At 42.2% G+C, this 72,089-nt stretch overlaps 1 protein-coding gene and 1 long non-coding RNA gene across 7 annotated transcripts; one reads left to right on the top strand and one right to left on the bottom strand.

The window, feature by feature from the left end:
- Positions 1–4,727: 4,727 nt before the first annotated feature.
- On the top strand, positions 4,728–34,769 carry LOC110501614 (OX-2 membrane glycoprotein). 6 transcript variants are annotated; one of them, XM_021579302.2, is made up of 9 exons: positions 4,728–4,838; positions 5,172–5,289; positions 7,139–7,193; positions 7,330–7,408; positions 7,601–7,921; positions 9,471–9,824; positions 21,013–21,297; positions 25,517–25,621; positions 33,152–34,769. In XM_021579302.2, the coding sequence occupies exons 4-9, from the start codon at positions 7,336–7,338 to the stop codon at positions 33,160–33,162; spliced, it is 1,149 nt and encodes a 382-aa protein (XP_021434977.2). In that variant the 5' UTR covers positions 4,728–4,838; positions 5,172–5,289; positions 7,139–7,193; positions 7,330–7,335; the 3' UTR covers positions 33,163–34,769. The 6 variants fall into 6 exon arrangements, with proteins under 6 accessions (XP_021434977.2, XP_036814868.1, XP_021434975.2 ...); XM_036958973.1 differs by having other exon boundaries at positions 4,729–4,838; positions 7,333–7,408; XM_021579300.2 differs by lacking the exon at positions 4,728–4,838 and having other exon boundaries at positions 4,997–5,289; positions 7,333–7,408.
- A 7,784-nt stretch (positions 34,770–42,553) lies between these two features.
- On the bottom strand, positions 42,554–45,488 carry LOC118943630. The gene is made up of 3 exons (XR_005038964.1): positions 45,442–45,488; positions 43,651–45,279; positions 42,554–43,492 (listed from the first exon to the last, which is right to left on the bottom strand). It is a non-coding gene; the product is annotated as an uncharacterized LOC118943630 (long non-coding RNA).
- Positions 45,489–72,089: the final 26,601 nt, after the last annotated feature.

The following is a 72,089-nucleotide window of genomic DNA, read 5'->3' on the forward strand; positions in this document are numbered from 1 at the left end:
GCTATCACTGACTGGAACATGTTCCGGGATTCTTCCGATTGCATTGAGGAGTACACCACATCAGTCACTGGCTTTATCAATAAGTGCATTGAGGACGTCGTGCCGCTTTCAAGGTGCAGGACTCTAACCCAGAAGCTTACAAGAAATCCTGCTGTGCCGCCACCATCAAACAGGCAAAGCGTCAATACAGGGCTAAGATTGAATCATACTACACCAGCAGACAAAAATTCCAAATAGTATCCGTAGAAACAAGTTCGTAGAAACATGTCAAACGATGTTTATAATCAATCCTTAGCCTAAATAACCGGACAATAGCGTCTTCAATATAAAAGAAGATTGCAAAGATTGCGCACCAAACAGGTTGGGGACATTCCACTGGCTTCTCATTGAAAATGCCCAATCTCCCTAATTTTTCAGAAAATAGGCCTGAAACAATGTCTAAAGACTGTTCACAGCTAGTGGAAGCCATAGGGAACTGAATCTGGGTCCTATCCCTTTAAATGGTGGATAGGATTTCAATGGAAAAACATCCATTTCAAAATAATAGCACTTCCTGGATGGATTTCCCTCAGGTTTTCGCCTGCCATTTCAGTTTTGTAATACTCACAGACAATATTTTAACAGTTTTGGAAACTTTAGTGTTTTCTATCCAAATCTACCAATTATATGCATATCCTAGCTTCTGGGCCTGAGTAGCAGGCAGTTTACTTTGGGCACGCTTTTCATCCAAAATTCCAAATGCTGCCCCCTATCCCAAAAAAGTTTAAGAGGTCAACATACACAAGGCTGCAGGGCCAGACGGATTACCAGGACGTGTGCTCCGGGCATGTGCTGACCAACTGGCAGGTGTCTTCACTGACATATTCAACATGTCCTTGATTGAGTCTGTAATACCAACATGTTTCAAGCAGACCACCATGGTCCCTGTGCCCAAGAACACAAAGGCAACCTGCCTAAATGACTACAGACTCGTAACACTCACGTCCGTAGCCATTTAGTGCTTTGAAAGGTTGGTAAGGGCTCACATCAACACCATTTTCCCAGAAACGCTAGACCCACTCCAATTTGCTTACCGCCCAAACAGTACCACAGACGATGCAATCTCTATTGCACTCCACACTGCCCTTTCCCACCTGGACAAAAGGAACACTTATGTGAGAATGCTATTCATTGACTACAGATCAGCGTTCAACACCATAGTACCCACAAAGCTCATCACTAAGCTAAGGATCCTGGGACTAAACACCTCCCTCTGCAACTGGATCCTGGACTTCCTGACGGGCCGCCCCCAGGTAGTGAGGGTGGGTAGCAACACATCTGCCACGCTGATCGTCAACACTGGAGCTCCACAGGGGTGCATGCTCAGTCCCCTCCTGTACTCCTTGTTCACCCACAACTGCATGGCCAGGCACAACTCCAACACCATCATTAAGTTTGCAGATGACACAATAGTGGTAGGCCTGATCACCAACAACGATGAGACAGCCTATAGTGAGGAGATCAGAGGGTGGGGCCAGGAAAAAGAGGACCGAGCAAGCCCCCATTCTCATCAACAGGGCTGTAGTGGAGCAGGTTGAGAGATTCAAGTTCCTTGGTGTTCACATCAACAACAAACTAGAATGGTCCAAACACACCAAGACAGTCGTGAAGAGGGCACGACAAAGCATATTCCCCCTCAGGAAACTAAAAAGATTTGGCATGGGACCTGAGATCCTCAAAAGTTTCTACAGCTGCAACATCGAGAGCACTGGTTGCATCACTGCCTGGTATGGCAATTGCTCGGCCTCTGACCGCAAGGCACTACAGAGGGTAGTGCGTACGGCCCAGTACATCACTGGTGCTAAGCTGCCTGCGCACGTTACAAATAAACTTTGATTTGATGTTCCGATCCTGCGAGGACGATCAGCTATCCATCCTGTCTCCCTGTAGCGTTGTCTTAGGCGTCTCACAGTACGGACATTGCTATTTCAGCCACATCGGTTGCTGAAAGGTGTTTAAAATTGAGAAAACAGCCATGCAATCTCCATAGACAAACATTGGCAGTAGGATGGCTGGTACTTAAGAGCTCAGTGACTTTCAACGTGGCAAATGTCTGCCCTAATAGAGCTGCCCTGTTATTGTGAAGTGGAAATGTCTAGGAGCAACAACGACTCAGCTGTGAAGTGGTAGGCCACACAAGCTTCCAGAACGGGACCACGGAGTGCTGAAGTACGTATAAATGGTCTGTCCTCGGGTTGCAACACACTACCGAGTTCCAAACGGGCTCTGGAAGCAATGTCATTACAAGAACTGTTCGTCGGGAGCTTCATGAAATGGGTTTCCATGGCCGGGCAGAAGCACACAAGCATAAGATCACCATGCTCAATGCCAAGCGTCGGCTGGAGTGGTGTAAAGCTAGCTACCATTGGACTCTGGAGCAGTGGAAACGTGTTCTCTGGAGTGTTGAATCACGCTTCACCATCTGGCAGTCCAATGGACAAATCTGTGTTTGGCGGATGCCAGGAGAACGCTACCCAACCCAATGCATTGTGCCAACTGATAAGTTTGGTGTAGGAGGAATAATGGTCTGGAGCTGTTTTTTATGGTTCGGGCTAGGCCCCTTTGTTCCAGTGAAGGGAAATTTTAACACTACAGCATACAATGACATTCTAGGCAATTCTGTGGTTCCAACTTTTTGGCAACAGTTTGGGGAAGGCCTCTTCCTGTTTCAGACCATTTCTTTCAGCATTGCAATGCCCCTGTGCACAAAGCGAGGTCCATACAGAAATGGTTTGTTGAGATTGTTGTGGGTGAATATGACTGGCCTGCACAGAGCCCTGACCCCAACCCCATCGAACAACTTTGGGATGAATTGGAACGCTGACTGCGAGCCAGGCATAATTGCCGATTGGCTGAATGGAAGCAAATCTCCATAGCAATGTTCCAACATCTAGTGGAAAGTCTTCCCAGAAAAGCGGAGGCTGTTATAGCAGCAAAGGAGGGACCAACTCCATATTAATGCCCATGATTTTGGAATGAGATGTTCGACGAGCAGGTGTCCACATACTTTTGGTAATGTAGTGTGTATTTAAAAGAAATCAAACAAGATCCTATAAGATACCAAGAGTAATTAAGAAACAAAAAAAAAGATACCTCAAGAGAAATTAAATTGGTGTGTTGAGAGACCGATTGGAAAGTGGTGTGTTGTGAAATATGATATTATACAAGATGTTGAAAAACCATGAGTCGTGAGGGAGCCAACCGATTATTTTGGCCAATGAGAGAGGACATTGTATGGTACAGTACCAACCAGAAAATGTGCTTGGGCTTGTCTCTGAGCCTCATCCAGTGACAAAATGGCATGTGATGCTTGATGGCAACATCTGGGAGGAGATTTGGTCTCTCGTTAAGCAATAGAGTGATCGGACCCCTTTTTGCAAATTTTTGCCTAAAATGACATACCCAAATCTAACTGCCTGTAGCTCAGGACCTGAAGCAAGGATACATGTATGCATATTCTTGATAGAATTTGAAAGGAAAAACTTTGTTGAAGTTTGTGGAAATGTGAAATGAATGTAGGAGAATATAACACATTAGATCTGGTAAAAGATAATACAAAGAAAAATATTGGGCACATGTAGATTTTGGCCACTACATAGCAGCAATGTGCAAAGTTTTAGAGTGATCCAATGAACTATTGCATTTCTGTTCAAAATGTTGTATCAAGACTGCCCAAATGTACCTAATTGGTTTATTAATACATTTTCAAGTTCATAACTGTGCACTCTCCTCAAACAATAGCATGGTATTTCACTGTAATAGCTACTGTAAATTGGACAGTGCAGTTAGATTAACAAGAATTTAAGCATTCTGCCCATATCAGTTATGTCTATGTCCAGATGGGGTTTTAAGGGCAAAACCTCATCTTAAGTGAGCACACACCTGTCTCATGTGTCTGAATCAATAGACTGCAGCCAGTGAACAATGATTTGTTTAATGTCAACCAGTGTTTCCAACCTTGTATTTATGCCTATTGCATTGAATCCCAAATTGTTATAAAATATTCTTTACGTTCTTGAGGCATGTGACCTTTTAGTTTTTTGAGGTTTTGAATGGTCTGTCCCATATCTTCAATAAAATTACTGTGACATAATATTTAATTGTATTTTTCAGCAGTTGTTTATGATATGTAATTTCCACCACACTCTGTCATTACCACAATACTAAGTCAATTACAACTGATATTGATGATTTTTCCCATATGCTAACCTTTATACTGTATGCATGTTCTTAATATTTTATATTTTAGGAATAATCTTAACATTTTGATTTGGTAAATACATGTTTCTGAGTATCATCAAGGCATATGTAGACATGACAATGATGTATACATATAATTAAAACTTCTAAATAGTAAAACAAAAAAAAATATATATGTATATATATATATATATATATATATATATATATATATATAATGTGAAATGTTATACAAAATACCTCAGGTACAATTTCTGTAATGACCTTTTCAACTAAAATAGCACATTTTAGGACATGGTGGTAATGACATTTCCCTTTTGGTATGCGGAAACCGATTTTTAAAAATCATTATGTTCTTAAAAGTATGGTCTCAGTTACTTAGATCTTGTTTCCAGACAGAGTGAATAAAATACGTTTCAATAGGTTTTATTTTCAAAAACATTTTACATACAAAAGTGTCCATATTTGCAAAATCAACCTTATATTGTTTGGACTGATTTTACCCTATTTTCTACCAACAGGAAATCAGGATGGCAGACATTTTAATGGTTGACTGACAGGCTACCAAGACTGCCTCTAATATTTTAAAATTTCTCAAGGTAAGGTATCTAGTATTCGTGTAACAAGTTCGATAGTTGTCATTAAATTGAACAATTATCAGCTGGACTACTAGGAGTAAACCGAATCTACTGTATATGCCTTTGAACTGTCAATACGCAGCACTAAAGGGCAGCCTGCCCACACCAGAAGCTGTTGAGTGATAGCTGTGCCTTCTTGTCAGCACCACTATTTTGCACACAAGTGCGGTAAAAGGACATGCAATTATTTGACCCGAAGCATGACCAGTGTTGGCACCATGACATAAACCTACAATTTCATGCATTACAACAAAACCGGTATTTTCCTCTGTTGCCCAATGCCCTTTCATATAGATGGGTTAGCGGACAAGGTCACGAAAACAATGTCTGCGCTTCAATGGGACAGCATGTTTCTATGATTCTGGATGGCCAGATTACAAGAAAGATTGACAAAACTCCCATGTGGGGAATTGTAAGTAGCTCCTTTCATCTTGTTCTTGATACTATAGCTTGTTTTGACGGATGTCATGTACTTGTGCAAATGTGTTTGTTTAAAAAAATATATTGGAGACGAAATATAGTTTACATGTTGTCAACAATTTAAATCAATTTATTTTGCCCCATAGTTGCGCAAGTAGACAATGGACCTGATCGGTCAGCTCAGAGCCTCTGCTCTTTTCTGTCCATAAGAAACATAGTTGCCCTCGCGTCGGTTTAGTTTTGTAACAAATAACCCGTCCATTCACTCGGTCCTGATTTGACTGGACTCTCACAGGTAGGCGGGATTTTACCCGGACCAGCTCTAAATACACCCGTTATAGACACTCAATGGAATACACGGACCATGAGAGTAAAGTGTGCAATCTAGCTATCAAAGTAACGCCCGCAGACTACACCACACACAGAGGTAAGCTATTAAATGTATTGTATAAGAGAACGTTTCAGGATAGTGCAGTTAATCCACGAAATGTGCGCGTTTTACGTCGCTGTGATATTTTAAGTAGAAATTGACCACCAATATTGCATTTTTAAAGCTTTTATTAAATGAAGTGCACTTTAATATAGACCACACGGAGAGTCGTTTTTTTAATGTGAATAAGGATTCTGCATTTTGACATGTCCCTCGGTGCACCCTCTGTGACATCTAGGAAGATTTTAACCCCAAAATGTCTCAAGTTTTTACCATCATTGTAAAGCTAGTTATTTTGTTGCTTTGACAAATTAATTTCTGAAGATTATTTAATGTGATTCATTTACTTTTGTCTCTCATTTGAAGGTAAACCCTGTTTTGTGAACTGAGCTCAGTGAAACGATTCCTTTTTTAAATATTCGTTTCAAAAGAAACATTGAAGATATAATAGTCAAATCATAGTGTAAAAGCAGGTGAGCTGGTTCTACTCTTTGTGGTCATTTGCTGGTGTCTCTTTGTGGCCATTTGCTGGTGTTTCGTGATGGGGAAACTAATTGATTCTAGCATAACATGTCAATGTTGTTATGCATAGACAGGCTAGACATGATAACCAGACTTTGCATCTGCACTGTTTTTCAAGTTTTTGTCAAGTATCTGTAAATTGTTAAAAGTCGTCCTTGTGGATAGAGTTGCATGGTTTGTTTAACTTTAATCATTGGTGTTTGTTTGGCATACATTTTAAAGTGAAAAATCTGAGTCTCAGCATCACTCTGTTACCTTGGAATTGGCCTCGCACTTAATAGGCACATAGTGTTGTTCTTTATTTGACCTCTTGAGATGGCAACTTGTTTTTTTATGAATTAATGGTCAAATCAAGTTTTTTTTTCTCATTTTTTAAAATCTCCCTGTACCTCTGAACCCATTCCTGCCAAATCTGATAGTGGGGGTGCAGCCCAAAGTTTTGAAAGCACTGGTCTAAGTGTTCATAGGATAACAGGTTATTTTTCACAATAACTATTTCAAAGCTGGCAAGTGGCCTAATCTTATTCAAGAAAGTGAAGCGATTGCATTTTACAACACACACCTTTCCATTTTAGGCAAAACTCAAAACAGCCTTTGTTTTTCTTTTGAGGTGGGCTTTATTCAATTGGATATCTCAAAAGCAAATGCTGGGTTCATGATCATTTGTCCTCAATGGACTCAATTGTAGCCTCGGTCTGGTAGAGCATGGCAACCATTGAATCAAAGGAAAGGCTTGTGTGTAATGGGCGTGGCTGATCCCTTGATGATGGAATGATGCCCTGCATTTTGCCTTAAAATGTCTAATTTAGTTAACTGATCCTATATCTGCACTTCAAAGGCAGATTTCAATACTGGCTTAACCCAAATTCATGTGTGTCATCTTTCCTAGGAGACAGAGCGTAAGATGAGACTCCTATAAACCACTCAAGAAGCGTGTTCAGACCGTAAGTAAACATTTTTGGGATGATGGCACAGACAGAGGTTATTTGGAACTATTTTAGTTAGTGACTTACCCTGGTCTTGGAGCTTTGAACTTTGACCCCAGTCCCTCAGTCCAATGCCTCTCTAATCTGCCCAAAGCAGACTATGATGTGTGAGTCCTCCCTGATGCGATGCCTGCAGCTGTGTGTGTCCCTACTGATGGTGGTCAGACTGCAGTGTGAGTGGACATAGCACACGAAATATTGACACATTTTTTTTTTTTATTAGGAAGTTCACATATATTGTGGCAATGCACGTTTCCACCAACCAATATGTTGTATACAGTGCTAGACATTTTACATGCCACAAGTGCATGAGTTGTTTGACTGATCTGTAAACCCTGTTGTCCCCACCCCTATCCGTGTCCCAGGCAAAGTAACGGCTCCTGAGCGTGTGGAGGCCCCAGTGGAGCTCCCCTTCACTCTGTCCTGCATGGTATCCAAGGGGCGTGGGGACACCCTTAAACAGGTGCGCTGGCTGGATGTCCAGAACAAGACTCTGTTGACCTACGAGCCCAGCCAGAAGGACAGCGTGAGCGGCCAGCAGCATGTCGAGCTGGCCCCCTCCCCCAAGGACACCTCAGCCATCACCATCCGCAGGGTGGGCTTCAGAGACGAGGGCTGCTACACATGCATTTTTGACCTGTACCCGGGGGGATCGCAGGAGGGACACACCTGCCTCACCGTCACATGTAAGTAGAGGAGACCATTCATATTGACTGTTTAAGAGGAGCCTGTTATTGTTTCTGAATAAAATGTAGACTTTATTTTCTGGTGCCCTACGTTGTTCTCAGTGAACTCTCAGTGTATGCTACTTATTTGCAGATTACAAAAACAAATCACAAGCCTTTCCCTATTCACTCCTCTTTTGATAAACCTCTGTACCAGGGTTCCCAAACTGGCGGGTGATTTTTATTTAATTGTTGAACATAAAAGACTGAAAAAACACCAACATGCAACATTTTCTCCAGCGTGCCAGTGGCCATCGAAGGTGAGCATTTTCCCACTGAAGTCTTTTACAACGCCGAACTGCAGTCAGGTCAAGACCCTTGCGAGGACGACGAGCACGCCGATCAGCTTCCCTGAGCCAGTTTCTGACAGTTTGTGCAGAAATTATTTGGTGTTGCACACCCACCATTTCATCAGCTGTCTGGGTGGCTAGTCTCAGACAATCCCGCAGGTGTAGAAGCTGGATGTGGAAGTCCTGGCCTGTTTACACGTGGTCTGCAGTTGGGAGGCCGGTTGTATGTACTGTTAAATTCTCTAAAACAACGTTGGAGGCAGCTTATGGTAGAGAAATGAACATTCAAAGGCTCTGGTGGACATTCCTGCAGTCAGCATGCCAATTGCACGCTCCTTCAAAACTTGAGACATCTGTGGCATTCTGTTGTGTGACAAGTCATTTTAGTGGCCTTTTTAGTGGCCTTTTATTGTCCCTTGCACAAGGTGCACCTGTGTAATGATTGTGCTGTTTAATCAGCATCTTGATATGCCACACCTGTTAGGTGGATGGATTATTTTGACAAAGGAGAAATAAAATTCAATTTGTCACATGCGCCGAGTAAAACAGGTGTAGACTTTACCGTGAAATCCTTACTTAAGAGCCCTTAACCAAAAATGCAGTTCAAGAAATAGAGTTAAGAAAATATTTACTAAATACAAAGTAACCAATAAAATAACAATAATGAGGCTATATACATGGGGTACCGGTACAGAGTCAATGTGTGGGTGTACAGGTTAGTCAAGGTAATTTGTACATGTAGGTAGGGGTAAAGTGACTATACATGTATAATAAATGCTCACTAACAGGGGTATAAAAAAAATAACATTTTGAGCGAAGTAAGCTTTAGATGCGTATGGGAAATTTCTGTAATCTTTTATTTCAGCTCATGAAACATAGGATCAACACTTCAAATGTTGAATTTATATTTTTGTTCAGTGTAGTTTATGATCCCTGTTCTATACTATAGAGATGTCAAGACTCCCATCCCCATGTGTTTTGTTTTATGTTCCCATATCAGCATTTTAAGTAGAAGCTGTGGGAGCCTACTCATGTGTTATTGATGGGTCCTGTGTGGTTACTGACCACTGACTGAGGAGGGGAGGGGATGCACATACTGACAATCAGAAACAGCTGTTCCAGACAGAAAGTTAGACGTACAGATAGCATACCATAGTGCGTGTGTGTGTGTACTTGTCTGTCTGCCCGTCTCTCTGTCTGCCCTTTTAATCCTGTGTTAGCATGTTCTTTCCCGCCTCCTCCAGCCCGTGTGACTGCGGAGGGTAACAAGACAGCGGTGAGTGGTAAGGCGGCAGCCCTGTCTTGCTCCTATGGCCTGCCAGAGAAGGTACAGCAAGTGCTGTGGAGACATACAGCAAAGCAGCGGGACTCAAGCGGAGTAGCCTCCTATGCCAAATACAGCGACCCCATGATCGAGCCACCCTACCAGGAGAGGGCCTGGCTGACCCCCTCCCTCTCCCACAGCCAGCTGTCCATCAGACCAGTCATCATCCAGGATGAGGGCTGCTACACCTGCGAGTACCACACCTACCCAGAGGGCACCAAGAGTGCTACCGTCTGCCTCACTGTCTTTGGTAGGGTTAAATTAAACATCCTCCTCACTGTCTATAGTAATGAGAGTAATCTATAGTAATGATAGTAGATTATAATGCCAGCATACCTACCTTCAGGTGCTTGTGTTTTACACTGTGCTGTATGGGTGTAACTCAGTGTGAGCCTGAGTATTGCATGATGTTTGAATCCCCAGCATGATAGTTAATATGATACAGACCTGACTGTGCTGAACGAACCAGACTGGTGAATGCTCTTTCACTCCATAGAGTACAGACCCTAAGGTGAGGAATAATATGATATGCTGCTATTGTGTTTGGCTGATGGTGGTCAATGTATTCTGAAATATTAGATTACAGCAGTGGGATGTTTTTGTTTGCTTTTGCATAGTTTCACCTAGTGAAGAGGGGGAGAACTTGATGTGGGTGTGAATGTATGTGCTTGTATGGGCTCTGACCTCTGTGTTCACTGACAGCATTCAGTCTTAAATGATGGAAACTATAGTAGTGACAGTGAAAGAGGCAGTACAACAATATGCAGCTCCTCCTAGTTTGATTACTGCTGCTACAGTATGCTATAGCACCGAGGTGCTCCCTGAACAGCCATATATTATATATGTGGGCTGGGACTGGGTAGGTCAGGAGTACTGCACCCGCAGTCAGCTCTGAAGGGATCGAGGTAGAAAGGAGTGTCTCTAGACACTGCTTTTCCTGACATGGTTATGGCTGAGATGGAGAGGTACAGTCTGTAGGGCTGCGTTATTAATGGATGTTGCTGTTAATGACTCTTCAGTGATGAGGTTCAGATGGGATTACATCCAGGTGGATTATTTCCCTGATTGACTGTAAAAAGCACGAGACCCACATGTACGCGTGCATGCACATACAGTACACACACACACACACACATATTGTTCATTTCCGTGTCAAATCAGTGTTTGATTATCATTCGTTTTCTGTCTGTTTGAAGTGGTGTTTGTGTGATTAAGTGAAACAGAAACCCAGGCTGGTGGTGTGTCTGCCTGAGGGAGCACTGCCAGAGAGTTTACATTAGCACTGAAGAATGGATCTATTAAAAGGAGAGGGGGGAGTAAATTGTGACACCCAAAGTCATGACTGTATTACTGTTTCACGCAGACACTGCTCCCTACTGTCTCATCAACCCTCCCTCTTTCGTGGCTTTCACCTTTCTATCTCTCACTCACTCTCCATCTTTCAACCCAGTCAAACAGCAAGGCTTTTGTCTCAAATGTAACTGCCAACGATTCCAGCAGAAAAGCGTGCGAGATGCCGGAGATAACAATTGTCTTGCACTTTCTTCACCACTGCCATCTCTCTCTCTCTCTCTCTCTCTCTCTCTCTCTCTCTCTTTCTCTCTTTCTCTCTCTCTCTCTCTCTCTCTCTCTCTCTCTCTCTCTCTCTCTCTCTCTCTCTCTCTCTCTCTCTCTCTCTCTCTCTCTCTCTCTCTCTCTCTCTCTCTCTCTCTCTCTCTCTCTCTCTCTCTCTCTCTCTCTCTCTCTCTCTTTCTCTCTCTCATATTGATTTACTGTATGATATCACAGTGCAAAGTTCTGTTGTTTGAATTCCTCCAGGGTTTGCCCCACCTCTACCACAGATCTTCTCCAGGTTGTTGGTTTATATGATTAAGTGTAGAAACGCCTGTGAAGACACTGCTGCTGTCAGGGCCAAATATCTGTGGCCAATTCCATTGAATAGCATTCCTTCCACAGCTCTGAGGACACAACATTTTAAACAGAGGCGATGTGTTGCTTAAGGAGCTCAAGTACACACGTACAGTGCATTTGGAAAGTATTTAGACCCCCTCGCTTTTTCCACATTTTGTTACGTTACAGCCTTATTCTAAAATGGATTTTAAAAATCCCTCAAATTCCCTCAGAAATAACCTTGTTTCCATAAGTATTCAGAGCCTTTGCTATGAGACTTGAAATTGAGCCTAGGTGCATCCTGTTTCCATTGATCATCCTTGATGTTTCTACAACTTGATTGGAGTCCACCTGTGGTAAATTCTATTGATTGGAAAGGCACACACCTGTCTGTAAAAGGTCCCACTGTTGACCGTGCTTGTCAGAGCAAAAACCAAGCCATGAGGTTGAAGGAATTGTCCATAGAGCTCCGAGACAGGATTGTGTCGAGGCACAGATCTGGGAAAGCGTACCAAAACATTTCTGCAGCATTTGCATTTATTAGGGATCCCCATTAGCTACTGCTCTTCCTGGGGTCCAAACGCATTAAAGCACTTACATTACATATAAAACAAAAGATACAACAGTACATCATCACATTATTACACCACTACATATCGACAATACAAAATGTTTAATACCACCATACAACAATTTCACAATGTGTCTCCTCACAATCCCCTTTGATCCACAAGGTGTATTTTTACCTGTTTTTTATGATTCTACTGCTTGCATCACTTACCTGATGTGGAATAGAGTTCATTCAGCTTGTCAGCAGCTCTTACAAAAACAAGTAGTGATGAAGTCAATCTCTCTTCCACTTTGAGCCATGAGAGATTGACATGCATGTCATTAATGTTCACTCTCCGTGTACTTTTAAGGGCCAGCAGTGCTGCCCTGTTCTGAGCCAACTGCATTTTTCCTAAGTCCCACTTTGTGGCACCTGACCAAACTACTGAACAGTAGTCTAGGTGTGACAAAACTAGGGCTTGTAGGATTTTCCTTGTTGATAGTATTATTAAGAAGGCAGGGCAGTGCTTTATTATGGACAGACTTCTCCCCATTTTAGCTACTGTTGTATCAATATGTTATGACCATGATAGTTTACAATCCATGGTTACTCCAAGCAGTTTAGTCACCTCAACTTGCAAAATGTCTACATTATTCATTATGAGATGTAGTTGAGGTTTAGGGTTTAGTGAAGGATTTGTCCCAAATACAATGCTTTTAGTTTTGGAAATATTTAGGACTAACTTATTCCTTGCTACCCATTCCCAAACTAACTGCAGCACTTTTAAGTGTTGCAGTCATTTCAGTTGCTGTAGTAGCTGACGTGTATAGTGTTGAGTCATCCTCATACATAGACATGCTGGCTTTATTCAAAGCCAGTGGCATGTCGTTAGTAAAGATATGAAAAATCTAAGGGGCCTGAACAGCTACCCTGGGGAATTCCTGATTCTACCTGGATTATGCTTGAGAGGCTTCAATTAAAGAACACCCTCTGTTCTATTAGACAAGTAACCATTTATCCACATTATAGCAGGGGGTGTAAAGCCATAACACAAGTTTTTCCAGCAGCAGACTATGATCGATAATGTCAAAAGCTGCACTGAAGTCTAACAAGACAGCCCCCCACAATAATTTTATCATCAATTTCTCCCAGGCTTGTGTTGTGCCTGTTGAGTGTCCTTTCCTATAAGCTTCCTGAAAGTCTGTTGTCAATTTGTTTACTGTGAAATATGATTGTATCTGGTCAAACACATTTTTTTTCCTGAAGTTCACTAAGGGTTAGTAACAGGCTAATTGGTTGGTTATTTGAGCCAGTAAAGGGGGCTTTACTCTTCTTGGGTAGTATAATGACTTTGGCTTCCATCCAGGCCTGAGGGCACACACTTTCTAGTAGGTTTAAATTGAAGATGTGGCAATATCGTCCGATATTATACTCAGCAATTTTCTATCCAGATTGTCAGACCCTGGTGGCTTGTCATTGTTGATAGACAACAATCATTCTTTCACCTCTTCCACACTGACTTTTCGGAATTCAAAAGTAGAATTCTTGTCTTTCAGAATTTCGTCAAATGTACTTGGATGTCTAGTGTCAGTGTTTGCAGGCATGTCATACCTAAGTTTGCTTATGTTGCCAATGAAAATAATTGAAGTAGCAATATCAGTGGGTTTTGTGATGACTGAGCCATCTGATTCAATGAATGATGGAGTCAAGTTTCCCTTTTTTCCCAAAATGTCATTTTAAGGTACTCCAAAGCTTTTTACTATCATTCTTTAAATGATTTATTTATGTTTCATAGTATAGTTTATTTTTATTTAGTTTAGTCACGTGATTTCTTAATTTGCAGTACGTTTGCCAATCAGTTGTTCTGTCAGACTTATTTGCCATACCTTTTGCCTCATCCCTCTCAACAATAACATTTTTCAATTCCTCATCGATCCAAGGGGATTTAACAGTTTTTACAGTAATTTTCTTAATCGGTGCGTGCTTAATAGTAACCTGAATAAGCAATTTCATAAATGTGTCAAGTGCAGTGTCTGGTTGCTCCTCATTACACACCACAGACCAGCAAATATTTTTCACATTATCAACATATGAATCACTACAAAACTTATTGTATGACATCTTATACATTATTTTAGGCCCAGCCTTTGGAACTTTGGTTTTATTAGATATGGCTACTTTATTGGGATCACTACATCCTATCGATGTGGATACTACTTTAAAGCAAATTTTGACAGCATTAGTAAAGATGTGATCAATGCATGTTGATGATTTCATTTCTGTGCTGTTTGTAAATTCCCTCGTAGATTGGTTGACAACCTGAACCAGGTTGCAGGCACTGGTTACTTTTTAATTTTTTTTCTTGAGTGGGCAGCTTGATGAGAGCCAGTCAATATTTAAATCACCCAGAGAATATACTTTTCTGTTGATATCACATACATGATCAAGCATTTCACACACATTATCCAGACACTGACTGTTAGAACTTGGAGGTCTATAGCAGCTTCCCACAAGAATGGGCTTAAGTGAGGCAGATGAACCTGTAGCCATATTACTTCAACAGTATTTAACATGAGATCGTCTGTCAACTTCACAGGAATGTGGTTCTGAATATAGACCGCAACACCGCCGCTGTTGGCATTTCTGTCATTTCGGTAGATGTCATAACCATTTATTGCTACCAGTGTATCATCAAAGGTATTATCTAAGTGAGAGTCAGAATATGAATGTCATCTGTTAAAAGCAAGTTATTGACTTCATGGACCTTGATCTCAGGCTACATATGTTAATATGGGCTATTTTTAGCACTTCTGGGTTGCTTGATTATTTGTAATGCTTTACTGGGAAGCTTATCAGAAGTAGACTTTCTCATGTTATTTATATTGGAGCTGATAGTGCAAGGTGAGCTGCACACAGTGGTCTTCCTACTAGGGCACACTGCCTCAGTGCTTTCAGTGTAACTCTTGTTCATAGGCTCATGATTACTGCATACAATAGCTGTAGGATCAACAGAGGTATCAAATCCAAATCTAATTTTATTGGTCACATACAGATGTTTAGCAGATCTTAATGCGAGTGTAGCGAAATGCTTGTGCTTCTAGTTCCGACTATGCCGTAAAATCTCACAAGTAAACTAACAAATTCACAACAACTACCTTATACACACAAATGTAAAGGAATGAATATGTACATATAAATATATGGATGAGCGATGGTGTGCGGCATAGGCAAGATGGTGTAGAATACAGTATATACATATTGGGTAATGTAGGATATGTAGACATTATTCAAGTTACGTTATTTATAGTGGCTAGTGATACCTCTATGTAAAAATTATTTAAATTGACTAGTGATACCTTTATTAAGTCCATTTATTAATGTGACCAGAGATTTGAGTCAGTATGTTGGCAGCAGCCTCTGTTGATGATGGCTGTTTAACAGTCTGAAGGCCTTGAGATAGCTTTTTTTCAGTCTCTCGGTCCCAGCTTTGATGCACCTGTACTGATTTTGCCTTCTTGATGATATTGGGGTGAACAGGCAGTGGCTCAGGTGGTTGTTGTCCTTGATGATCGTTTTGGCCTTCCTGTGACATCAGGTGCTGTAGGTGTCCTGGAGGGCAGGTAGTTTATCCCCAGTGATGCGTTGTGCAGACCGCACTACCCTCTGGAGAGCCTTGCGGTTGAGGGCTGTGCAATTGCCATACCAGGCGGTGATAGGTAACAGGTTGCTCTCGATTGTGCATCTGTAAAAGTTTTACGTGACAAGCCACATTTCTTCAGCCTCCTGAGGTTGAAGAGGCGCTATTGCGCCTTCTTCACCACACTGTCTGTGTGGGTGGACCTTTTCAGTTTGTCTGTGATGTACAGTGAGGGAAAAGAGTATTTGATCCCCTGCTGATTTTGTATGTTTGTCCACTGACAAAGAAATGGTCAGTCTATAATTTTAGTGGTAGGTTTATTTGAACAGTGAGAGACAGAATAACTACAACAAAAAATCCAGAAAAACGCATGTCAAAAATGTTATAAATTGATTTGCCTTTTAATGAGGGAAATAAGTATTTGACCCCTCTCAATCAGAAAGATTTCTGGCTCCCAGGTGTCTTTTATACAGGTAACGAGCTGAGATTAGGAGCACACTCTTAAAGGGAGTGCTCCTAATCTCAGTTTGTTACCTGAATAAAAGACACCTGTCCACAGAAGCAATCAATCAATCAGATTCCAAACTCTCCACCATGGCCAAGACCAAAGAGCTCTCCAAGGATGTCAAGGACAAGATTGTAGACCTACAGAAGGCTGGAATGGGCTACAAGACCATCGCCAAGCAGCTTGGTGAGAAGGTGACAACAGTTGGTGCAATTATTCGCAAATGGAAGAAACACAAAAGAACTGTCAATCTCCCTCGGCCTGGGGCTCCATGCAAGGTCTCACCTCGTGGAGTTGCAATGATCATGAGAACAGTCAGGAATCAGCCCAGACCTACACAGGAGGATCTTGTCAATGATCTCAAGGCAGCTGGGACCATAGTCACCAATAAAACAATTGGTAACACACTACACTGTGAATGACTGAAATCCTGCAGCGCCTGCAAGGTCCCCCTGCTCAAGAAAGCACATATACATGCCCGCCTGAAGTTGTCCTCTGAATCATTCAGATGTTCATTGGCAAACTGGGTGAAAGTGTTGTGGTCAGATGAGACCAAAATGGAGCTCTTTGGCATCAACTCAACTCGCCGTGTTTGGAAGAGGATGAATGCTGCCTATGACCCCAAGAACACCATCCCCACCGTCAAAAATGGAGGTGGAAACATTATGCTTTGGGGGTGTTTTTCTGCTAAGGGGACAGGACAACTAGACCGCATCAAAGGGACGATGGACGGGGCCATGTATCATCAAATCTTGGGTGAGAACCTCCTTCCCTCAGCCAGGGCATTGAAAATGGGTCGTGGATGGGTATTCCAGCATGACAATGCCCCAAAACACACGGCCAAGGCAACAAAGGAGTGGCTCAAGAAGAAGCACATTAAGGTCCTGGAGTGGCCTAGCCAGTCTCCAGACCTTAATCCCATAGAAAATATGTGGAGGGAGCTGAAGGTTCGAGTTTCTAAACGTCAGCCTCAAAACCTCAATGACTTGGAGAAGATCTGCAAAGAGGAGTGGGACAAAATCCCTCCTGAGATGTGTGCAAACCTGGTGGTCAACTACAAGAAACGTCTGACCTCTGTGATTGCCAACAAGGGTTTTGCCACCAAGTACTAAGTAATGTTTTGCAGAGGGGTCAAATACTTATTTCCCTCATTAAAATGCAAATCAATTTAAAATTTAAAATTTTTGCAAACTTGATGATGGAGTTGGAAGATTGCATGACCACACAGTCATGGGTGAACAGGGAGTACAGGAGATGGCTGAGAACGCACCCTTGCATGTCCCCCAGTATTGCGGATCAGTAGGGTGGAGATGTTGTTTCCTACCTTCAACACCTGGCGGCAGCCCGTCAGGAAGTCCAGGACCCAGTTGCACAGAAGATTATATATTTTTTTTATGAATCACATTTTTATTTGGCATACCCCTGACGGCATTGCTCGTTCCCAAGTTTGGGAATACCTGCTGTAGAGTATCTTCTGTTTCCAGAAGGTGTCAGTTATCTTTTTAAAAGTGATTCCAGCAGAGCTACAGTAATCTTTTAGACAGATGTGTAATGCCAGTAGCCTGCTGAATCTTTCACACCAACGGCCCAATGACGGTACTGGACCTGAAATTATTGGCCGTTTTTTTAAGTCTTTTAATGCAAAAATCAGTTCTTTAAAATTCATTTTCAGATGTTCCATGCTAGCCCTCCTGATGTTGTTTGACCCCACATGGACTACGACAGCGTCCGCTCCCAGCATCTGTCGTAGAACAGACGGACTGTGCTCCTGAGTAGCACAGGGTTTTTGCATTGGGAACTGAGATGTTTCCCACCTTAGAGCTGCTGGTGATGTTGAATGGGCCTCACGGTCTGATGAGGGTGGGAGCTCTGAGGATCTGAACCCGAGGTAGAAGCTACAGGAAAGAGAGACAGAACAGAGGACGAAGACGCAGGTACCTACAGATCCGATCTCAAATGGGAATGGAAATCAATAAACCAAGGTCTCTCGTTCAGCTTTCGTTCAGCGTTCAACAGCATACGTTGCACTCAGATGAAGTTGTATATTAAGCAGCATTGAAGGTCCCAAAGAACACAGTCGCCTCCTTAAATGGAAGACGTTTGGAACCACATAGACTCTTCCTGGAGCTGGCCGCCAAGCTGAGCAATCGGGGGAGAAGGGCCTTGATCAGAGAGGTGACCAAGAACCCAATGGACACTCTGATGGAGCTCCAGAGTTCCTCTGCGGAGATGGTTGGCTTTCTGGAAGGTTCTCCCATCTCTGCAGCACTCCACCAATCAGGCCTTTATGGTAGACTGGCTAGACGGAGGCCACTCCTCTGTAAAAGGCACATGACAACCCACTTGCAGTTTGCCAAAAGGCACCTAAAGGACTCCCAGACCATGAGAAACAAGATTGAACTCTTTGGCCTGAATGCCTAGCTTCGTCTGCAGGACACCTGGCGGATGGTGAAGCATGCTGGTGGTAGCATCATGCTGTTGGGATGTTTTTCACCGGAAGAGACTGGGAGACTAGACAGGATCGAGGGAATGCAAAATCTAGAGATCCTTCATGAAAGCGCTCAGAACCTCAGCCTGGAGCAAAGGTTCACCTTCCAAATTGCAGAGGAGAATGTGAGAAACTCCCCAAATGCAGGTGTGCCAAGCTTGTAGCGTAATTCCCAAGAAGACTCAAGGCTGTAATCGCTACCAAAGCTGCTTAAACAAAGTACTGACTAAAGGGTCTGAATAATTATGTAAATGTGATACAGTGCCTTGCGAAAGTATTCGGCCCCCTTGAACTTTGCGACCTTTTGCCACATTTCAGGCTTCAAACATAAAGATTTAAAACTGTATTTTTTTGTGAAGAATCAACAACAAGTGGGACACAATCATGAAGTGGAACGACATTTATTGGATATTTCAAACTTTTTTAACAAATCAAAAACTGAAAAATTGGGCGTGCAAAATTATTCAGCCCCCTTAAGTTAATACTTTGTAGCGCCACCTTTTGCTGCGATTACAGCTGTAAGTCGCTTGGGGTATGTCTCTATCAGTTTTGCACATCGAGAGACTGAAATGTTTTCCCATTCCTCCTTGCAAAACAGCTCGAGCTCAGTGAGGTTGGATGGAGAGCATTTGTGAACAGCAGTTTTCAGTTCTTTCCACAGATTCTCGATTGGATTCAGGTCTGGACTTTGACTTGGCCATTCTAACACCTGGATATGTTTATTTTTGAACCACTCCATTGTAGATTTTGCTTTATGTTTTGGATCATTGTCTTGTTGGAAGACAAATCTCCGTCCCAGTCTCAGGTTTTTGCAGACTCCATCAGGTTTTCTTCCAGAATGGTCCTGTATTTGGCTCCATCCATCTTCCCATCAATTTTAACCATCTTCCCTGTCCCTGCTGAAGAAAAGCAGGCCCAAACCATGATGCTGCCACCACCATGTTTGACAGTGGGGATGGTGTGTTCAGCTGTGTTGCTTTTACGCCAAACATAACGTTTTGCATTGTTGCCAAAAAGTTCACTTTTGGTTTCATCTGACCAGAGCACCTTCTTCCACATGTTTGGTGTGTCTCCCAGGTGGCTTGTGGCAAACTTTAAACGACACTTTTTATGGATATCTTTAAGAAATGGCTTTCTTCTTGCCACTCTTCCATAAAGGCCAGATTTGTGCAATATATGACTGATTGTTGTCCTATGGACAGAGTCTCCCACCTCAGCTGTAGATCTCTGCAGTTCATCCAGAGTGATCATGTGCCTCTTGGCTGCATCTCTGATCAGTCTTCTCCTTGTATGAGCTGAAAGTTTAGAGGGACGGCCACGTCTTGGTAGATTTGCAGTGGTCTGATACTCCTTCCATTTCAATATTATCGCTTGCACAGTGCTTCTTGGGATGTTTAAAGCTTGGGAAATCTTTTTGTATCCAAATCCGGCTTTAAACTTCTTTACAACAGTATCTCGGACCTGCCTGGTGTGTTCCTTGTTCTTCATGATGCTCTCTGCGCTTTTAACGGACCTCTGAGACTATCACAGTGCAGGTGCATTTATACGGAGACTTGATTACACACAGGTGGATTGTATTTATCATCATTAGTCATTTAGGTCAACATTGGATCATTCAGAGATCCTCACTGAACTTCTGGAGAGAGTTTGCTGCACTGAAAGTAAAGGGGCTGAATAATTTTGCACGCCCAATTTTTCAGTTTTTTATTTGTTACAAAAGTTTGAAATATCCAATAAATGTCGTTCCACTTCATGATTGTGTCCCACTTGTTGTTGATTCTTCACAAAAAAATACAGTTTTATATCTTTATGTTGGAAGCCTGAAATGTGGCAAAAGGTCGCAAAGTTCAAGGGGGCCGAATACTTTCGCAAGGCACTCTATTTCCATTTATTTTTAATACATTTTCAAAAATGTCTAAACCTGTTTTTGCTTTTGTCATTATGGGGTATTGTGTGTAGATTGAGGGGGAAACTATTTTATCAATTTTAGAATGAGGCTGTAACGTAACAGAATGTGGAAAAGTCAAGGGGTCTAAATACTTTACGAATGCACTGTATTCACAAGCTTAATGTATTCACACATTGATATCATCTGTGACATTGATTCTCTGCCCAAATAAGTTTGGATATCCTCTATATCTTTCTTAAGTGTACTCCGTTATTGACATCAGAATCACAAAACTAGACGCATCTCAGTGGTTAACTTGGTGTAACCCAAATAAAGCTTTTAGATTTTCTTTTGTGTTCCAGGTAATCAAAAATAGTCTCTATCCAGGACCTAGTCATAATAACAGTAGATCACCCACCTGAAAAACATTGATTCAGTAAACCCAATATTGATTTTTGGTTGCATCTGTGTCTTCCCCAGTACTGCCCAAACCCCAGGTGAGCTACAAGAGCACATCTCCAGGGGTTATTGAGGCCAACTGTACAGCTGTGTCCCGGCCCCCGGCGGAGATAGTGTGGAACGTGGAGAGGGACAACCGAACTATGGGACCCCCTGTGACATCACAGCTCCAGCAGGGGGATGGGACCACCCTGGTCATCAGCACCCTCACTGTCCAATCAGGGCTGCTGAAGGATGTGTCCGTCAAATGTCTCGTCCACCATAAGGGTCTGGAGTCACCCATCGCTGTTTCTATGAACACCAAGAGTGAGTGAGACACGCACACACACTGGAAGGATGCAAATATCTCAATTTTTATTTGCTCCGAGCTTACACTCTTTTTTAAGTTAGCTACTTTTGGAAAATGTAGCCTGACCAAACCAGACCAAAGCCAAGAATACTGATCCCTAAGGGATGGATGAAAATTGTCTGGCAAACAATAATGACTTATCGTAAACAGTGTGTAAGAGTTTAGATCTGTTCTGTTGAAGTCATTGCCAAGCAGGTTTAGTATACACGCCCAAAGGGTCTCCTCCAAAATGTCTCCCTTCTCTCCCTTGATAAAGATGAGCAAAAAAGACTATGAAATAAATAATACAAAATACTGAGCTGTATTGCTATTTCGTTTAAGAAGTCATTTTTTCTCTTTCAATAAAATAAGGGTCAAAATGATTGGCACCCCTGTTTCAGTACTTTATGCAACTTCCCTTGTGAGGATAACGGCACTGAGCCTTTTTCTACAGTTTTATGAGAATGGAGAACACATTGGGAGGGATCTTAGACCATTCCTCCATACAAAATCTTTACAAACCCTTTAAATTCTTTGGTCTGCGCTTGTGGACTGCCCTCTTCAATTCAAACCCCAGGTTTTCAATGGGATTGAAGTCTGGAAACTGATTTGGCCACTGTGAAATTTAGATTTTGTGGTGAAATTACCATTTATTTGGGGATTCTGACTTGTGCTTGGGGTCGTTGTCTTGCAAGTTTCAGCTTCCTTTCAGAGGCATCCAGCCCAATAAGATAAAAAAATCATCACCATATTTTATTGTAGATATTAGGTTACTTCCTGCACAGGCATCCTTTTCGATGCCAAACCCACTGCTGGTGTACATGACCAAAAACTATATTTTCGACTTATCTGACCATTGCACCGAGTTCCCATCCTAGTGCAAGTGCCATTTAGCAAACTCAAAACTCAAAGCGTTTTACATTCTTGGCATTCTTAACATTCTTAACATTCTTGGTTAAGCCTTTTTTTCTGACAACCCTTCCAGAAAGCCTATTGGTGTGCAGTTTGCGTCTAATTGTAGATTTGGAGACCCCAATATGCGACACAGTTCTGTAGTTCTCAAAGCTCTCCCTCCATTTGGCAAATCTGACTACAATTCTATCCTCCTGATTCCTGCTTACAATTAAAGCTGGAAGCACCAGTTACTCTGTCTATAAAAAAGTGGTCAGATGAAGATGCTAAACTACAGGACTGTTTTGCTAGCACAGACTGGAATATGTTCCGGGATTCTTCCGATGGTATTGAGGAGTACACCACATCAGTCACTGGCTTTTTCAAGAAGTTCATCGATGACGTCGTCCCCACAGTGACGGTAAATACATACCCCAACCAGAAGCCATGGATTACAGGCAACATTCTCACAGAGCTGCCGCTTTCAAGGAGTGGGACTCTAACCCGGAAGCTTATAAGAAATCCCGCTATGCCCTCCGATGAACCGTCAAACAGGCAAGCTTCAATACAGGACTAAGATCAAATCGTACTACACTGGCTCCGACACTCGTCGGATGTGGCAGGGCTTGCAAAATATTACAGACTACAAAGGGAAGCACAGCCGAGAGCTCCCCAGTGACACGAGCCGACCAGACGAGCTAAATAACTTCTTTGCTCGCGTCGAGGCAAGTAACACTGAAACATGCTTGAGAGCATCAGCTGTTCCGCATGACTTTGTGATCACGCTCTCCGCAGCCGATGTGAATAAGACATTCAAACAGGTCAACGTTCACAAGGCCGCTGGGCCTTATGGATTACCAGGACGTGTACCCCGAGCATGCGCTGACCAACTGGAAGGTGTCTTCACTGACATTTTCAGCCTCTCCTCGTCTGTCTGTAATACCAACATGTTTCAAGCAGACCACCATAGTCCCTGTGCCCAAGAACACTAAGGTAACCTGCCTAAATGTCTACCAACCCGTAGCACTCACGTCTGTAGCCATGAAATGCTTTGAAAGGCAGTTCTATGGCTCACATCAACACCATTATACCAGAAAGCCTAGACCCATTCCAATTTGCATACCGCACCAACAGATCCACAGATGATGCAATCCCTATTGCAATCCCTCAAAGCTCATCACTAAGCTAAGGATCCTGGGACTAAACACTTCCCTCTGCAACTGGATCCTAGACTTCCTGACGGGCCGCCCCCAGGTGGTAAGGGTAGGTAACAACCTCCGCCACGCTGATCCTCAAGACGGGGGCCCCTCAGGGGTGCATGCTCAGTCCCCTCCTGTACTCCCTGTTCACTCATGACTATCCGTCAAGGCACGACTCCAACACCACCATTAAGTTTGCCGATGACACAACAGTGGTAGGCCTGATCACCGGCAACGACGAGACAGCCTATAGGGAGGAGGTCAGAGACCTGACCGTGTGGTGCAAGGACCACAACCTCTCACTCAATGTGATCAAGTATAAGGAGATGATTGTGGACTACAGGAAAAGGAGGACTGAGCACGCCCCCATTCTCATCGACGGGCTTTGGCGTCCTTGGCGTCCACATCACAAACAAACTAACATGGTCCAAGCACACCAAGACAGTCGTGAAGAGGGCATGACTAAACCTATTCTTCCTAAAGACTGAAAAGATTTGGCATGGGTCCTCAAATCATCAAAGGTTTTACAGCTGCACCATCGAGAGCATCCCTGCCTGGTATGGCAACTGCTCGGCCTCTGACTGCAAGACACTACAGAGGGTAGTGCGTACGGTCCAGTACATAACCGGGGTCAAGCTTCCTGCCATCCAGGGCCTATATATTCCAGGCGGTGTCCAGAGGAAGGACCTAACAATTGTCAAGGACTCCAGCCACATTTGTCATAGACTGTTCTCTCTGCTACCGGAGTGCCAAATCTAGGTCCAAGAGGCTTCTAAACAGCTTCTACCCCCAAGCCATAAGACTCCTGAACATCTAATCAAATGGCTACATCGACAATTTGCACCCCCCTACACTGCTGCTACTCTTGTATTATCTATGAATAGCCACTTTAATAATCCTACCTGCATTGTACATAATTACTTCAATTACCTCTCCACCGGTGCCCCCACATTGACTCTGTACCAGTACCCCCTGTATATAGCCCCACTATTGTTATTTACTGCTGCTCTTTAATTATTCGTTTTTCTTTTTGGTATTTTATTAAAACTGCATTGTTACTTAAGGGCTTGTAAGTAAGCATTTCACTATAAGGTTGTATTCTGCGCATGTGACAAATACAATTAGATTTTATTTGTATCTGTGGCCCTTGAATTTCCTTTGCCTCCTGAACCAACTTCAGAACTGTTTGTGAGGACAATATACTGTACATATGCTTCCTTTTACAGCAAGTTTACCACGGTTCCAGTGGTTTTCAATTTCTTATTATTACCCTAGTAATGGTAAGTGGTATATTTATTTATATAAAACATTTTTTTTTACCCATTGTTGGATTCATGAAGGCCATGTAATCCTAGCTGTTTAAGAGCGTTGAGCCAGTAATCGAAAGATTGCTGGTTAGAATCCCCAAGCCGACTACGTGAAGAATCTGTCGATATGCCTTTGAGCAGAGCACTTAACCCTAATTGCTCCTGTAAGTTGCTTTGGATAAGAGCGTCTGCAAAATTACTTAAATGTAATGTAAATGTCTAAATGTTTTTGTTCTTTGCCTTTCCCCATGGTAAAGGATGACAAAGGGTTTATACCCCAGTGAAACAGGAAGCCATGGAAGGCCACAATTCTGCTGTTTCTTAAACTGAAATTAATTTAAACTACTATGTTATTACTGATTTTATTTTATTAATATGAATATTTAGGTGTGCTGATAATAATGACACCTATCTGTTCGAGATTAGTTGTATTACTTGTTCAACAAAATCTCTCTCAAAGTAATTGTATTAATGTAAAATATTATAATTTCCCATTCTTTTGTTGTTGCATACAATATACCGTAGTTCAGTGTTTGTTTTGTTTATTTTTGTACTTTTTGCTCCATCTTTGTCAATTGTACCAATAATTTGGGAGGAGACTGTACATCATGAAATGAAAACTATGTTAATCTGAAGCTGTTTAAACCAATTAACATTCTTGATACTTTTATGAAGTTTGATTTGTTGCCAGATTTTTTTCCTCTCTCAAATCTCTCTCGCTCACTGAATCTGTCTCTCGATCCTGTCTCTCGATCCTCTGTCTCACCTGTTTCACTCTTTCTCCCTCCCTCCCTGTCTAGTTGGGACAGCTTTGACCATCCTGATCTCGGTGACCACTGTAGCTGCTCTGCTTGTCATAAGTCTCTGCTTCTGCCTCTGGAAGTGTTTCTTGCGGAAAGAAGACGGTGAGTGTGTGTATCCCCCTCCATCGACCGATCTCAATGGACAACCATAAGAGTCCTTATCCAAGAACAATACTTTTTAACTCTGGCCCAGAGGAAAGTGGGAGAAAGGTCCTCCTCGGTTTCTGTATGAGAAATGTTCTGACCTCATTGACCTTGCTAGCTGTTTTTGAGCGCTCAGGCTAATAGTTGTCACCACCATGATTCCATGCAGCTGCGATAAGGTTTTTCTCCAGGAATCAATCAGGGTGTGTTTCTGTGCATATTGTGGGAATTGTGTAACTACAGTGTGTTTATCCTGTGTGTTTCTCTTGTGTGAGTGCTACAGTATATTGTTCCGGGTCCTTCAGTTTCCTGGTATGTTCTTGCATGTGTTGGAGCTTTTCCTGACTGCCTCACCACCTTGACATTCATTTCAGAGGAAGTTGATCTTGAATGACCTGGTCGCTGCTGTTTGGATGAGAGGTTTATGATACCACGGTGTGTGTGTGGCTGGTGCCACCCTCATAGTACAATACTACTGTTTGGATGAGAGGTTTAGTGTGTGTGTGTGTGTGTGTGTGTGTGTGTGTGTGTGTGTGTGTGTGTGTGTGTGTGTGTGTGTGTGTGTGTGTGTGTGTGTGTGTGTGTGTGGAAACGCCCTCATAGTACAATAGAAGATGGATCCGAGGTCATTATCACCTTCATTAATTTTGTGTGTTTGAGCATGTACAGTAGGCATGGAAACACCCTGGGATTTAAGTGAACCAATTGTGTGCCAGAAGGCAAAAGGAAGTGTGATACCGGGGGACAAAAGGGTTATGGAATTATGCATCCTTGAAAATATTGAACCTGTGGTTGGCATTTGTATGATTTATGATGCTACAAAGTAAAGAGGACCATTGTTTGCTAAATATAACCAGAAACGGGGACAAAGGTGTATCCATTCTTGGCTCTTAAAATTGCCAGGCATGACTTGTGAGTTGGAGAAATTGAACTCTGTCCATGTCCCTATGCTGACAGCTGTTTCCAGTCACTAGAGTAAATACAAATATGAAACATTGCAGCTGGCCAGATATAGCTGTTTTAGATGCTATAGTTGGTACAGAGAACCAATACAAGAAGCTACCATCCTAACTCCACATGGGGGGGAATTGAGTCTGCTTGCCAGTTACCTACACTCAACCTGAAAAGCTACCGAGGATGGTAAGGAGTGTCCATAGAGTCAGCTATACAGTATCTTTAATCTGAGTCTAGAGGAAGGTGTTTGTCCTCAGGCCTTGAGGGAAGCCAAAGTCATTCCGCTACACAAGAGGTGTAAAGCGGCCCTTACTGATTCTAACAGCAGACCTATCAGCTCGTTGCCTGCTCTTAGCAAACTTTTGGAAAAAATGGTGTTTGACCAAATACAATGACATGTCTCTGTAAAAAAAATAAACGAGCCCAGAAGATATGATATGCATATACCTGGTAGATTTGGATAGAAAACACTCTAAAGTTTCCAAAACTGTTAAAATGGTGTCTGAGTATAACAGAACTGATTTGGCAGGCGAAAACCTGAGAAAAATCCATTACAGTATCCATTGACTTAGGACTCAATTTGCAGTTCCTATGCCTTCCACTAGATGTCAACAGTCTTTAGAAATTGTTTCAGGCTTGTATTCTTATAAATGAGGGAGAAAGACCAGTCTGAATGAGTGGACCCTACCGTGTCGCAGAGCTTTTTCATGTGCAATCTCAAGAGAGTGTATTTCTTGTTTACCTTTTATATTGACAAAGTTATTGTCCGGTTTAAATATTACAGATCATTTAGGCTATAAACAACCTGAGGCTTGAATATAAACATTGTTTGACATGTTTCTATGAACTTTACAGATACAATTTAGATGTTTTTGTCTGCCTGTTTTGACTGCGTTTGAGCCTGTGGATTACTGAAGAAAACGCGTGAACAAAACGGAGGTTTTTGGATATAAAGAGACTTTTTATCGAACAAAAGGAACATTTATTGAGTAAATTAATGTCTTCTGATTGCCACCATATGAAGATCATCAAAGGTAAGGGATTAATTTTATCTCTATTTCTGAGTTTTGTAACGCTTTTTATTTGGCTGGTTACTGTTTGTAATAATTTGTCAACTGGACTATGTTCTGGGCTAGGTATGTTCTGGGCTAGGTATGCTTTTGCCGAAAAGCATTTTATAAATCTGACACCGTGGTTGGATTAACAAGAAATTAATCTTTAAACCTATGTAAAATATGTTTTGTTTTCTGCATTTCTGTATTTGAATTTGGCGCTCTCCAATCTCACTGGATGTTGGCCAGATGGGACGCTAGCGTCCCACATACCCTAGAGAGGTTAACGAGGTTGCATTCAATTCTGGAATAGGTGGCCAGTAATAAACTTATCCTGGACATCTCTAAAACTAATAATTATATTTGGTACAAATCATTCCGTAAGCTCCTCAACTGAATCTGGTAATTAATGGTGTGGCTGTTAAACACGTTTTGGAAACTCAATTACTTGGTATTACTTTAGATTATAATCTGTCATGGTCAAAACATAGATTCAATGGTTGTACAAATGGGGACAGGTACAGTGCATTCAGAAAGTATTCAGGCCCCTTCACTTTTTCCACATTTTGTTAGGTTACTGCCTTGTTCTAAAATACCGCATAATGACAAAGCAAAATAGGTTTTTATACATTTTTGCTAATTTATAAAAAATAACAATCTGAAATCACATTTACATAAGAATTCTGACCTTTTACTCAGTACTTTGTTGAAGCACCTTTGGCAGCGATTACAGCTTCAAGTTTCATTGGGTATGATGCTACAAGCTTGGCACACCTGTGTCATGACTCTCCTGTGAGGATCCAAATATCAGGTTACCATGGATCAACTTCTACCAGACCCCTCTCACCCGCAGAGGTGAGGAGTAAGTGATGTGGGGGTTTTGTGACACCTCACACCTGGTCGTAAACTTATGCAGCAGAGGACCCTTTTTAGCTTTTAGTATTGGAACGTTAGTTGGTTAGTTGGTGATTGGAACGTCCTTTTGTTACAAAGACTTTTTGCTGCCCAAAAACTCTAACGTCCAAAAGTGGACACTGGAACAATATTCCTAACATCCGAATGTGGGGAATGATGAGAGGTGGTCTATGGAATACAAATGTCGATTTCGTAATGTCATAAAAAAAATTATAACGAAAATATTGTAACTTGAACAGTATGCACACTGTAAATGTCAGGGTTTCATCCTTTACGCTGTGTCGGAAATTTCAAAGATTATGATAATGTTTTGTTAAGGTAGGAATGTGATTTTAGTTTTCTAATGAAATCAGTTTTTCATGATACTTTGTCCCAGTAAGTAGCCACGCTCGAGGGAGGTCAGAGTGTATCACGGTGACGGAAACGTCCCTTTTTTTAACCAGAGTGTAGGAAGGATTAGTTGAGAATTAACATATGGGACCAGAAGGACTCAAGCTGCAGGTTAGGTCTCCATTGGTTGTGACCCTGAAAACCAACACGAGGTGAAGATGACAAAGTAGCCTCTCTAACAATCAATGTTACGGCTGAGTACATAGAAGAGCTACTTTCTAAGAAAGTGAATAAGTAGAACCATCCTGTTCCTCTCTTCAAATCATCGTCAACTACACTGCTCTCATCAGTCCACTGGGGATCATCGACATGGCTGATTTAGTTGTCTTCAGAGGGCGCCTCTTCCTGGGAGTGAAAGTGAACACCACCCTGTTAGTCTGCTTCAGACTTCAGGATAAGGACATTGTGACCTCTTGTGGACAATCAGACACTTACACTTAAAGGCTCGGGCGAAGGACAACGGAACCATTTCCACGAAGGCCTGGGTGCAATAGAGATAAACGGTGAAGGAGGACATCCAAACACGTAAATACATTAATTACTTCTTACCCTAAATGGGCGGCGGTTCGGGCAAAGTATAATGATTACTGTGAGCGTAGTTCCGAGTGTATAAGAAACTAAAAAAACATACAAATAACTTCACAGATCTTCATTGTAAAGGGTCCCTGCTGATCTGCCTGAATGTGCCTTAGGCATGCTGCAAGGAGGCATGAGGACTGCAGATGTGGCCAGGGCAATAAATTGCAATGTCCGTACTATGAGACTTCTAAGACAGTGCTACAGGGAGACAGGACGGACAGCTGATCGTCTTCACGGTGGCAGACCACGTGTAAAAACACCTGCACAGGATCGGTACATTCGAACATCACACCTGCGGGACAGGTACAGGATGGCAACAATAATTGCCAGAGTTACACCAGGAACGCACAATCCCTCCGTCAGTGCTCAGACTGTCCACAATAGGCTGAGAGAGGCTGGACTGAGGGCTTGTAGGCCTGTGTAAGGCAGGTCCTCACCAGACATCACCGGTAACAACGTCGCCTATGGGCACAAACCCACTGTCGCTGGACCAGACAGAACTGGCAAAAAGTGCTCTTCACTGTCTCACATGGGGTGATGGTCAGATTTGCGTTTATCGTCGAAGGAATGAGCGTTACACCGAGGCCTGTACTCTGGAGCGGGATCGATTTGGAGGTGGCGGGTCCGTCATGGTCAGGAGCAGTGTGTCACAGCATCATCGGACTGAGCTTGTTGTCATTGCAGGCAATCTCAACGCTGTGCGTTACAGGGAAGACATCCTCCTCCCTTATGTGGTACCCTTCCTGCAGGCTCATCCTGACACGACCCTCCAAGCATGACAATGCCACCAGCCATACTGCTCGTTTGTGTGGGATTTCCTGCAAGACCGGAATGTCAGTGTTCTGCCATGGCCAGCGAAGAGCCCGGATCTCAATCCCATTGAGCACGTCTGGGACCTGTTGGATTGGAGGGGGAGGGCTAAGGCCATTCCCCCCCAGAAATGTCCGGCAACTTGCAGGTGCCTTGTTGGAAGAGGGGGGTAACATCTCACAGCAAGAACTGGCAAATCTGGTGCAGTACATGAGGAGGAGATGCACTCCAGTACTTAGTATCTGGTGTGGCCACCAGCTGCATTAGCTGTTGCTTTTTGATTTTGACCCCAACTTTGTTCATGGACACATTATTCCATTTCTGTTCGTCACATGACTATGGAACTTGTTCAGTTTGTCTGTTGTTTAAGCTTATTTTCATACAAATATTTACACAGTTGACAGTGAGAGGATGTTTTTTTTGTTTGCTGAGTTTAGATTGTTGATTCGATACATAAAAGTCATCAGATTAATGTTTAGTCACGTCACAACACCTGTATTTGGAGTTTTTCCCATTCTTCTCAGCAGAGCCTTTCAAGCACTGTCAGGTTGGATTGGGAGCATTGCTGCACAGCTATTTTCAGGTCACTCCAGAGATGTTCGATCGGTTTCAAATCCGGCCTCTTGCTGGGCCACTCAAGGACATTTAGAGACTTATCCCATAGCCACTCCTGTGTTGTCTTGGCTGTGTGCTTAGGGTCGTTGTACTGTTGGAAGGTGAACCTTCGCCCCAGTCTGGGTTCCTGAGCGCTCTGGAGCAGGTTTTCATCAATGATCTCTCTCTGTACTTTGCTCTGTTTATCTTTCCCTCAATCCTGACTAGTCTCCCAGTCCCTGCCATTGAAAAACATCCCCACAGCATGATGCTGCCTCCACCATGCTTCACCGTAGGGATGGTGCTTAGTTTGGCTGGGCGGCCAGCTCTAGGAAGAGTCTTGGTGGTTCCAAGCTTCTTCCATTTAAGAGTGATGGAGACGACTGTTATTGGGGACCTTCAGTGCTGCAGAAATGTTTCGGTACTCTTCCCAAGATCATTTCCCCGGCACAATCCTGTCTCGGAGCTCTACGCACAATTCCTTCGATCTCATGGCTTGGTTTTGGCTCTTACATGCACTGTCAACTGTGGGACCTTTATATAGACAGGTGTGTTACTATCCAAATCAATTGAATTACCATAGGTGCACTCTAATCAAGTTGTAGAAACATCTCAAGGATGATTCATGGAAACATGATGCACCTGAGCTCAATTTCGAGTCTCATAGTAAGGTTCTGAATACTTATAAATATAAGGTATTTCTGTTTTAGATTTTTAATAAATTTCTAAACATCTGTTTTTGCTTTGTCATTATGGGTTATTGTGTGTGTAGATTTGATGAGGGGGAAAAAATTCAATACATTTTAGAGTAATGCTGTAATGTAAGACATTTTGGAAAATGTCAAGGGGTCTGAATACTTAACAAATGCACATGTCCATAATAGAAATACTCTACCTTTTTGACACAACACTTCAAAAAGCAAGTCCTACAGGCTCTAGTTTTGACTTACCTTGATTATTGTCCCGCCGTGTGGTCAAGTGCTGCAAAGAAAGACCTAACTAAGCTGTAGTTGGCCCAGAACAGAGTGAGATGTCTTGCTCTTCATTGTAATCAGAGGGCTAATATATATTCTATGCATGCCAGTCTCTCTTGACGAAGAGTTGAGGAGAGACTGAAGGCATCACCTATTTTTATAAGAAACATTCATGTGTTGAAAATTCAAAACTTATACACATTTCTGACACACACACTTACCCCACCATGGGTCTTTTCACAGTCCCCAAATCCAGAATAAATTCAAGAAAGTGTTCAGTGTTATGTACAGGCGTTATCTCATGGAACTCCCATCTCATATTGCTCAAATGAACAGCAGACCTGGTTAAAAAAAAGATGAACCAACATCTCACGGCGCAACGTCTCTCCCCTATTTGACCTTGATAGTTTGTCTCTGTTATGTAGGCTGTGCTGTTTTTTAAAAATTGTATTCATGTAGGTCTGTCCTTGAGCTGTTCTTCTTAAACAATGTTCTGTGTTATGTCATGTTTTTTGTGGACCCCAGGAGGAGCAGCTGCTGCTTTCGCAAAATAAAGTAATAAAATACCTGTAGTGTACTTGCTGCCCTACCTTTGGCCTCTTTCTGTGGGGTAAACTAAATTAACCTCTGTTTCATCGCTGGTTTTAGCATTGCCACTTTATGGCTCTATGGAGAATGGAGGTATTATACACAAAGGATCGTATGGGGACAATAACAAATAACAGTGGGTACAAGTATGACAGACATTTGTGGTGGAGAACCATGGTCAGACTGCCAGCCAGGTTTAGATGGGTTTAACACTGTATAACACGTTTAATTGAGCACAATATTCTGATCTTAAAATGAGACAGAATAAGTCTCCGAAATCTTCCCAGAGTCCTCACACAGTGCCAGTAAATTAGAGGGGAGAATTTGAGTTACAGTATGTGTTGATTGTCTGTGTGTTTCTTGTCTGTGTGTTTCCTTGATACTGGTTAACACACTTTCAGAGGCAGTTATAGGCCTGAAGTGGAAACTTGATTTAAATGCCTGGTTGGTCTCACTGCGTTATGGAGCCTCTATCACACATTGACCATCTGAACCCAATGACCCAGCACTGACTTCTATCTGACCTTGTTCATTTCATTTACAGTTATTATATAATGTAATTTTGGTCTACTTGCTTTAGTGTATCGTATCTCTCTCTTTCCTCTCTCACCCTCGCTCTCTCCTCTGCACAGATGGAGTCTAAAAGGAGGAAGTGAAACTCAGCCACTCAGCAACTGTTCCTCAACATTCTACTGCACTTTCAGAAGTGAAGCAAGTCCCACCTCAAGACGGCACAGAATACAATCTGTCATGACCAACATCACAGGGTCACTGAGAAACTGAATCCATCAACACAACATCTTTTGTTTAGTCACAATGGTTCGTATACACGAGTTTGAAGTGTTTCAGAATAGAAGTGCTGATATGCATTCAGATTTCCCTTTTAGATCGTAATGAATAAGATAATATTGACTGAGGAGACCTGATTCTAGATCTGCACACCCACTCAGACTATTTTGTGAATACTGGACAGTATGATCACCACAGATCCTAACCGAACAGATCTGAACCTAACCTTGTCCTCCGGCAACCCTAATTGTTATCCATATCTATCATGAAGTATTTTGTTCTTGTAACTGCCTTGGTTTCATTGTGCCATTTTAAAGTATGTTCCCAAGATGAATGTGGTTTTCACGACCTAATGGACCGAGGTTGTGGGAAAACTCTGAATGAAGTGAAAATACATTTTAGTATTCAGTGATCCTAATGTCTTACGATACACTGAATGCAGATGAGTAAAGTTATTGTGTTGGATTTTACACTTTAATGTCCCACTTTAGACCACTGCAACGCAGCTCCTGTTGAAGACCTACCCTGTTTGAATCCCCCAGAACACCTTATTTTGATTCTACTCTTAATGTACTCTTAATTTATCATAGCCTCATAGGCTATCTGTAAGCTTTCAACCCCAGGGCCCAGATTCACAAAACACTTCAAACGCAAAACTTAAGAAGCTTCTTAAGAAAAAAAACTGGTTTGTTAGTACAAATCCTTAAGATTCATGCTTTTCTCACGAACGTCTCATATCTTTTACAAACTTTCTTTTTTAAGATGATTGTCGCTAAGCAACTGAACTAGCTCGCTATCTTGCCGGCAAGGGCAATCTTATTAGCATATTTCTTACTGCGATAACTGGAGAGAAAATTGGGGGTGGGGGATTTAAAAACAATCAATACTGGAACTTTCAGATGAAGTTTGAGTCAAGTAAACATGTTCAATTGCTTTCATCTTATTTTCTCACTTCCATCCATTTAAGAGCAGGCTTTAGCTATCTCGGAATTAAGAACATTTCCAAGAAGAAATCCAGTGACTTTATTTTCAAGAATCACATTTCTTAACAATTTCCTTAGGAAGAAACTTAAGAACATTTTCAATAACTTTATTGAGGAATAGCAACTTTTTGTAATTTTTTTCAGTATAAAGTGAAGAAAAAATTGCACTTAAGAATACATTTCCTTTTAAAGATTGTTTTGTGAATCTGGGCCCAAATCTCAGACATACTGTAGACCTCTTACACATAACTGTAGCAGGGTTGGAGAGTGTGTGGTAGACCATGGTCAGATAAAATTATTTTATATCCATTTGAGGATGAATAAATGTGGTTATAAGTAAGAATGTCAGCGTGTGTGTGTTTTCAGATCAATCAATCAAATTGATTTATAAAGCCCCTTTCACATCAGCCGATGTCACAAAGTACTATACAGAAACCCAGCCTAAAACCTGAAAACGCAAGCAATGTTGATGTAGAAGTACTGTAGCTTAGAAAAACTCCCTAGAAAGGCAGGAACCTACAGTTGAAGTCAAAAGTTTACATACACCTTAGCCAAATACATTTAAACTCAGTTTTTCACAATTCCTGACATTTAATCCTAGTAAAATTCCCTGTTTTAGGTCAGTTAGGATCACCACTTTATTTTAAGAATGTGAAATGTCAGAATAATTGTAAAGAGATTTATTTCAGCTTTTTATTTCTTTCATCACATTCCCAGTGGATCGGAAGTTTACTTTCAATTAGTATTTGGTAGCATTGCCTTTAAATTGTTTAACTTGGGTCAAACATTTAGGGTAGCCTTCCACAAGCTTCCCACAATAAGTAGGGAGCATTTTGACCCATTCCTCATGACCAAGCTGGTGTAACTGAGTCAGGTTTGTAGGCCTCCTTGCTCGCACATGCTTTTTCAGTTCTGCCCATGTAGCCGATGTGAAATTGCTAGCTGGTTAGCGGTGGGTGATGCGCGCTAGTGGCGTTTCAATCGGTGACGTCACTTGCTCTGAGACCTTGAAGTAGTGGTTCACCTTGCTCTGCAAGGGCCGTGGCTTTTGTGGAGCGATGGGCAACGATGCTTCGATGGTGACTGTTGATGTGTGCAGAGCGTCCCTGGTTCGCGCCCAGGTCGGGGCGAGGGGACGGGCGTAAAGTCTATACTGTTGCACCAACACATTTTCTATAGGATTGAGGTCAGGGCTTTGTGATGGCCACTCCAATACCTTTAATTTGTTGTCCTTAAGTCATTTTGCCACAACTTGGAAGTATGCTTGGGATCACTGTCCATTTTGAAGACCCATTTGCGACCAAACTTTCTTGAGATGTTGCTTCAATATATCCACATCATTTTGGGATGGTGTTCTCCGGGTTGTAAGCCTCCCCTTTTCCCCCCGAACATAACTATGGTCATTATGGCCAAACAGTTCTGTTTTTGTTTCACCAGACCAGAGGACATTTCTCTAAAAAGTTTGATATTTTTCCCCATGTGCAGTTGCAAACCGTAGTCTGGTTTTTTTATGGCGGTTTTGGAGCAGTGGCTTCTTCCTTGCTGAGTTGCGTTTCAGGTTATGTTGATTTATAGGACTCGTTTTACTGTGGATATAGATACTTTTGTACCTGTTTGCTTCAGCATTTTCACAGGGTCCTTTGCTGTTGTTCTGGGATTGATTTGCACTTTTCGCACCAAAGTACATTAATCTCTAGGAGACAGAACGCGTCTCCTTCCTGAGTGGTATGACGGCTGAGCGTTCCCATGGTGTTTATACTTGCGTACTATTGTTTGTACAGATGAACGTGGTGCCCACATGCGTTTGGAAATTGCTCCCAAAAACAAACCAGACTTGTGGAGGTCTACAGTTATTTTTCTGAGGTCTTGCCTGATTTCTTTTGATTTTCCCATGATGTCAAGCAAAGAGGCACTGAGTTTGAAGGTAGGCCTTGAAATGCATCCACGGGTACACCTCTAATTGACTCAAATGATGTCAATTAGCCTATCAGAAGCTTCTAAAGCCATGACATAGTTTTCTGGAATTTTCCAAGCTGTTTAAAGGCACAGTCAACTTAGTGTATGTAAACTTCTGAACCACTGGAATTGTGATACAGTGAATTGTAAGTGAAATAATCTGTAAACAATTGTTGGAATAATTACTTTGTGTCATGCACAAAGTAGATGTCCTAACCGACTTGCCAGAATTATAGTTTGTTAACAAGAAATTTGGGACAGCAATCTGTTTTCAGATTCAATGGTCAGATGTTTTGATGTGATGTTTAGTAGAATACGCAATGGTGAGATTCTGTGGGTGCCTTCTGAGGAATTCATTATGGCTGGTTATGGCTGCCAGTACTGCTAGGGGGTGTATAAAAATAAAATGTGTGTGTGGAGGGGGGGCTTTCCTTCTGAATCCCAGCCACCAACACATTTTAAAGTGGCCAGGTCATCAGTATTATTAGGTCTCTGCAGATTCAAGCTTCATGAAATACTGACCTTATTTTATTAACTTGTATAAGCGTAGGACATGAAGCAGTCAAGGTTAATTTGCTTTTTAGGAGAAAACTGTCATGGTTTGCTATCATATTGCATCGTCTGGTATTTCTCTGAATCGTCATACACATCACTACTAGTTCGGATGTTTATTTCTACTCCATACATTGACTGCTGTGATCTGGGATGTAAGCATTGAATATGTGTGTGGAGGGCTGTCCTACCAGGTAACATGCTTTTCATAATGTCAGTCACTTCACATGCAGAAATGCAACTAACCACATTAAAGGTGAACACAGCTCCCCCCGTATGAAGGAAGATGCTGTTGCTTGGAAATGTATGATGTCATGAAATGTAAAATAAAGAAATTAGAAATAGGCGTAGTGTGTTATTGCTTGTTGAATACACTTGCAATTTACACGGAAAATGTCAAGTTGAAATATTTTCTGAAGGTTTTTGATTATGTGCCTCGAATGGAATTCTGGGTGCAGTCTCTGTACACCTGTATTAACCTTAGAGAAAGAGAAAAAGGTGGAGGTATTCTCTTGGCTGCTGTTTGGACAGATCTGGCTTCCATATGCACTTTGTTCCAAGTCTGTTTTATCCTGAGCCAGGGGTTCGAGAGGGTTACGGAGCTTTGGAGAACACAGTCACAGCTGCAAATCGTCCAGCATCAATCTGTAAGGCCAGTTCTACAGTGAAGGTGGGTTGGAGTGTTTTAGTTCTGCACCCTTTTTTTCCAATGTTTGTAATAGAGCCTCTAGCATGGCTGGGGATATGATTGTGTGTCTTCAGAACTAAATCAAACATAATAATAATCAAACTAGTAATAATCAGCTGTAACAGTTTTCACAGGCTCATTGTAGACACAAGAAGATTGGATACTTGCTCCACCAGTATAAGGTTTGGAATCTGACAAGATTCTCATGTTTTCCTCCCATTATGCTGCACTGGCCTCCAGTGACGCAAACCGCTTCCCTTATACTAAGAGATGTATTCTAATGTGCTGCTTGGATTGATTATGTACCAAACCCACAGTAATACGCCTCCCACACACCTTTTCTGCTCTGTCATAAAGAATGACTTCAGTCCGGTTCCAGTCTGCCATGTCTCTCCAGCTGTCCCCATCTACCACCCCTCCCTCGATTGTGCATTCTCTCCATCCTTCTGGTGGCTGAAAGAGAGCTTTGTCCACTAAATAAAACACACACAGCCACTAGTGTGTCCAGGCCTGCAGATAAGACCAACAGGCAGATATTAGAGCATGGGCCAATTTTATGTATGTGTTCGTTACAAGGGAGAAGGTCAGAGGCAGTGACTGACATACGCTCATATTAGGAGGATGAATTCCATTCAGCCCAATATAAAGGGAGATTCATTAACGCTTTGATGATGGCCTTTTTAATTACACTATAATATAAACCCCCTTAATTTATAATGTATGTCCTCATGTCTCAGCAGGTCCTAATGTTCTTGTTTTTATCTAAATAAGTTATGATTGTGGAGCCTTATGCTGTAATAACCAATACGTCCACATGGCGCAGGCAATGGCTTAGTCAGTGACACCGAATGAGAAGGCTGTCGTTTTACGATCCCGTAACCTATTATGTATGTTTTTTCGTGTTATTTGTAAGTTATTTTGTACATAATGTTTCTGCCACCGTGTCTTATGACCGAAAATACCTTCTAGATTCCAGGACAGCGATTACTCACCCCACACTGGAGGAATACTTTTCCATCAATGAGTCGGACGGTAAGGATTTACTTGAGACGCCCGACAAGGCCCTCATCCCCGTCATTCGCAGGAGAAAGAGAAGGTGGTATTTTGGACGAAGATCTGGGTGTCTTGTTAGGATCCGGTAATCTACCTTTACCATCGGTCCTATTAACCAAAGTACAATCAATGGATAATAAAATAGACGAACTACGATCACGTATGTCTTACCAACAGGACAATAAAAATTGTAATATCTTATGTTTCACCGAGTTGTGGCTGAACAACAACATGAATAAATCAAATCAAAGTTTATTTGTCACGCGTGCCGAATACAACAGGTGTAGGTAGACCTTACAGTGAAATGCTTACTTACAGGCCCTAACCAAAAGTGCAATTTTTAAGTAAAAAATTGGTATTAGGTTTACAATAGATAAGTAAAGAAATAAAAACAACAGTAAAAAGACAGTGAAAAATAACAGTAGCGAGGCTATATACACTAGCGAGGCTACAACAGTAGCGAGGCTATATACAGGCATCGGTTAGTCGGGCTAATTGAGGTAGTATGTACATGTAGGTATGGTTAAAGTGATTATGCATATATGATAAACAGAGAGTAGCAGTAGCGTAAAAGAGGGGTTGGCGGGTGGTGGGTGGCGTGAAACAATGCAGATAGTCTGGGCAGCCAATGTGCACCGGTTAGTCGGGCTAAACGAGGCAGTATCTACATGAATGTATAGTTAAAGTGACTATGCATATATGATAAACAGAGAGTAGCAGCAGTGTAAAAGAGGGTTTGGGGGGACACAATGCAAATAGTCCGGGTAGCCATTTGATTACCTGTTCAGGAGTCTTATGGCTTGGGGGTAGAAGCTGTTGAGAAGTCTTTTGGTCCTAGACTTGGCACTCCGGTAGCACTTGCCATGCGGTAGTAGAGAGAACAGTCTATGACTGGGGTGTCTGGGGTCTTTGACAATTGTTAGGGCCTTCATCTGACACCGCCTAGTGTAGAGGTTCTGGATAGCAGGCAGCTTAGCCCCAGTGATGTACTGGGCAGTACGCACTACCCTCTGTAGTGCCTTGTGGACGGAGGCCGAGCAGTTGCCGTACCAGGCAGTGATGCAACCAGGATGCTCTTGATGGTGCAGCTGTAGAACCTTTTGAGGATCTGAGTACCCATGCCAAACCTTTTTAGTTTCCTGAGGGGAATAGGCTTTGTCGTGCACTCTTTACAACTGTCTTGGTGTGTTTTGACCATTCTAGTTTGTTGGTGATGTGAACACGAAGGAACTTGAAGCTCTCAACCTGCTCCACTACATCCCCGTCGATGAGAATGGGGGCATGCTTGGTCCTCCTTTTCCTGCAGTCCACAATCATCTCCTTAGTCTTGGTTACGTTGACCAACTGGCAAGTGTCTTCACTGATATTTTCAACCTGTTCCTGACTGAGTCTGTAATACCAACATGTTTCAAACAGACCACCATAGTCTCTGTGCCCAAGAACACTAAGATAACCTGCCTAAATGACTACTGACCCGTAGCACTCACGTCTGTAGCCATGAAGTGCTTTGAAAGGCTAGTCATGGCTCACATCAACACCATTATCCCAGAAACCCTAGACCCATTCTAATTTGCATACCACCCCAACAGATCCACATATGATGCAATCTCTTTCGGCACTCAACTTTGCCCGTTCCCACCTGGACAAAAGGAACACTTATGTGAGAATGCTATTCATTGACTTCAGCTTAGCGTTCAACACCATAGTGCCCTCAAAGCTCATCACTAAGCTAAGGACCCTGGGACTAAACACCTCCCTCTGCAACTGGATCCTGGACTTCCTGATGGGCTGGGGTGCGTGCTTAGTCCCCTCCTGTACTCCTTGTTCACTCATGACTGCATGGCCAGGCACGACTCCAACACCATCATCAAGTTTGCCAATGACACAGCAGTGGTATGCCTGATAACCAACAAAAATGAGACAGCCTATAGGGAGGAGGTCAAAGACCTGGCCGTGTGATGCCAGGACAAAAACCTCTCCCTGAACGTGATCAAGACATGAGTTCATTGTGGGCCATAGGAAAAGGAGGACCAAGCATGCCCCATTCTCATCGATGGGGCTGCAGTGGTGCAGGTTGAGAGCTTCAAGTTCCTTGGTGTCAACAATACCAACAAACTATCATGGTCCAGACACACTAAGGCAGTCGTGAAGAGGGTACAACAAAGCCTATTCCCCCTCAGGAGACTTGGCATGGGTCCTCAGATCCTCAAAAGGTTCTACAGCTGCACCATTGATGTCACGTTCTGACCTTAGTTCTTTTGTTATGTCTTTGTTTTAGTATGGTCAGGGTGTGAGTTGGGTGGGTTGTCTATGTTCCTTTTTCTATGATTTGGGAATTCTGTGTTTGGCCTGGTATGGTTCTCAATCAGAGGCAGCTGTATATCGTTGTTCCTGATTGAGAACCATACTTAGGTAGCCTGGTTTCACTTTTGAGTTGTGGGTGATTATTTTCCGTGTCAGTGTTTTGTTCCACACGGAACTGTTTCAGTTTTGTTTATTCACGTTGTCGTTTATTATTTTGTTCAGTGTTCATTAAGGAAGAGGAAAGCCGTAACAATTGAGAGCATCCTGACTGTTTCCATCACTACCTGGTATGGCAACTGCTCGACCTCCAGCTGCAAGGCACTACAGAGGGTAGTGCGTACGGCCCAGTACATCACTGGTGCAAGCTTCCCGCCATCCAGGACCTCTATTCCAGGAGGTGTCAGAGGAAGGTACAAAAAATTGTCAACGACTCCAGCCATAGACTGTTCTCTCTGCTACTGCATGGCTAGCGGTACCAGAGGGCCAAGTCTAGGTCCAAAAGGCATCTTAACAGCTTCTAGCCCAAGCCATTAGACTCCTGAACAGCTAATAAAAGAGCTACCCAGACCCCTTTTACGCTGCTGCTACTCTCTGTTTATGATCTAAGCATAGTCACTTTAACTCTACCTACATGTACATATTACCTCAATTACCTCAACTAACCGGTGCCCCCACATATTTACTCTGTACCGGTACCCCCTGTATATAGCCTCACTATTGTTATTTTAATGCTGGTTTTTAATTATTTGTTCAATTTTTCATTTTTCAATTTGACTTTTTTTTTTTTTTTACTTAAGTTTTTCTTCTTAACTTCTTTAAGCTTTGCTTGTTAAGGGCTTGTAAGTAAACAATTCACTGTTAGGTCTACACCTGTTATATTCGGCGCATGTGACAAATAGTGAGTAGTGAGTTGCTTTGAATACAAATTACAGTCTTGTTGTGGTGGTGGTCTGTTCACAGCACTTCTTTTAAACTAAAACACCCCAGTACTTTACAGTAACCTCTCGCTCAGGGTTTTACCAGGACACAACAGGCAGAAGCAATGTAGAACCAAAGACATTAGACCCAAGCTTTATTTCACATTCTCAAAAACTAGCCTGCTCTTGCTTCAAGTGGTAATAATGGTCTATGTCGAATTTCATTATAAAATGAGGGACATTTCTCTGGCACTATTCTCTGTTGAAGGATACTGTATTGTAATTGAGTTGTTGCATAGTAATCATGTAACCTTAACTTGCAGAATTGTTTATTTTGAGGTGTTAAATGAGCATGTTTCAAATTAATTGACAATAACTGAGACTGGAATTTGTCACTGAAAAAAAGGCTGCTATTACCACACCCAGATCATTTTGCAGTTATGCAAACTAATCAAATCAAATCAAATTGATTTGATTTGATTAGTTTGCCTAACTTCAAAAATGTCGCTATTACAATCATGCCACACCCACATCATTTTGCAGTTATGCAAACTATTACCTCTGTCTTCCTATGACCATAGAGACAGTCATATGCACTCACATTACATTCATATTACATTTAAATTGAATTTCCATACTGTCTCAAGAGGGAGAACATCTATTTACAGGGACTCACTGTTTCGGCTATATGGTTCAACATATAGGGCTCAACATTTTACATAAACCATGGAAAGCCCCCAACCTGTAGCCAGCACAAGCATACTAACACATGCATCTGTGCATATACACTCACTCACTCACTCACTCACTCACTCACTCATACTGAGTAAGTCATATACAGACATATAGACACAGGCGCACACACACTTAGTCACACACAGGGACATAAAATGTTCGGTATGAGTTATTTTTCCCTGTTATAGCCCCAAATCATCACTAATAATCACCAAAGTGTCTCAGTGGTTTCTTCATTAAAATATATATTTTGATAGTCAATAACAAATGATGGTTTATCATCATCACGTGTGAGATAACCTTTGTGATACACACTGCTAACAGGTATTATTTTGCTCCTCTAACTCTGAGGTGTGACGTGAAGGAAGGTTCACACTCAGAAGCACATATTCTCTAGCTCTAACCCTTGCCCACCTGTCTCACCACGATCCCCCCCCATCTTTAAATCACATTTTATTCTCTGAAATACTGCTGCACTGCGGTTAACACACTGCTCAACATTTCCATGACACCAGGAAGAGTGTGTGTGAGTTACATATATATAAAAAAAAACATGAATCCCCCAAGGAGTAACATTTTCATCCACAAAATATGTTCAGCTTTCCTCTTTTTCAGTGAGAAGATCCAACAAAGAAGACAACTTAAACAGTCAGCAGCACTCTGCCGTTATGGTCTGGATGAGGTCTCTTTCAGAGCCGATGGGCTCAATGGACTCAGATGGCTGCGTTCTCTGAGCATTCATCCTGGGGGTTGGGATATGGGGAGGTTTGGGGACTCTCTAGGGGTCTGGTGGTTTGACCCTTGACCTCCAGCTGTGATATCCGAGGAAGGCAGAGTTCCGTTTGTCATCAGGAGGCTGTGTGCCGATGCCCTGTTGATGTGTTTGGCATAGGGACCATTGTTGTAGAGATTGTCGGAGTGGGCAGGGTTTGGTGTGAATGGTGATGATGGAAAGGTTCCCTTAGAGCAGGAGGAGAGGTCTGGACATGGTGCTGCCTGTGTGGACATTTCCATAAAACACAGAGAAAAACAATTAGACACAGTCAGGACAGCAAGGCTTCCATTTTGTACAAATGTAGTATATTGAGGACCAGTTTTGTCATGATAGTAAATGAACCAGTGGTTAATAGTAAGATGCTATAAGATTTCCTTACCTGCTCCTTTATGCCGTTATTTGTTGACCTTCTTTGTCCTGAATAATGTGGATATTTTAGAAAGTTAAAGTGACATGTTTGCTGTATTTCAACCTTGTACACAATAAAAGTTTTCAGTATTAAATGGGTCTAATAAAAACCTGAGCTGGCGCACACCAAGAGAATATGATTTAGTGTAGAGGTGCTGACTAACGATGATGAGGTCCAGTGGGTTACAGTATATTATAGCTATAGGTGCTTTAAATGACAATGAGCTTCAGTGCTCGTGTCACTCAGTTAGAGCAAACCAACCGTGGTCAGACCAGGAAGAGGAGACAGAGGACCAGCAGGATGTGGTCAGACCACGGTGGGTCCTCTTTGGTTCTCTATTGCTCTTCTATTGTGCGTCAAGCAAGAGGGAACCTGACCATCAGAACAGCTCCTTGAATCCCTACTTCTTGAAGTTTGCAGATGTGTCTAAAAAAACACTTTTTTTTACCCTTTGTGATGTGTGTAATTTACTATATTTATACTTGGAATGTTGCTTTTCAACAGCAGAAGTAAAAAAAAATCTTTGGAGGATGTCTTTAACATAACATGGACGTGGACAAACTTAGTACAGCAAACATAGTATAGCATCACCTGTGGTAAGAAACATTCACCTGATGACTAATGCTTTCCATTCAGTCACTATCAGAGTTCATTAACAGTTGCAACCATTTTCTTTAGCTACTTTCAGTGTGTTACAATACCGCCATCTTCTGATCAATAAATTACTGAGGCAGTTCTCCATTCTTGACTGTATTAATTTACGCAAGCAACCAAGTTGTGTTCAACAGCTACAGTTGATATACATTTCACATTAAACGTTCTGCCTCAATAGATATTATTCAAGGGCAGACAAAGAGATGTTACACAGCTGATATGATTTTGTCAATTTGATCACATCATCAGGTCATATAGAGTCACAAATACTGCTTTGTTGATCTACATCAGCTTCCTGTATTCTCAGCTCACTCAGTTCCACTTCTGTATCCTGAGATGTTTCTGCAAACAGAGGCAGTCATAAGTATAAACATCCTGCAGATGTACACAACACATCACAGCCGTGGGAAGTAGGTGTGCGGAGGGTGATGCAGCACCCCCTGAAAAATCACAAATTCACAAATAATAACAAAGATTTTTTACATTATTTTTTTCTGCAAAAGTAGTGCACTGGACCTTTACTAGTCCTTTATTAGCAGACTGATATAGGCATTTGTAGCACAGGCAAATAAAAAAAGGTCTGTGCTGGGCCTCCCGAGTGACATAGCCGTCTAAGACACTGCATCGCAGTGTTGCGGCATCACTACAGCCTGTGGTTCGATCCCAGGCTTTGTCACAACTGGCCGTAACCGGGAGTCATATAGGGTGGTGCACAATTGGCCCAGCGTCTTCCGGGTTAGGGGCGGGTTTGGCGGTTGGGGGGCTTCACTTGGCTCATTGCGCTCTAGCGACACCTTGTGGCTGGCCGGGCGATGTTTGTGGCTTGTTGTGGATGAACGATGTTTCCTCCGACACATTGGTGCAGCTGGCTTCTGGGTTAAGCGAGCGGGTGTTGTCACATCATGTTTCTGGGGACGCATGACTTGATCTTTCCCTCTCCCGAGCCTGTTGGGGAGTTACAGCGATGAGACAAGATCGTAATTGGTTCTCTAAATATCATGAAATTGGGGTGAAAAGGGGTAGAATTACCCAAAAAATTAAATAACAAAGGTCTGCGCTATGAACACGTGTGTGTGTTTTGCATGTGTGCGTATTACTGTAACTCACCTTGTATTTGTATTTGTTAAGGATCACCATTAGCTGCTACCTTTCTTCGTTGGGTAAAACAACATTAAGGCAGTTATAAACAATAAAAAATATTACATGACATTATATTTCATAACACTTTTCACAACACATTAAGTTGGTGCCCTCAGGCCACTACTCTTCTACCACATATCTACTATTCAAAATATATGTGTGTGTAGAGTGTATGTGTGTGTCTCTTTACAGTCCCAACTGTTCCATAAAGTGTATTTTTATCTGTTTCTTAAATCTGATTCTACTGCTTGTATCAGTTACCTGATTGTGAATAGAGTTCCATGTATCCATGGCTCTATGTAGTACTGTGTACCTCCCAGAGTCATTTCTGGACTTGCTAGTAGTTTAAACAGACAGCTCGGTTCATTCAGCATAATAGCATAATCATCTCTACAAAATCAACTAGTGATGAAGTCAGTATCTCTGCTACTTTGAGCCATGAGAGAATGACATGCATATTATTGTTAGCTCTCCCTGTACATTTTAAGGCCAGCCGTTCTGACTGTTCTGAGCCAATTGTAATTGTCCTATGTCCCTCTTTGTGACACCTGACCACATGATTAAGAAGTAGTCCATGTGCGACAAAAATAGGGCCTACAGGACTTGCTTTTTTGTAGTGTTGTTAAGAAACCATAGCAACACTTTATTATGGATAGACTTCTCAACATCTTAATTACTGTTGCATTAACATGTTTTGACCATGACACTTTACAATCCAGCGTTACTCCAAGCAGTTTGTAATGTAATTTCTACATTATTCATTACAAGATTTAGTTGAGGTTTAGGGATTAGTGAATGATTTTTCCCAAATACAATGATTTTAGTTTTTGAAATATTTAGGACTAACTTATTCCTTGCCGCCCATTCTGAAACTGACTGCAGCTCTTTGTTAAGTGTTGCAGTAATTTCACTCGCTGTAGCAGCTGACATACAGTGCCTTGCGAAAGTATTCGGCCCCCTTGAACTTTGCAACCTTTTGCCACATTTCAGGCTTCAAACATAAAGATATAAAACTGTATTTTTTGTGAAGAATCAACAACAAGTGGGACACAATCATGAAGTGGAACGACATTTATTGGATATTTCAAACTTTTTTAACAAATCAAAAACTGAAAAATTGGGCGTGCAAAATTATTCAGCCCCTTTACTTTCAGTGCAGCAAACTCTCTTCAGAAGTTCAGTGAGGATCTCTGAATGATCCCATGTTGACCTAAATGACTAATGATGATAAATACAATCCACCTGTGTGTAATCAAGTCTCCGTATAAATGCACCTGCACTGTGATAGTCTCAGAGGTCCGTTAAAAGCGCAGAGAGCATCATGAAGAACAAGGAACACACCAGGCAGGTCCGAGATACTGTTGTGAAGAAGTTTAAAGCCGGATTTGGATACAAAAAGATTTCCCAAGCTTTAAACATCCCAAGGAGCACTGTGCAAGCGATAATATTGAAATGGAAGGAGTATCAGACCACTGCAAATCTACCAAGACGTGGCCGTCCCTCTAAACTTTCAGTTCATACAAGGAGAAGACTGATCAGAGATGCAGCCAAGAGGCCCATGATCACTCTGGATGAACTGCAGAGATCTACAGCTGAGGTGGGAGACTCTGTCCATAGGACAACAATCAGTCGTATATTGCACAAATCTGGCCTTTATGGAAGAGTGGCAAGAAGATTTCTTAAAGATATCCATAAAAAGTGTTGTTTAAAGTTTGCCACAAGCCACCTGGGAGACACACCAAACATGTGGAAGAAGGTGCTCTGGTCAGATGAAACCAAAATTGAACTTTTTGGCAACAATGCAAAACGTTATGTTTGGCGTAAAAGCAACACAGCTGAACACACCATCCCCACTGTCAAACATGGTGGTGGCAGCATCATGGTTTGGGCCTGCTTTTCTTCAGCAGGGACAGGGAAGATGGTTAAAATTGATGGAAAGATGGATGGAGCCAAATACAGGACCATTCTGGAAGAAAACCTGATGGAGTCTGCAAAAGACCTGAGACTGGGACGGAGATTTGTCTTCCAACAAGACAATGATCCAAAACATAAAGCAAAATCTACAATGGAATGGTTCAAAAATAAACATATCCAGGTGTTAGATGGCCAAGTCAAAGTCCAGACCTGAATCCAATCGAGAATCTGTGGAAAGAACTGAAAACTGCTGTTCACAAATGCTCTCCATCCAACCTCACTGAGCTCGAGCTGTTTTGCAAGGAGGAATGGGAAAAAATGTCAGTCTCTTGATGTGCAAAACTGATTGAGACATACCCCAAGCGACTTACAGCTGTAATCGCAGCAAAAGGTGGCGCTACAAAGTATTAACTTAAGGGGGCTGAATCATTTTGCACGCCCAATTTTTCAGTTTTTGATTTGTTAAAAAAGTTTGAAATATCCAATAAATGTCGTTCCACTTCACGATTGTGTCCCACTTGTTGTTGATTCTTCACAAAAAAATACAGTTTTATATCTTTATGTTTGAAGCCTGAAATGTGGCAAAAGGTCGCAAAGTTCAAGGGGGCCGAATACTTTCGCAAGGCACTGTATATAGCATTGAGTCATCCGCAAACATAGACACACTGGCTTTACTCAAAGCAAGTTGCATGTCATTAGTAAAGAATTAAAAAAGCAAGGGTCCTAGACAGCTGCCTGGGGAATTCCTGATTCTACCTGTATTATGGTTAAGAGGCTTCAATTAAAGAACACCCTCTATGTTAGACTGGTAACTCTTTATCCACAATATGTGATCGACCGCCTTGATTCGGTCTTAAGTAGCAACATTTTTAATTGTGTGTTTTTTTTTTAACATTGGATGAAAGCAGAGACACAGAGCTACAAAATGATATATTATACACTGCATTTGAGGATCAATGGGAAAGTCATTCTGCTTTAAAAGGTTGATAAACTTGTAACCTCACTTTTGAGAAAATGGCCATTGAATGTTTTGGTACCTACTGGTGAGCCCATCTTTGTCTACACCCTTCAGCATCGTTCACACCCTCTTAAGCCCCACCCATCTCTTTAAGGGTTGATCTGTCAGTTATTCTGTCAAACTTTCTGTCAGAATTAGAAACGTATAATATCTGAAAATGTAGCTAGACTATCTTACCCGTATACATCATGGATGAATGCTTCTCCCTGTCACAGATGCCATGGTTGCCCTTAGTTTGAAGATGTAATCTGGAGTTGTTTTCTCCATCTCCTTAGCTCTCATACTCTTATTCCACTGATTTCAAAACTCGGTCCTCCAGAAAGTCTAGAGCAACACTTATGCAGTTGTACTACGTGATATATTTCAAAACAAGCCCGTTAGACAGGATTACCTACAGATACTGACCAGCTCAAATAGACAGAAGCGTGCAATATGGCAGACCTATCCAAACTCATCTCTCAGCATGTCTAGCCCACTCGTTATCTCAGCCAATCAAGGCTAGCTGTCTTTTTCTGTGGCTAAAACAACTAGGCTTGTAATTTAACCCCTTTATTTATATTTTAGATTGCATACAATTTGTTATTAAGGCACATGAATGTTCACATGTTCCAGAAGGCATATCTGCCCCAAAAAAACGCAGTTTAATTGGAAAAAAAGTTTACGTTCAATGGCTCTCCTGTGTGGTCCGCGACATATGCCTAGTTTCCTGAAAAGAGTCACACATAGCAGAGGGTGTGAAGCCATAACACATACGTATTTACAGCATCAGACTATGATCAATAATGTCAAAAGCCACACTGAAGTCTAACAAAACAGCTCCCACAATCTTTTAAGGGGGTGGTAAGTTTTTGAAAGAAAATTCACATTTTCAAAATTTGACCCTTGGGTACTTGACTTGATGTGCATTTGCAATATGAAAACTTACTGTGGAGCGCGCTCGTCATCTATTGGATTTTTGCCGTGTGACACTTGGCATTTGCCATATGACATTTGCAATAAGTTTTGAATGAAAAGGCTTCCATTTGAGTGGTATTGCACATTGTGTATGTTTCGTACGGTGCCAATAAGTTCCCATTCATTTTTGTTCATTTCAGGGGGGTGTTCCCTTACATGAGACAAAGGTCCCCAGTGGACTGACAAGATATGACAGCTTGTTACAACATAGATGGGGGGGGAGCACACTTATCGTCGAGACATTTCAGAATGATTCTCACAGTAGCGTTAATCATATAGTTGGCTCACAAACCGCCACCCATTTGGAGTAGGAAATCGTGAATGTATTTACGTGTGAAACGCCTTGCTCGTTGTTCCTTCGGAAGGTTGTGGGCCTTCCAGGTGTATGGCTCTGATTGTCTGAAATAGGAGTCTCCCCTTTCCCGTCTTCTACTTTTGTTCACTCTGGAAGATAACCAGCCATGTCGACGGTTCCCATTTGTGATGAGCGTAGTAGGATAGTCTCACTTAGATTCACTTTCTCAATATCTGATTTAAGACAGCTAATCAGCTGTATCAGATATTGTCTGAGGTGAGCTTCTCGCCTCTTCCTCCTCGCGTTGGTATTCAGGATTCGGACCACGATGGACATGAGCTGCAGCTCTTTGTCTCTCTGGTCTAAAATAAAGTGAGTTTATTTTATTTGTGTTGAGGTTCAGAGTTTCAACAATTTAAAATATGTGGCTCTCGCCTCACATTTCCATAATGTTCATTTTGTTACCAAGGCTTTTTATGCACTCTGGCCAAAAGGAGCGTTCCGTCATGCTGACAAGCTCTCTGACCTCACTCGAGGCGTAGCTACTTAATGTGCAAAGGATATGATTAGAAGTTATCTCTTATGACTTCTAAATCACATTCCTATCATAACAAAAAATACATTTTTATTATTATGTGCACAATGTATTGGATGGAAACTTAACAGATAAAGATGTTATGCTTTCCAAGTTACAGTATTTGGTCCATACAGTTTTTAATATCATCCCAAAATGAAAAACAATATGACGTTAGTTTTCTACATCTCCCCCCTGACCATTTCCCACAATCCCCATGTTAGAATTATTGTTCCATTATCCACTTTTGGACATTAAGAGTTTTGGGTGGGCAAAAGTGTCTGTAAACAAAGACATTCCTTTAACTAAAGAGTAAAGAGAGAGTTCTCTCCTGCTTAATTAATGACTGAGAGTGAACGGTCGACCATTCAGCAGCTCCCCCTCTCCCCTTTGTGGGAGAGAGAGAGGACTGGTTACTGTCCCCTCCCCCACCAGTCTGATCTGACCCATTCTGATCCTCACAGGACAGTCATGACACCGTAGAGCATCTTCTGTTTCCATAAAGTGTCAGAGTTAAATATAAAGGTTATTCCAACAGAGCTACAGTAAACTTTTAGCCAGGTGTGTAACGCCATTAGCCTGCTGAATATTTTATACCCGTGGCCCAACAAGCTAGAATCAAATCAATTTTTAGCAGTTCCAAGCTAGCCCTCCTAATGTCGTTTGACCCCACATGGATTATGACAGCGTCAGCTCCCGTCAGCTGTCGTAGAACGGTCGGAAGCAGCCTTGTAATGTCCTGTACTCATGCTCCAGGATAGCACAGGGTTCTTGCCACGGGACCAAGATGTTTCTTACCATAGAGCTGCCAATGATAACAGGTGGTGCAATGGCTGAGGTGGTCTGGCCGTTCTTTAGCCTTGAGTGGTTTCACAGACCCCTCGAGGAACAAAGGGTGGTGGGGCCCGATGGACCGGAGCCAGCTGTAGTATCCATCATGGATGATGAATGGGCCAGAGTCTTAGACAGCCTCACTGTCCGATGAGGAGGAGCTCTGAGGATCTGAACCTGAGGTAGAAGCCACCGGAAAAGGAGACAGAACAGAGGACGTAGGCTCAGGTACCTCTGGATCAGATCTCGAATTGGAAGCCCCCAGGGAAGAAGATGTCAGAACCTCTGTATTCAAGGCAGTGAAGCTGTTTCTAGTCTGTGTCTGGTCCGGGCTTACCTTTGCCAAGGAGGTAACTGACTGGTTGTTAGGATCGAGAACAGGAACATCCTCAAGACATATTCCTTCTCAATGCAATTGTAATATTCTGTGGCCCTGATTCCTGCTCTCACTACACTCCCCTCACTACACATGTGATGGTCAGGAGGATAGGAATGGTACAGATGCCTGCAATCGTCAGGATATGAGCGATGTTCATCCCCAAATTACCAGACTGCTTCTTGGTAGGAGCTATCGTGGTTCTGTACTGTCTCTATGATGCTGACCAGGGGTGAAGCAGAGTTTAATGTGTTCTTTCAGGAGATGGAGGCAGATGGTTTCCCCACTCCAGCTAAACACACAGCCACCCTCCTACTCCCCTCCAACTGCAGCCAGACAGACACACTGGGAGGGGGTGCACACATGGGGGAAGTATGAATCAGTGCCACTGAATATTACAATTGAATTAGGAAGGAATATGTCACAGAAAAGATATAAGCATAGGCACAAACAGAATAAAGCTAACAAATACACGAAAGCTTAAAAAAATGCTGCCCCCCACAAAACTACAATAGTCCCAGTAAACAAAAGTACGTTGAAAAGACGCATACACTTCCAGACGTTGAAGTTAGGTTTAATGTAGGTTTTGAATGAAAGGTGAAAGGTATTTTCCGTATGTTTAAAATACATACTTTCCATGACATTGAAAAAACATATTTTCCAGACTTTGAAATAAGGTTCATTTTTGGTTCTGAATTAAAGTTGAAAATGTTTATTTTCCTGATGTTGAAAATATGTATTTTCCGAATGTTGAAATCAGGCTCATTTTTGGTTCTGAATGAAAGTTGAAAATAAGTCATTTATAGAAATCTATGATTGTGCAGATTTGGTCCAGACCGGACCAAAAGGCCAGTCCGGAACTGCACTAAAAAAGTTGCCCAAAAGGTGTTGGCGTCGGTCCGTGCTTACTGAGGTGTAGCCTACAGTGTTGTCTGAAATGTAATTTTATGAATGCCCATCTGTGTGGTAAGCCAACCATTTGTAAAACCCCCCAAAACTACACCCAATAGCTGTCGGCTCTGCTTACTGGGGTGTAGCCTACCATCTCAGCCCATAATGTGGCCCACCCTTTGTAAAACAGGCTGTTGCATTATTTTTTATTAGTCCTGATTCCTGTGAGTAATCAATTTGTCTATTTAAGCTCTGAATATCAGCTACCCAACTTCATCCGGAGTTATCCTGATCCTATTTACAATATTTTTACACAGCGGGAAATGCAGAAGTATTCTATTTTTCACTGTGATCATCGAGTCAAAAATTGATGGACATAAACTTGAAACTACTGATCGTGACAATGGGGTGAAGCTCCTGGACAAGTTGTGATTGTCCATTCCAAATTGTCCATTTTACTTTGACCTGTCCTGTTTTTAGGACATGTTGTCTGTTAAAATGACAGCTCATTTTTTATTTGACTGAGCACCATTTAGGTTAGGCTATTTGATCGGAGAAACCTGCATGATGTAAAAAGTATCTGTCTCATTACATTGTCATACAGCCTGCCATTTTAGTGGAGTCTGCCACTAGCATAGTCAGTGTAGTCAGCTCAGCTAACCCCATTGAGACCATATCTGTGCCTAAATCTAGGTTTGGCAAAGCTAATTAGCAATCTCACAGGAAAAAAAGACCTCCTCCATACCTGTCATTATTGAAAGAGATTATGATATCTCACATCTCAAAATAGGGCTACCTAATGTTAGATCCATCACTTACAAGATAGTTATTGTCAATGCACTAATCACTGATCATAATCTTGATGTGATTGGCCTGACTGAAACATGGCTTAAGCCTAATGAATTTACTTGGTTAAATGAGGCATCTCCTCCTGATTACACTAGTTAACATATCCCCCGCGCATCCAGCAAAGGCGGAAGTGTTGCTAACATTTATGATAGCAAATTTCAATCTACAAAAAAAATTACTGCGTTTTCGTATTTTGATTTTGAGCTTCTAATAATGAAATATATACAGCCTACTCAATCACTTTTTATAGCTACGGTTTACAGGCCTCCTGTGCCGTATACAGCGTTGCTCACTAAGTTCCCTGAATTTCTATCAGACCTTGTAGTCATGGCAGATAATATTCACATTTTTGGTGACTTTAATATTCACATGAAAAAGTCCACAGACCCACTCAAAAAGGCTTTCGCAGCCATCATGAACTCAGTGGGATTTGTCCAACATGTCTCTGGACCTACTCACTGCCACAGTCATGCTCTAGACCTAGTTTTATCCTGTGTAATAAATATTGTGGATCTTAATGTTTTCCCCCATAATCCTGTACTATCGGACCATCATTTTATTACGTTTGCAATCACAACAAATAATCTGCTTTGACCCCAACCAAGGAGCATCAAAGCCGTGCTATACATTCTCGGACAACCCGAAGATTCCTAGATGCCCTTCCAGACTCCCTGCACCCACCCAAGGATGTCAGAGTACAAAAATCAGTTAACTGCTTAACCGAGGAACTAAATGTAACCTTGTGTAATACCCTGGATGCAGTCGCACCCCTAAAAACAAAAACATTTGTCACAAGAAACTAGATCCCTGGTATACAGAAAATACCAGAGCCCTGAAGCAAGCTTCCAGAAAATTGGAACGGAAATGGCGCTCCACCAAACTGGAAGTCTTCTGACTAGCTTGGAAAGACAGTACCGTGCAATACCGAAGAGCCCTCACTGTTGCTCGATTGTCCTATTTTTCCAACTTAATTGTTTACAATAAGAACAATCCCAAATTTATTTTTGATACTGTTGAAAGGCTAATTAAAAAGCAGCATTCCCCAAGAGAAGGTGGCTTTCACTTCAGCAGTGATTAATTCATGAATTTCTTTGATGAAAAGATAATGATCATTAGAAAGCAAATGATGGACTCCCCCTCCTTCTCCAAAACTCAGTTGTCCTGAGTCTGCACAACTCTGCCAGGACCTAGGATCAATGGAGACATTCAACTGTTTTAATCCTACAGTACATCTCTTGACACATTCATGAAAATAGTCATGGCCTCTAAACCTTCAAGCTGCATACTGGACCCTATTCCAACTAAACTACTGAAAGAGCTGCTTCCTGTGCTTGGCCCTCCTATGTTGAACATAATAAATGGCTCTCTATCCACCGGATGTGTACCAAACTCATTAAAAGTGGCAGTAATAAAGCCTCTCTTGAAAACGCCAAACCTTGACCCAGAAAATGTAAAAATCTATTGGCATATATCGAATCTCCCATTCCTCTCAAACATTTTTGAAAAAGCTGTTGCACAGCAACTCACTGCCTTCCTGAAGACACACAATGTATACGAAACACATCAGTCTGGTTTTAGACCCCATCCTAGCACTGAGACTGCACTTGTGAAGATGGTAAATTACCTTTTAGTGGCGTCAGACCAAGGCTCTGCATCTGTCTTCGTGCTCCTAGACCTTAGGGCTGCTTTTGACACAATTGGTCTACACGGACAAGTTCTGGCCTGGTTTAGAGCTTATCTGTCTGAAAGATATCAGTTTGTCTCTGTGGATGGTTTGTTTTCTGACGAATCAATTGTAAGTTTCAGTGTTCCTCAAAGTTCCATTTTAGGACCACTACTGTTTTCACTTTATATTTTACCTCTTGGTGATGTCATTTGGAAACATAATATTAACTTTCACTGCTATGCGGACGATACACAGCTGTACATTACGATGACACATGGTGAAGCCCCAAAATTGCCCTCCCTGGAAGCCTGTGTTTTAGACATAAGGAAGTAGATGGTGGCACATTTTTACTTTTCAACTCGGACAAAACAGAGATGCTAGATCTAGGTCCCAAGAAACAAAGAGATCTTCTGTTGGATATGAGAATTAAAGGGAAGTAAATAAACTAAATGTGGAGGGACCTACCTGAATGTGTCCAATAGAAACTCTCGTTTTGCTCTGTTTGCTTCGATTTGGTTCTTAAAAGGTTAAAGGAGTAGTTCACTGTTCAAATTTGTAATGACTGTTTAAAGAAAACTGAACCATGGATTACAGTTCCTCCTGAGTGGCGCAGCGGTCTAAGGCACTGGAATTCAGTGCAAGAGGTGTCACTACAGTCCCTGGTTTGAATCCAGGCTGTTTCACATCCGGCCATGATTGGGAGTCCCATAGGGCAGTGCACAATGGGCCCAGTGCCGTCCAGGTTTGGCAGTCATTGTATTTAAGAATTTGTTTTGAACTGACTTGCCTAGTTTAAAAACTTTTTTTTGACAGTATGGAGGACAATAGCACGAGGGAGTTTAGAAGGCAGGAATTCAAATTTTTATTCCATAGGCTGGGATCCATACTATGCAGCTGTTCCAAGAGCACATTTTCCACTGGCTGTCCACTGGGTCGTAGGCTAGTCATTACACCGATTCTGTTGCAAAACGTTTCTTAATAAGGATCCTACCCTTTTTTTCAATTTTCGCCTAAAATGAAATACCCAAAACTAACTGCCTGTAACTCAGGCCTTGAAGCAAGGATATGCATAATCTTGGTAATATTTGAAAGGAAACACTTTGAAGGTTTGTGGAAATGTGAAAGGAATGTAGGAGAATATAACACAAAATATCTGGTAAAAGATCATATAAAAATAAAAATAAACGTTCTTTAGTATTTTTTGTAACATCATCTTTGAAATGCAAGAGAAAGGCCATAATGTATTATTCCAGCCCAGATACATTTTTGATTTTGGCCACTAGATGGCAGCAGTGTATATGCAAAGTTTTAGACTGATCCAATGAACCATTGCATTTCTGTTCAAAATTCTGTGTCAAGACTGCCAAAACGTCTCAAATAAAACTGTGAAGGACCTCTGCATTACTCTGGACCCTGATCTCTCTTTTGACGAACATGTCAATAAACTTTTTGTCAAAAGATTATGCATAAAAGCTAATCAATGCTTTAGTCACTTCTAGATTAGACTACTGCAATGCTCTACTTTCCCGGCCACCCGGATAAAGCACTGAATAAAGTGCTAAACACTTCTGCTAGAATCTTGACTAGAACCAAAACAATTGATCATGTTACTCCAGTGCTAGCCTCTCTACTGGCTTCCTGTTAAGGCTAGGGCTGATTTCAAGGTTTTACTAATAACCTACAAAGCATTACATGGGCTTGCTCCTACCTATCTCTCCGATTTTGTCCACACCGTTCATACCTACACGTATGCTGCAGTCACAAGATGCAGGCCTCCTTATTGTCCCTAGAATTTCTAAACAAAAAGCTGGAGGCAGGGCTTTCTTCTATAGAGCTCCATTCTTATGGAATGGTGTGCCTATCCATGTGAGAGACGCAGACATGTTCTCGACCTTTAAGTCTTTTTTGAAGACTCATCTTTTCTGTAGGTGCTATGATTGAGTGTAGTCTGGCCCAGTGGAGCGAAGATGAATGAAAAGGAACTGGAGCGACGAACCGCCCCTGCTGTCTCTGCCTGTCCGGTTCCCCTCTCTCTACTGGGATTCTCTGCCTCTGCCTCTATTACAGGGGCTGAGTTACTGGCTTACTACTGCTCTTCCATGCCGTCCCTAGGAGGGGTGCGTCACTTGAGTGGGTTGAGTCACTGACGTGATCTTCCTGTCCGGGTTGGCGCCCCCTCTTGTTCGTGCCATGGGGGAGATCTTCGTGGGCTATACTCATCCTTATCTCAAGGTAGTAAGTTGGTGGTTTGCGGATATCCCTCTAGTGGTGTGAGGGCTGTGTTTTGGCAAAGTGGGTTGGGTCATATCCTGCCTGGTTTGCCCTGTCCGGGGGTATTGTCGGACGGGCCCACAGTGTCTCCCGACCCCTCCTGTCTCAGCCTCCAGTATCTATGCTGCAATAGTTTATGTGTTGGGGGGCTAGGATCAGTCTGTTAAATCTGGTGTAATTCTCCTGTCTTATCCAGTGTCCTCTGTGAATTTAAGTATGCTCCCTCTATGCCTCAGGCCAGCCTGGCCTGATGATCCCTTGCTGTCCCCAGGCCACCTGGTCATGCTCCTGCTCCAGTTTAAACATTTCTGCCTGTGGCTATGGAACCCTGACCTGTTTACAGGACGTGCTACCTTGTCCCGAACCTGCTGTTTCGACTCTCTCTCTCTCTACCACAGGGATGTTTAATTAATGGATGTTGCTGGAAAGGGCTCTTCAGAGACGAGGTTCAGGTGGAATTACTTCCAGGTGGATTCTTTCCCTGACTTACTGTAAAAAGCAAGAGAACCATGCACACATACGCACACACGTGCATGCACATAGTACACACACATCGTTCATTTAAAATCCGTGTCAAATCTGTTTTGGATTATTATTTGTTTTGTGTTTGAAGATGTGGTGTTTGTGTGATTAAGTGAAACACAAACCCAGGCTGGTGGTGTGTCTGCCTGACGGAGCACTGACAGAGAGTTTACATTAGCACTGAAGAATGGATCTATTAAATAAAATACATTAAAATTGTGTTTGTCACATGCGCCGAAAACAACAGGTGTAGACCTTACCGTGAAATGCTTACTTACACAAGCCCTAAACCAACAATGCTGTTTTAAGAAAATACAAAAAAGTAACAAATAACAGTAACAAATAATTATAAAGCAGCAGTAAAATAACAATAACGAGGCTATACACAGGGCGTACCAGTAAGGAGTCAATGTGTGGGGGCACTGGTTAGTCGAGGTAATATGTACATGAAGGTAGAGTTATTAAAGTGACTATGCGTAGATAATAACAGAGAGTAGCAGCAGCTTAGAAGGGGAGGGGGCAATGAAAATAGTCTTGGAAGCCATTTGATTAGATGTTCAGGAGTCTTATGGCTTGGGGGTAGAAGCTGTTTAGAATCCTCTTGGACCTAGACTTGGCGCTCCAGTATTGCTTGCCACGCAGGTAGCAGAGAGAACAGTCTATGACTGGAGTCTTTGAGGGGGGCAAAGCAAATAGCAGAGAGTACAGTCTATGACTAGGGTGGCTGAAGTGTTTGACCATTTTTAGGGCCTTCCTCTGACACCCCTGGTATAGAGGTCCTGGATGGCAGGAAGCTTTGCCCCGGTGATGTACTGGGCCGTACGCACTACCCTCTGTAGTGCCTTGCAGTCGGAGGCTGAGCAGTTGCCATACCAGGCAGTGATGCAACAAGTCAGTATGGTCTCGATGGTGAGCTGTAGAACCTTTTGAGGATCTGAGGACCCATGACAAAACTTTTCAGTCTCCTGAGCAGCAATAGGTTTTGTCATGCCCTCTTCACAACTGTCTTGGTGTGCTTGGACCATATTAGTTTGTTGGTGATGTGGACGCCAAGGAACTTGAAGCTCTCAACCTGCTCCACTACAGCCCCGTCGATGAGAATGGGGGCATGCTCAGTCTTCCTTTTCCTGTAGTCAACAATCATCTCCTTTGTCTTGATCAAGTTGAGGGAGAGGTTGTTGTCCTTGCACCACATGGTCACCTCTCTGACCTCCTCCCTATAGGCTGTCTCATCGTTGTCGGTGATCAGCCTATCACTGTTGTGTCATTGGCCAACTTAATGTTGGTCTTGGAATCGTGCCTGGTCGGGCTGCCATAAGTGAACAGGGAGTACAGGAGAAGACTGAGCACGCACCCCTGAGGGGCCCATGTGTTGAGGATAAGCGTGGCGGATGTGTTCTTACCTGCCCTTGGGGCACCACCTGGGGGCGGCCCTTCAGGAAATCCAGGATCCAGTTGCAAAGGGAGGTGTTTAGTCTCAGGGTCCTTTGCTTAGTGATGAGCTTTGACGGCACTATGGTGTTGAACGCTGAGCTAATGAATAGCATTCTCACATAGGTGTTCCTTTTGTCCAGGTGTGAAAGGGCAGTGTAGAGTGCAATAGAGATTGCATCATCTGTGGATCTGTTGGGGCGGTATGCTAATTGGAGTGAGTCTAGGGTTTCTGGGAGGATGCTGTTGATGTAAGCCATGATTAGCCTTTCAAAGCACTTCATGACTACAGATGTGAGTGCTACGGGGCGGTAGTAATTTAGGCAGGTTACCTTAGTGTTATTGGGCACAGGGACTATGGTTGTCTGCTTGAAACATGCTGGTATTTCAGACTCAGACAGGGAAAGGTTGAAAATGTCAGTGAAGACACTTCAGCACATGCTCGGAGTACACGTTCTGGTAATCCGTCTGGCCCTGTGGCCTTGTGAATGTGGACCTGTTGAAAGGTCTTACTCACATCGGCTGCGGAGAGCGTGATCACACAGTCCTCCTGAATGTTTCAGTGTTACTTGCCTCGAAGTGAGCATAGAAGATATTTAGCTTGTCTGGTAGGTTTGTGTCGATGGGCAGCTCTCGGCTGTGCTTCCCTTAGTAGTCTGTAATAGTTTGCAAGCCCTGCCACATCCAACGAGTGTCGGAGCCGGTGTAGTATGATTCGGTCTTAGTCCTATATTGTGGCTTTGCCTGTTAGATGGTTTATCGGAGGGCATAGCGAGATTTCTTATAAGCTTCCTTGAAAGCTGCAGCTCTATCCATGGCTTTTGATTGGGGTATGTACGTTCAGTCACTGTGGGGGGACGTCATTGATGCACTTATTGATGAAGCCAGTGACTGATGTGGTGTACTCCTCAATGCCATTGGAAGAATCATGGAACATATTCCAGTCTGTGCTAGCAAAACAGTCCCGTAGTTTAGCATCTGCTTTATCTGACCACTTTTTATTGAATGATTCACTGGTGCTTCCTGATTTAATTTTTGCTTGTAAGCAGGAATCAGTAAGATAGAATTGTTGTCAGATTTGCCAAATGGAGGGAGAGGGAGAGCTTTATACACGTCTCTGTGTGTGGAGTAAATGTGGTCTAGAGTTGTTTCCCTCTGGTTGCACATTTAACATGCTGATAGAAATTAGGTAAAACTGATTTAAGTTTCCCTGCATTGAAGTCCCCGGCCACTAGGAGCGCCGTCTCTGGATGAACATTTTCCTGTTTGCTTATGGCGGTATACAGCTATTTGAGTGTGGTCTTAGTGCCAGCATCGGTCTGTGGTGGTATGTAGACAGCTACGAAAGATACAGATGAAAACTCTCTAGGTAGATTTTGTTGTCTACAGTTTATCATGAGATACTCTACCTCAGAGGAGCAAAAATCTCAAGACTTCCATAGATATTGTCCACCAGCTGTTTTTTTTACAAATATATATAGACCGCCACCCCTTGTCTTACCAGAGGCTGCTGTTCTATCCTGCCAATAGAGTGTATAACCCACCAGCTGTATGTTATTCATGTTGTCGTTCAGGTACAACTCTGTGAAACACAAGATATTACATTTTTTAATGTCCCGTTTGTAGGATATACATGCTTTTTGTTCGTCCCATTTAATTTCCAGCGATTGTGCATTGGCTAGTAGTACGGATGGCAAATGCAGATTATCCACTCGTTGCCTGATCCTCATAAGGCACCCGATCTCCTTCCGTGAAATCTCTGTCTCTTTCTCCTGCAAATGACGGGAACGAGGGCCTGTTCGGGTGTCTGGAGAAAATCCCTCTCGTCCGACTCATTAAATCTTTGTTCTGATGTCCAGAAGCTGTTTTCGGTCATAAGAGACGGTTGCAGCAACATTATGTACAAACTACGTTACAAAAAACGCAACAACAACAAACAAAATAGCACGGTTGGTTAACTTCTTGGTGACAGGGGCGCAGTATTGAGTAGCTTGGATGAATAAGGTGCCCAGAGTAAACTGCCTGCTACTCTGTCCCAGATGCTAATGTATACACATTATTATTAGTATTGGATAGAAAACACTCTGACGTTTCTAAAACTGTTTGAATAATGTCTGTGAGTATAACATAACTCATATGGCAGGCGAAAACCTGAGAAAAATCCAACCAGGAAGTGGGAAATCTGAGGTTTGTAGTTTTTCAACTCTTTGCCATTAAAATATACAGTGTAAATGGGGTCATGTTGCAATTCCTAAGGCTTCCACTATATGTCAACAGTCTTTAGAACGTTGTTTGAGGCTTCTACTGTGAAGTGGGGGCGAATGAGAGGATTGAGCCAGGTGTCTGGCAGAGTGCCACAGCCTCTGACACGCGGTCACAAGAGTTTGAGTTTGAGTTTATTTTTTATTTTTACAGGGACAGTGCACATTAATCAACGTTTCAGTAAAAGTGCCGGTTTTAGCCAGCCGGCTAATTTTCAACCGCAGTCCCTGGGCAGGTTATTAAAAACAATTACAATATAGACAATAGCAGCATAGAACAAGCAAGACATAGAAACATAGGACAAGCAAGACATAGCATACAGACAGAGCAACATAGGACAAGCAAGACGCAGCATACAGACAGAGCAACATAAAATAAAAAGCAGCAAGACAAAATTCATAAAAGCAACAAAGTGCTCTCGTTCCATTGCTTTTCTATAGACATAGGAATTCTCCGGTTGGAACATTATTGAAGATTTATTTTAAAAACATCCTAAAGATTGATTCTATACTTAGTTTGACAAGTTTCTACAGGCTGTAACGGAACTTTTTGAACTTTTCGTCCGACGTTCGGCTGGACCTGAACGTGCGTTTGAATTTGTTTACCAAGCGCCCTTACAAAAGAAGCTATTTGGACATAAATTATGAACTTTATCGAACAAATCAAACATTTATTGTGGAACTGGGATTCCTGGGAGTGCATTCTGATGAAGATCATCAAAGGTAAGTGAATATTTATAATGCTATTTCTGACTAATGTTACCCAATATGGCGGATATCTTTTTGGCTGCTTTGTTGTCTGAACGCTGTACTCAGATATTTGCATGGTTTGCTTTTTCCGTAAAGTTTTTTTAAAATCTGACACAGCAGTTGTATTAAGGAGAAGCATATCTCTAATTCCATGTGTAACACTTGTATTTTCATCAACATTTATGATGAGTGTTTCTGTAAATTGATGTGGCTCTGCAAAATCACTGGATGTTTTAGAACTACTGAATGTAAAATGTAAAATTAGATTTTTTGATATAAATATGCATTTTAGCGAACAAAACATACATGTATTGTGTAACATGAAGTCCTATGAGTGTCATCTGATGAAGATCATCAAAGGTTAGTGATTAATTTTTATCTCTATTTGTGCTTTTTGTGACTCCTCTCTTTGGCTGGAAAAATGGCTGGGTTTTTCTGTGACTTGGTGGTGACCTAACATAATTGTTTGTAGCGCTCTTGCTGTAAATAATTTTTGAAATCAGACACTGTGGCTGGATTAACAATAATGTTATCTTTAGAATGGTGTAAAATACTTGTGTTATGCTTGAGGAATTTTAATTATGAGATTTTTGTTGTTTTGAATTTGGCGCCCTGCACTTTCACTGGCTGTTGGCGCGGTGGGACGCTACCGTCCCAGCCAATGAAAAGGCAGCAATCCTCTCCGGCGTCATCATACAGAGCGGAGGGTAAAGTGTGACACCCAAAGTCATGACTGTATTACTGTATTGCAGACAGTGCTCCCTACTGTCTCACCAACTCTCCCTCTCTCTCTCTTTCCCTTTTTTTCTCATTCTCACTCTCCCTCGCTCTCTCCGTCTTTTCCCTATCAGCCCAGTCAAACAGCAAGGCTTTTGTCTCAAATGGAACTGCCAACGATTCCAGCAGAAAAGCGTGAGAGATCCCAGAGATACAAATGTTATTGCGCTTTCTTCACCACTGCCATCTTACTCTCTCACTTTCAATCTCACACTCTCTCTACTTCTGTCGCTATCGCTGTCTCTAGTTCTATTGCTCTCTGTCTGTCTCTCTCTCTCACTCTCTCATTAATGTACTGTATGATATCAAAGTGCAATGTTCTGTTGTCTAAATTCCTCCGGGTCTGCCCCACTTCTACCACAAATCTTCTACAGATTGGTAGTTCATAAATGCCTGTGAAGACACTCTGCTGCTGTCAGGGCCAAATATCTGTGGCCAATTCCACTGGATTGCAATCTGTCTCAATTCCAATGAATAACATTCTTTCCACAGCTCTGAGAACAGAACATTTTAAACAGAGGCGATAAGTAGGTTATGGAACTCAAGAACACAAGTATAGTGCATTTGGAAAGTATTTAGACCCCTTCACTTTTTCCAAATGTTGTTACCTTACAGCCTTATTCGAAAATGTATTACATTTTTTTTTAAATCCCTCAAAAATTCCATTAGAAATAACTTTGTTTCCATAAGTATTCAGAGCCTTTGCTATGAGACTTAAAATTGAGCTCAGGTGCATCCTGTTTGCATTGATCATCCTTGAGAGGTTTCTACAACTTGATTGGAGTCCACCTGTGGTAAATGCAATTGATTGGACATGACTTGGAAAAGCACACACCTGTTGCATAATGTCCCACAGTTAACAGAGCTTGCTAGAGCAAAAACCAAGCCGAAGGAATTGTATGTAGACGTCCGAGACACTATTGTGTTGAGGCACAGATCTGGGGAAGGGTACCAAAACATTTCTGCAGCATTGAAGGTCCCCAAGAACACAGTGGCCTCCATCATTCTTAAATGGAAGAAGTTGGGAACCACCAAGACTCTTCCTAGAGCTGGCTGCCCTGCCAAACTGAGCAATCGAGGGAGAAGGGCCTTGGTCAGGGAGGTGACAAAGAACCCAATGGTCACTCTGACAGAGCTTGAGAGTTCCTCTGTAGAGATGGGAGAACCTTCCAGTAGGAAAACCCTCTCTGCAGCACTCCACTGATCAGGCCTTTATGACAGAGTGGCCAGATGGAAACCACTCCTCAGTAAAAGGCACATGACAGCCTGCTTGCAGTTTGCCAAAAGGCACCTAAAAGACTCTCATACCATGAGAAACAAGGTTCTCTGGTCTGATGAAACCAAGATTGAACTCTTTGACGTGAATGCCAAGCGTCACATCTGGAGGAAACCTGCATGCTTTTGGCAGCATCATGCTGTGGGGATGTTTTTTCAGCGGCAGGGACTGGTAGACTAGTCAGGATCGAGGGAAAGATGAACGGAGTAAAGTTCAGAGAGATCCTTGATGAAAACCTGCTCAGGACCTCAGACTGGGGCGAAGGTGAACCTTCCAACAGGACAACAACCCTAAGCACAAAGCCAAGACAAAGCAGGAGTGGCTTCGGGACAAGCCTCTGAATGTCATTGAGTGGCCCAGCAAGAGCCCGGACTTGAACCCGATTAAACATTTCTAGAGAGACCTGAAAAGAGATGTGCAGTGATGCTCCCCATCCAGCCTGACAGAGCTTGAGAGGGTCTGCAGAGGCCAATGGGAGAAACTCCCCAAAAACATGTGTGCCAAGCTTGTAACATCATACCCAAGAAGACTCAAGGCTGTAATCGCTGCCAAAGATGCTTCAACAAAGTTCTGAGTAAAGGGTCTGAATACTTAAATAAATGTGATATTTCAGTTTTTTATTTTGAAATCTGTTTTTTCTTTGTCATTATGGGGTATTGTGTGTAGATTGACAAGGGGGAAAAGAATGTAATCAATTTTAGAATGAGGCTGTACCGTAACAGAATGTGGAAAAAGTCAAGGGGTCTGAATACTTTCCAAATGCACTGTATTCACAAGTTTAGTGTATTCACACATTGATGTTACCTGTGACATTGATTCTCTGCCCAAATAAGTGTGGATATCTTGTACTCCCTCTGTTCATCTTTCTTAACTACACTGAGTTATCGACGTCAGAATCACAAAACTAGACACATCTCAGTGGTTAACTTGGGTAACCCAACTAAAGTTTTAGATTTTCTTTTGTGTTCCAGGTAATCAAAAATAGTCTCTAGCCAGGATCTAGTCATAATAACAGTAGATCACCCACCTGAAAAACATTGATTCAGTAAACCCAATATTGATTTTTGGTTGCATCTGTTTCTTCCCCAGTACTGCCTAAACCCCAGGTGAGCTACAAGAACACGTCTCCAGTGGTCATCGACGCCAACTGTACAGCCGTGTCCCGGCCCCCGGCAGAGATAGTGTGGAACAGGGAGAGGGACAACCGAACTATGGAACCCCTGTGACATCATAGTTACAGCAGGGGGATGGGACCACCCTGGTCATCAGCACCCTCACTGTCCAATCAGGGCTGCTGAAGGACGTGTCCGTCAAATACCTGGTCCACCATAAGGGTCTGGAGTCACCCATCGCTGTTTCTATGAACACCAAGAGTGAGTGAGACACACACACATATTGAGAGTATGCAAATATCAAATTTTTCTTGGCTCAGAGATTACACTTGTTTTTAAATTAGCTGCTTTTGGAAAAGCGGCCTGACCAAACCAATCCAAAGCTAAGAATTTTGATCCCTGAGGGATGGATGAACGTTGTCGGCCAAACAATAATGACTTATCGTAAACAGTGTGTAAGAGTTTAGATCTGTTTTTGTTGAAGTCATTGCCAAGCATTTTTAGTTTACACGCCCAAACGGTCACCTTTGATTGTCTCCCTTGATAAAGATGAGCAAAAAAAGACTATGAAATAAATTATACAAATACTGAGCTATATTGCTATTTCGTTTAACTTCTTGATGCACCCATCCCGTAAGCGGGATAATTTTAATCAACATCCGCTGAATTGCAGAGCGCCAAATTAAAATTAAATTACTAAAAATATAACATTTTCATGAAGTCACAAGTGCAATATAGCAAAACACAGCTTAGCTTGTTGTTAATCCACCTGGCGTGTCAGATTTGAAAAAAGCTTTTCGGCGAAAGTATACCAAGCATTTATGTCAGGACATCTCTCTCAGCAGACAAAACATTACAAACAGCTAGAAGCCAAGTAGATTGGTCACGAAAGTCAGAAAAGCAATAAAATGAATCGCTTACCTTTGATGATCTTTGGATGTTTGCACTCATTAGAATCCCAGTTACACAATAAATGTTCCTTTTGTTCCATAAAGATTATTTCAATAACGCGCCAACCAAATGGAGGTATTTTGGATGTGTTCAGAAATCCACAGGCTCGAGCGGTCACTGCCGGGCAGACGAAAATTCCAAATAGTATCCGCAAAGTTCATGGAAACATGTCAAACGTAATCCATCCTCAGGTTGTTTTTACAATATATAATCAATAATATTTCAACCGGACTGTTCCTTCTTCAATAGGAGAGAGAGAGAAAATGTCTGCTCCAAACTGTTGCGCATGAAAAACGCTGCTGGCACCCAGCCATACAATGACGAGATGTGATCTTTTTGCTCATTCTTCAAAATAAAAGCTTGAAACTATGTATAAAGACTGTTTGTTCACAACATGTGGAAGCCATAGGAAAATGATTCTGGTTGATATCCCTTTAAATGGAGCGAAGGCAGGCAATGGAACAGAGAACTTTCAGGAAAAACAGCACTTCCGGGTTGGATTTTCCCCAGGTTTTCGCCTGCAATATCAGTTCTGTTATACTCACAGACAATATTTTGACAGTTTTGGAAACTTTAGAGTATTTTCTATCCTAATCTGAGAATTATCTGCATATTCTAGATTCTGGGCCTGAGAAATTTTTCTGGCAACACTTCCAAAAAGCCTATTGGTATGGAGGTCGTGTCTAATTGTAGATTTGGAGACCCCCTCAATCTGTGGCCTTTGGATTTCCTTTGCCTCCTGAACCATCTTCCTTAGTGTGTCGGGACAAGATACTGTATATACAGTGCCTTGCGAAAGTATTCGGCCCCCTTGAACTTTGCGACCTTTTGCCACATTTCAGGCTTCAAACATAAAGATATAAAACTTTATTTTTTTGTGAAGAATCAACAACAAGTGGGACACAATCATGAAGTGGAACGACATTTATTGGATATTTCAAACTTTTTTAACAAATCAAAACCTGAAAAATTCGGCGTGCAAAATTATTCAGCCCCCTTAAGTTAATACTTTGTAGCGCCACCTTTTGCTGCGATTACAGCTGTAAGTCGCTTGGGGTATGTCTATCCGTTTTGCACATCGAGAGACTGACATTTTTTCCCATTCCTCCTTGCAAAACAGCTGAAAACTGCTGAAGAAAAGCAGGCCCAAACCATGATGCTGCCACCACCATGTTTGACAGGGGGATGGTGTGTTCAGCTGTGTTGCTTTTACGCCAAACATAGCGTTTTGCATTGTTGCCAAAAAGTTAAATTTTGGTTTCATCTGACCAGAGCACCTTCTTCCACATGTTTGGTGTGTCTCCCAGGTGGCTTGTGGCAAACTTTAAACGACACTTTTTATGGATATCTTTAAGAAATGACTTTCTTCTTGCCACTCTTCCATAAAGCCAGATTTGTGCAATATACGACTGATTGTTGTCCTATGGACAGAGTCTCCCACCTCAGCTGTAGATCTCTGCAGTTCATCCAGATTGATCATGGGCCTCTTGGCTGCATCTCTGATCAGTCTTCTCCTTGTATGAGCTGAAAGTTTAGAGGGACGGCCAGGTCTTGGTAGATTTGCAGTGGTCTGATACTCCTTCCATTTCAATATTATCGCTTGCACAGTGCTCCTTGGGATGTTTAAAGCTTGGGAAATATTTTTGTATCCAAATCCGGCTTTAAACTTCTTCAAAACAGTATCTCGGACCTGCCTGGTGTGTTCCTTGTTCTTCATGATGCTCTCTGCGCTTTTAATGGACCTCTGAGACTATCACAGTGCAGGTGCATTTATACGGAGACTTGATTACACACAGGTGGATTGTATTTATCATCATTAGTCATTTAGGTCAACATTGGATCATTCAGAGATCCTCACTGAACTTCTGGAGAGAGTTTGCTGCACTGAAAGTAAAGGGGCTGAATAATTTTGCACGCCCAATTTTTCAGTTTTTGATTTGTTAAAAAAGTTTGAAATATCCAATAAATGTCATTCCACTTCATGATTGTGTCCCACTTGTTGTTGATTCTTCACAAAAAAATACAGTTTTATATCTTTATGTTTGAAGCCTGAAATGTGGCAAAAGGTCGCAAAGTTCAAGGGGGCCGAATACTTTCGCAAGGCACTGTACACTACCGCTCAAACGTTTGGGCTCACATTAAAATGTCCTTGTTTTTGTACCCACAAAACACCAGTCTCAACGTCATCAGTGAAGAGGCGACTCGGGGATGCTGGCCTTCTAGGCAGAGTTGTGAAGATAAAGCCATATCTCTGACTGGCCAACAAAAAGTAAAGATTAAGATGGGCAAAAGAACACAGACACTGGACCTCTGCCTAGAAGGCCAGGATCCCGGAGTCGCCTCTTCACTGTTGACGTTGAGACTGTTGTTTTGAGTGTACTATTTAATGAAGCTGACAGTTGAGGACTTGTGAGGCATCTTTCTCAAACTAGACACTCCAATGTACTTGTCCTCTTGCTTACTTGTGCACCGGGGCCTCCCACCCTTCTTTCAATTCTGGTTAAAGCCAGTTTGCGCTGTTCTGTGAAGGGAGTAGCACACAGCCTTGTCCATTGTTTCTTGACATTTTCTCGATGGGAATAGCCTTAATTTCTCAGAACAAGAATAGACTGACGAGTTTCAAAAGAAAGTCCTTTGTTTCGCGCCATTTTGAGCCTGCAATCAAACCCACAGATGCTGATGCTCCAGATACTCAACTAGTTTATAGAAGGCAAGTTTTACTGCTTCTTTCAGCAGAACAACAGTTTCCAGCTGTGCTAACATAATTGCAAAAGGGTTTTCTAATGATCAATGAACCTTTTAAAAGTATAAACTTGGATTAGCTAACACAACGTGCCATTCAAACAAAGGAGTGATGGTTGCTAATAATGGAGCTGTACGCCTATGTAGATATTGCATTAAAAATCAGCTATTTCCAGCTACAATAGTAATTTACAACATTAACAATGTCTACACTGTATTTTTGATCTATTTGATGTTACTTTACTGGACAAAAAATAGGCATTTCTTTCAAAAACAAGGACATTTCTAAGTGACCCCAAACTTTTGAACAGTGGTGTGTGTCCTTTTCTAACACATTTACCACTGTTCCAGTGGTTTTAATTATTGCCCTAATAAGTGGTATATTTATTTCGAACAAAAAAAAATGTCCCTCTCCATCGACCGATCTCAATGGAGGTGTCCACTTCCCCCATACGAGTCCTTATCCAAGAACAATCATTTTAAACTTTGGCCCAGAGGAAAGCAGGACAAATTTCCTCTTTGGTTTCTGTATGAGAAATGTTCTGAACTCATTGACCTTGCTGGCTATTTTTGAGCTCTCAGGCTAATAGTTGTCACCACCATGATTCCATGCAGCTGGGATGGGTTTTTTCTCCAGGAATCATTCAGGGTGTGTTTCTGTGTGTGCCATGGGAATTGTGTAACTACAGTGTGTTTGTCCTGTGTATGTCTCTTGTGTGAGTGCTACAGTATATTGTTCCGGTTCCATCAGTTTCCTGGAATTGTCACACCCTGGTCAAAGTATTTTGTGTTTATCTTTATTTATTTGGTCAGGCCAGGGTGTGGCATGGGTTTTTGTATGTGGTGTGTATGTGTGGGGATTGTAGCTAGTGGGGTGTTCTAGCTAAGTCTATGGCTGTCTGAAGTGGTTCTCAATCAGAGGCAGGTGTTTATTGTTGTCTCTGATTGGGAACCATATTTAGGCAGCCATATTCTTTGAGTTTGTCGTGGGTGATTGTCCTTAGTGTCCTGATGTCATTGTTCTGTGTTAGGATACACAAGTATAGGCTGTTTCGGGTTTTGTTAAGTTTATTGTTTTGGTAGTGTTTGTGTTTAGTGTGTTATTTCATTAAACATGGATTGCAATAGACACGCCGCATTTTGGTCCGACTCTCCTTCTCATATAGAAAACCGTTACAGGAATGTTCTGGCATGTGTTGAAGTTTTCCAGACTGCCTCACCACTTTGAAATGAATTTCAATGGAAGTTGATCGTGTGTGTGTGTGTGTGTGTGTGTGTGTGTGTGGAACCACCCTCATAGTACAATACTACTGTTTGGATGAGCGGTTTATGGTGCCACAGTGTGTGTGTGTGGATACACCCTCATAGTACAATAGTGGGTGGATCTGAGGTCATTATCACCCTCATTAATTGTGTGTGTTTGAGCATGTACAGTAGCCCTGGAAACACACTGGGATTTACTAGTGACACAATTTTGTGTGCGCGCCTTGTTCTCAGTGATGCCAGAAGGCAGAAGGAAGTGTGATACCAGGAGACAAATGGGTTATGGAATTATGCATCCTTGGAAATATTGAACCTGTGGTTGGCATTTGTATGATGTATGATGCTCGAAAGACAAAATAACCATTGTTTTCTAAATATAACTAGAAACCCTCAGAGACCTATTCCTGGCTCTTAAAATTCACAGCCAGGATGTATGTTCATTGAAGGAATTGAACTCTCTGTCCATGTCCCTCTGCTGACAGCTGTCTCCAGTCACTACAGAGGAATTACTAACATGAAACATTGCAGCTGGCCAGAGAGCTGTTTTAAATCATCTGTTTTAGATGCTATAGTTCTTCTAAATGGTACAGAGAACCAATTCAAGAAGCTACCATCCCAACTCCACAAGGGGGAATTGAGTCTGCTTGCCCATTACCTGCACTCGACCTGGAAAGCTACTGAGGATGGGAGCTGAATCTATGGCCACTCCTACAGTATCTGTCATACTGTATCTTTAATCTGAGTCTAGAGGAAGGTATTTCTCCTCAGGCCTGGAGGGAAGCCAAAGTCATTCCACTACCCAGAGGGGTAAAGCAGCCTTTACTGATTCTAACAGCAGACCTATCAGCTTGCTGCCTGCTCTTAGCAAACTGTTGATTGGAAAAAATGGTGTTTGACCAAATACAATGACATTTCTCTGTAAACAAATTGACAACAGACATTCGGCATGCTTATAGAGAACGGCACTCAATATGTACTGCCCTAACACAAACAAACTGATGATTGGTTGAAAGAAATGTATAATAAGAAGATTGTGGAAGCTGTACTGTTAGATTTCAGAGCAGGCTTTGATATTATTAACCATAGCCTGTTGAGAACATTTGATGGCTTTTCAACCGCTACCAAGTCATGGATTCAGAGCTATCTATATAATAGAACTCAGAGGGTTTCCGTTCATGCAAGCCTCTCTGTCAAACATGTAGGGTGTGGTGTACTGCAGGGCAGCACTCAAGGCCCTCCACTCTTTTCACCAATGACCTGCCACTGGCATTAAACAAAGCCTGTGTGTTCATGTATGCTGATGACTCAACCATATCACTACCGTTCAAAAGTTGGGGGTCACTTAGAAATGAAAACATGAAAACATACATGAAATTAGTTGCAAAATGAATAGGAAATATAGTCAAGACGTTGACAAGATTATAAATAATGATTTTTAATTTAAACAAGTGTCCTTCAAACTTTGCTTTCGTCAAATAATCCATTTGCAACAATTACAGCCTTGCAGACATTTGTGCATTCTAGTTGTCAATTTGTTGAGGTAATCTGAAGAGATTTCACCCTATGCTTCCTGAAGCACCTCCCACAAATTGGATTGGCTTGATGGGCACCAATTGGCTTGATTGGCTCCAATTAAGCTCTGTCCACAGGGTATGGCATGGTGTTACAAAATGGAGTGATAGCCTTGCTTCAAGATCCCTTTTACCCTGTACAAATCTCTCACTTTACCACCACCAAAGCATCCCTAGTTTTTCCCATTCTTCTCTGCAGATCTTCTCAAGCTCTGTCAGGTTGGATGGGGAGCGTCGCTGCACAGCTAATTTCAGGTCTCTCCAGAGTTGTTCGATCGGGTTCAAATCCGGCCTCTGGCTGGGTCACTCAAGGACATTCA

This window comes from Oncorhynchus mykiss, chromosome 22 (assembly GCF_013265735.2).
Source record: "Oncorhynchus mykiss isolate Arlee chromosome 22, USDA_OmykA_1.1, whole genome shotgun sequence".
Lineage (NCBI taxonomy): Eukaryota > Metazoa > Chordata > Actinopteri > Salmoniformes > Salmonidae > Oncorhynchus > Oncorhynchus mykiss.

What these genes read in the sequence shown, in the direction of transcription:
- LOC110501614 (XM_021579302.2), top strand. Translation starts at nt 7,336, where the DNA reads ATGATGTGTGAGTCCTCCCTGATGCGATGCCTGCAGCTGTGTGTGTCC. An exon ending in CACCTGCCTCACCGTCACAT is followed by an intron (nt 7,922 to 9,470) that starts GTAAGTAGAGGA and finishes ATCCTGTGTTAG; the next exon opens with CATGTTCTTTCCCGCCTCCT. An exon ending in TGTTTCTATGAACACCAAGA is followed by an intron (nt 21,298 to 25,516) that starts GTGAGTGAGACA and finishes CTCCCTGTCTAG; the next exon opens with TTGGGACAGCTTTGACCATC.